The sequence below is a fragment of the Coptis chinensis genome, chromosome 7, assembly GCF_015680905.1.
Source record: "Coptis chinensis isolate HL-2020 chromosome 7, ASM1568090v1, whole genome shotgun sequence".
Taxonomy (NCBI): domain Eukaryota; kingdom Viridiplantae; phylum Streptophyta; class Magnoliopsida; order Ranunculales; family Ranunculaceae; genus Coptis; species Coptis chinensis.
In genome coordinates this window covers 70,076,439-70,148,527 of record NC_141462.1, presented here as the reverse complement: position 1 = coordinate 70,148,527, position 72,089 = coordinate 70,076,439, and the positions used below count along the sequence as shown (strand labels likewise).

Here is a 72,089-nt window from a genome sequence, read left to right as displayed (position 1 = left end):
CTGGTCCCCTTTCAGCAGCCACTTCATACCTATCCTAGAGGCTAACATCACTCACCAGCTCTAAAGGGTAACTTATTATCATGGAGTCATCACCGGTTCTAGAGATCGAAACTAGGCCTGAAAGTTATTGTCACCCAACATGATTAATATTTGGAATTACAGATGTCGAAATTTGAGAGTACCAAAAAATATAAATGGTCGTATAAGAAACAGAACACTTGTTTGTATATGTAGGAGCAATAAAATAGCTCTATTGAGAGTTATTATTCACTTGATCGAGATTACAAAATCCTCCTACACAGTACAAAAGGCCAATACCGAGAATACATAATCGACTATGAGTACACAAAATTGAGATCTAGATCACACAATCCTCTCATGAATAGGCATATTGGATGCTCTGTGCTAACTCCTCATTTCCTTTCAAGTCATCAAAATATAGAAAGGGGTCTTCTATGCATCTCCACTACCAATAATATTTGTTGCATCTTCAGTACTACCTACCCTGTAAATGAGTGAACAAAAATTAGGTCACATTAATGAAGAGTTAAACTAAATAACAATTAGAAATTTATAATTATAGAACAATGAATAGTAAATTTGCACCTTTGCTCTTTTTATTTGGATTATCGGGACAAGTTCATCTATCATGAGTAGTTCTCTTTTTACAACATCTGCACATCCTTAAAGTTGTTTGCTGGGAGATCTCAAGTGGCTTTTTCAATCTACCCTAACTGCTCTTTTTCATATTTTTCTTTCTCCTTTTTGTTAGAGAAATATTGGGATTCAAAAGCAACTCTTGAGGGATGGCAACAATAGGTTCTTCTTCTTGAATTATCACATTTAGCTTCTTAGCTGCATCATGTATTGAAAACGGTTCTACCAAAGTGCCCATTACTTCTACCATCATTCCAAATTTCTCAACATCTTTTGCAGCTTCATAAACAACTTGATTGGCAAGATGAGACCCATGCATAAGTCTTAGCACATCTGAATCCTCAGCACTACTAAGTATTACACTCTTATCCATAACTCGGTATTGGTTTGATCCTTTCACCCATCTTCTCAAAATCCATTGTTCGGGTATCTCATCAATATCATGGTGGATAATTACCTTCAAAACATGTGCACAAGGAATTCCCATGAACTCAAACCACTTGCATTCGCACGAGCCATTACTAGTTGTTCGGTTGAAGATCACCTTTTAGATTTTTCCATCACCTTTTTTATTTTTTCTTGATGTCATGGTATAGGAGTTGAAGTCATTGCCGCATTCTTCACTTAAGAGTTTGTAAGTCATGGCTTTATAACATTTTTCTTTGAATTTATTGTACGTATTTCTTGTATAAAGTGATGCAACATTCTTTAAGAGATATTGAGAGGCATCCACAATTCGATCTTAGTTCTCAGATTCATAGTCTTCTTCCCTTTCCCTTCGAGCAATTCTCTGCAAACATTTCTCATTTTTGTGAACAAACTCAACTAGAGTAGTGTCAGATGTAAAGTAATCTTTATAAAATCCATTCATTCCTTCGCTACGTCCAATAGTGTTCATTCCAGCAAAAAAAGTATCTAAGTGGTACACCAGCACCCACATCTTTCTAATATCATACATTTTCTTTAGCCATTCATGTTCCACTAGATCATATTTTTGCAACATCTCTTTCCACTACATTTCAAAAGAACTTAAATCATAAGTCTGATGCAGACAACAATCCATTGCATTTTGAAACCCTTCCCTAGTAAAATACACATGCTGCAAATGCTCGGGAAATTTACTAGTGATATGCCATAGACAAAACCAATGTCGAGAGTTAGGGAATACTTTGGCGATAGCTGCTGTCATCGCTTTGTCCTGATCGATAATAATGGAAACTAGGGCACGACCACCCATAGCCGCAAGCCAAGTCTTGAACAACCACAAAAAAACTTTCTTCAGTTTCATTTAGTAAAAGAGCACAACCAAACTGGATAGACTGAAAATGGTGGTTAACTTCACTGAAGGGACCAAAAGGCATCAAATAATAGTTTGTTTTGTATGTGGTGTCGAAACAAACAACATCTCCAAAATGCTGGTACTGTATACGAGAATGCCCATCTATCCAAAAAAAATTCACACCCTTGTTATAAGTATCTGACTTTATGGCATAGTAAAACTGAGGATCTTCCGGTTCTTGCTATTGAAAATAGTCACATGTTGTAGTTGCATCCATTTCCTTCGGTGTTTTGTACCTTTTGTATTTGGAGTTCAAATGATTATAGCAATTTCTATCTTTGAACCCGGCTGTCTCTCCAAAAATTGATGGAACTTTTCCGACTGGTAAGTTTGCATCATCAAATTTTTCAGTCAACACTCTACCAACCAAAGGCATAACCTGCATCGACCTTATTTGCCCCCGTTTTAATGGAGTAACCATCTTGTGGGGATGAGTATTATCAAAATATTTCACTACCCAGGTCATATCATCTTTCCTAGCAACTCTAAATCTTGCTTTGCACCTACATTTATTTGTTGAATTATTTCTCCTTTTTATGTCATTCTTTTTTTTACTTGTGTAAGTGTACAATTCTTTTCTTTCAACCCCGTTTCTTGTCTCCTTTTGGTATGATCCACTGTTTATTAATAGAAAAATTGGGTTATTGATTTGCCTCATTTTGTTTTTGTTTCTCTAATTAATCAGGCGGCTTAATAAGAACATGCTATCTCTGGTTAGATTCCAAGAGGTGTTGCTAACCTCACAGGTCTTTCATTTCTGTATGTTTTTGTTTTTGTTGTTGATCTCATCAGCTATGTTTTTTTTGAAGGAATTTTTATGTGAAGGAACTAGAAACTCGTATGGTGTCAATTGATTGCCCTATTTTGACAAACTCATTTAAATCTGAGCTCGAAAAAAGTTTTCATCAAGTTTCTAGTGAGGTAATATTTCTGCCTTCTTCAAAGCATCTGCCTTGTTCAAAGTGTCTGGTGTCCTTTGACAAGGTTTTTTGTGTATGTAGATGGTGTATGGTCGTTGAAGAAACCAGAAGCGTATCAAAACCTAATTATCCCTTAATAAGTAAAGGATGAGTAGGGTATCGTTCCATTTTTAAGTGTATGTTATGTGAAGGACAGGACTGGAAAGGGGGTTTAAGGGATTTAAAACTATGATTGTAGAGATTTTAGATTCTAATGCTAAACTAAACTAAATTAACTAAACTATTGAGAATTTATAAGAGAGGGAATTCAAGAGATTAGAATCCACCAATACTTTTAATCTATGACTTTCTGCTTCATGGTTGTTCTTACAAGTAGACTACAATTAGGCAATCGAGCGAGTGCCGATGCCCTCTTGGACGAAACATCGTTAACAATTAACTCTACTTAAGGTTGTTCCTATGTTTATGCTATTAATATCTTCTTTCCTTTTATATAAGCTCGGGCAGCCATTCAATGTATTACCGAGAGCAACATCAAGGAGTACTTCCTAATAGAGCGGCCATTCAATGAATCACCACTTAAGGCAAACACAAAGAATACTTCCCCTAGGCAGCCACTCCCTGAGCTACCCCTTTTAAGGCAACACAAAGAATACTTCCCTAACTCTAAAGAACTATATTACTAGAAAAAAAAGTAAAGAACACTAGCATGATATTAATATTGAAAAACATAAATCCAATTCTATACTTTCATCCCCTGGTGTGGGCAATGGAACTAATAACTAAAAACATAAAGAACTAAACCTGATTGAAGAACACCATGAACCAGAAGAATCATTAAACCTTAAGCACTGGCTTTATCTCCTCCCTTGAAGGAGAAGATTAGCGTTCCATAGAGAAGGAAGAACGCGAAGAACAAGAAGAAGAAGAGTCGAAGAACATAATACTAGAAAGACTAATTTATTAAGACTCAGCTAGTTAAAACTGATCTTTTATTATTAATCTCTCTCTTCCTCAAGTTCTAGAGACAATAGTATAAGTGAATTGGCAAATTACATGAGGCACTTATGTCATCTATTTATAGAGGTTACAATGAGCTTTAGAAGCATTCCAAACCGTCATTTGTTTCCTAATACAAATAAACTTCTTTCAAAGTCCAACTTCGTCTCCAAAATTGAGAAGAAATTGGCTACAGTGTCGATCCATGCGTCTAGACACACTATTCATGCGTCTCAGACGCGATCAATGTGTTTGGACGCTCGGTCCATGCGTCCCAGATGCGTTAGCTAATTTTGTCTCTTCTGCTCTATCCTTCTATCCACTTTTGCGGGCTTTGGTCCAAGCAACGAATCCTTTGGCCTTGGGCTTCCAAATTGGCTTTAAAATAGTTCCAAGTCGCAACCTTTAATAGCTCCAATTCCTTGGCCTTCTCCATGATTGTCCACGGGCTTCCCATGTGATCCTTAATGCTCAGAATTACTCCGTTTTACCCCTTTTTCTCTAATATTCCACAAAACTCTCTCTTTGACCTGTAGAATCATAAAACATAACTTACAAACACTATTAGTCTACTAAGATGGCTAAACAAGAGGCATAATCGAGGGTTAAATAGCACTTTTTGAGCACTTATCACAACTCCCAACTAGCTTTTTTCTAGTCTCTTAGCAAATAAGATAAAAAAATAGATAAGTGATCAAAATCACATCCTAATAACAAAAATAAAATCCTAACTCATTTTCGCAGGCATCGCCATTGCATTTACCATATGCAACAAGGCTTTAAACCTTTAAGTTCCCCAAAAAGGACGAGTTATAGTCTCGTGAGGGTTTTCAGGTGATATACCCACAAAATCAATCAATAGCATGTTCAAGAATGATAGTATTTTTTAGAGATAGAAATTCCTTACCCACTTAGTGCTTACTCCAATAGATGTCTCCATTGCTAACTACATTGCTGCAAAGACTCATAAATTATGATGGGAGATAGTAAAAATTGAAAAAATTCTTAATCAAGGCTTATGTGTGTACTTAGTCAATCTCCTATACTCTCCTATCCATGAAACGGAATCCCTAGTTTACCATAGGTAGATAATCTCGACTTTCAATCCTCACCGGTCATACTCTCAGAAAAGAATCTCTCAGAAGATGGTCTACTATTTTACCTCATATATGTAGGGAAAAGAATAATGCATATGAACATCTCACATACTACCTTGAAAAACAGACTTCTGAATAAAAGTTGTCTCATGGAAAGAATGTCAATCACATATGAAGTGTCGGGTCCTTCACTTTAGCATCCTTTCACCTATTCTAGACTTTGTACCATACTGTAGTGATAAGTCATGGGTTGTAACTTGGCTTGGGTATTGGTTTATGAAGGAAAGGTAAAAAAAGATTATAAGGTTGTTTCTGAAAAACACTAAGGGTTTTGCTTCATTCTTTGGAAGATTTCTTCAAATTCTGTATTGTAGAGAAAATTCTTCCTTTGTGTTAGCTTTTCCATCCATTCTGTTCAATTTCTTTTTTTTTTTTTTAAACTCAGTGGTATATCCTTGATTAGTACTGGATATGCTTGTTTTCCACTAGCTTCTTTCACTTAGAACAGAATGATGGTTTTCATTGTATCTCTCTGGTATTTCCTTGTAATCTTCCTTTTATGCTATTTCTTCCTCTTTGTGCCCTTCGTATTCTCAGAAACATATGGGTATGGCTGATAAAGATTTTGGCTATACTCCTTGTCTGGAGTTGGGTGACGGGTAAAGGGTTTTATGAAAGAAAATGGCTTATTGTAAGGCTCAAAAGGGTTTAACATGATGGTCCTACTAGGTGGGATAAAGGCTGAATAGGTTCACTACTTGACTTATCAGTATGATACTCTATTTCGAATAGACTACAAGACCTAATGGCTATCTCCCCAGTTGATGTCACTTCGTGATTAACCAAATCAAGAAATAATGAGACTATATTACAACGGCATAAAGAACTGAAAGATGTTGAGTCACTAAGACTTGGATTTTTCATAAGAACTCTCCAAAGAATGGGTATAAAGCTCAAGTCTCACAGGCTGAGTCAAAAAAATTCTACTTCCAGTTTACTAGGTGTTTAAATCTCTCTTCTAGCAAAAGTACACAAAACTGACCAAGTATTATGGTGGTGCCTTGATAAAGAATTCTATCAACAAGAACTATGTCCGAGCATAATAAATAGTCTAAGCGGTAATGAAATCAATAATATTAACTATCTATCAAACTCAACACTAAGCAGTATAAAATATATATCCCAGACTCATCATTAAAATTCATTTTTCTCATGCTACTAATTTTTGAAATTCATTTCTTAAGTACACCCTCCCCCTACTTATGCATGCATTGACCACAATGTATAAAGAAGTAAATGAAATGGATGAGAAAAAGGTAGGATATTACCATTGATGCCGAATATCAGAATTAGTTCAAGAAACAAATTTTTAGGTCTTTTTACGTCAGATCCCCAAGACGTAATGTGAGTCTTTTAAAGTCAGATTCTCAAGACTTTTGAGTCCTTTATAGTCAGATCCTCAAGACTTTTGAGTCCTTTATAGTAAGATCCTCAAGACTAGTATTTCCACCCACTAGGTTCCATTTTGTAGGAATTCTTCTGATCTCTCTCAGCATATGATTGACAAAAGTATACCTTGTACCAACAATTTTCTCTTAATGGTTGTAACCCAGGACAAGTTTCAGAATGGTAATTCTTACACCAACCTAGCTTACTTCCTGTAGACATTTTCTCTTGATCTACTAGAATTCCTTCCTTTGAAACTTGGTGACCCAACACTATCCCTTCCTTTACCATGAAGTGGCATTTTTCCCAGTTCAGAACTAAGTTGGTATCGCAACAGCGTTTAAGGACTAAGGAGAGATGGTGCAGACAATCCTCAAAAGGAGATGTGAATGTGGTATTCTCTGGGTCCTCAGGGTGAATATGGATCTGAAAATATCTTGAGTAACCATCAAGAAAGTAGTAGTAAGCTTGTCCAGCTAATCTTTCTAACATCTGATCGATGAAAGGCAATGGAAAATGATCTTTCCTCGATGCGCTATTCAACTTCCTGTAATCGATGCAAACTCTCCATCCAGTCTGAATCCTGGTTGGAATCAACTCATTGTTCTCGTTCTTGATTACTGTGGTTCTGGACTTCTTTGGCACAACTTGAACTGGACTAACCCATTGACTATCAAAAATAGGGTAGATAATGCCGGCATCAAGGAGTTTGACGTCCTCTTCTAGAACTACTTCCTTCATCTTCGGATTAAGCCTCCTCTGTGGTTGCTTAGAAGTCTTGGAATCCTCTTCCAAATGAATCCTATGTTGAACTATCATAGGGCAGATCCCCTTGATATCATCAATTGTCCAACCTATGGCTGACTTGTATTCCTTTAAAAGTGCTACTAACCTGGATTCCTGCTCCTCAGTCAAATTTGATGCAATGACTACTGGGTAGGTTCCCAAATCTCCCAAGAAAACATACTTGAGTGTAGATGGCAAAGGCTTCAATTCTAGCTTAGGCGGCTCCTTCTTAAGCTCTTTAGATGGTCCATTAGGCATAGGCGATTCAAACTTTTCTCTGAACTTGCTGTCATCCATGACAGGTGATGAATCCTAAATCGCATTGATTGCCTTGACATTAAGTTCCTCACAGTCTAAGCCTGTCAGAGCTTTCAACAACTCGTCAGCAGGATATGAATGAGTCAGATAATCTTGTGCTAACGCTTCAATCATGCATACCTCGTTCACATCACACACCTCCTGTGGTTGCTGTAACATATGAAAAACATTGGTCCCGACTCTCATATTACCAAAGGATAGCGTCATATTACCGTTTTGATAGTTGATGAGTGCATTTGCAGTGGCCAAGAATGGTCTGCCTAGAATGATTGGTATCTGCCTACTAGATGTAGGTGCTGTGTTGAGTACTATGAAATCAATCGGATAATAGAAATCTTCGATCTTGACTATAACGTCTTCAATGATTCCTTTAGGTATCTTTACTGATCTATCTGCAAACTGTAAAGTAACATCAGTCGGTTTTACATCCTTCAAGCCTAACTTCTCGTAGACGAAATATGGTAGAATATTCACACTGGCACCCAAATCTAATAAAGCTTGCTCCTCCAAAGAATCTCTAATTCTGCATCTAACAGTTGGACTTCCAGGATCTTTCACTTTCACAACCGCTTGATTCTGTAGGTACGATGAACATTTTTGAGAGAGAAAAGCTTCTTTCGGAATGTTGGTCTTCTTCTTTACTAGATCTTTCAGGAACTTGGCATACGAGGGGACTTGCTTGATGTCGGTCAGAAATGGGATATTAATATGCAATTTTTGAAATACATCGCAAATCTCCTTGTACTGGTCATCTTTTCTGGTATTTACTAGTTTCGAAGGAAACGGTGTTGGCGGATTCTTCAATATCGGTTCTCTTCTTTCAGCTTCGGTTGGCTTGGTAACAAATAGTGGAGTGACAGGTGGAGTCACTCATGATGGCTTCTTCTTACTTACTTCCACAATAGTTCCTTCAGCTTCTCTCTCAGCAGTTACTTTACTGGGTGGCACAACACTAGATATATTTGGAATGTTAGAACTGGGTGGGATGGTGGGAACATAAGTTACCTCAGGCTCCGCAGAATCTTTTCCTGGTTCATAGACAATCTTGTTATCAACTTTCTTGCCTGACCTCAAAGTGGTGAGAGCATTAACTTGTTCATGAGTAATCTCCAGGTTATCCACCTGCAGGACACCTCTTCCTTTCGGATTTGGCTCCGGCTGGCTTGGTAATGCTCCTTTTGATCTTTCCATCAAGGCAGCAGCGATTTGCCCTATCTGGCCTTGAATGACACTAAAGTTACTCTCCAACTTCTGGGTTCTTTGATTTGTCTGTTTCAACTCATTGACAATGGTGGTGATAGCTTTTTCCAGATGTGGGATAACTGCTTTGCTCGACCCAGATGTAGGGGCAATATATCCACTCATAAGATCTGGTACTAACTCTCTGTTTGTGTTGGCTTGGTATTGTTAGTTCTGGTATAATTGTTGATTTCTGTATGGTTGCTGGCGGTTTTGGAACTGATACTGGTTATTCTGGAACTGATTTGACTAATTTTGGAATCTTAGAGGAAAATTCCTCTGATTTGTATTTTGTGGCTTCCAATAATTCTATCCCTGATTGAACTGGTTATTTCTTCCTAAAGAGTTGATACTACATGCCTCTGCATTAGTATCCAGATAGTACGAACACTCTTCAGTGGTGTGGCCTTCATCAGAACATAGCTCACAAATGGCATAACAAGGCGTGGTTGGCTGAGGTTTATCTTGGAAATTGTTTGCTTTTGGAGGATTCATAGAGAACTGATCAAACTTCTTGTTCAGAGTTTCAAGTCCTGTTGATAGGCTTGCCATAATTGATAGCATTGCTTGATTTGGGTCTTCTTGAATTTGGTTGCCAAATTGCTTCGGCACCCCCTCCACTCTAGCTACGTCCTCATTGCTAGTACTCCATTGTTGAGTGTCTCAAGCTAAATTATTGAGAAAGTTGTAGGCTTCCTCTCCATCCAATGATGTAAACTTACCTTGATGCATTGGATCAGATCATCCGCTTGTTCATAGTAGAAAGTCCTCGAAGAAAAAATGAGCCAAATGTGCTCTTATCATAACCATGATGAGGGACATCGACTAGCAGATTATTGAATTTCTCCCAACTTTGATGATATTCTTCAGTCACCTTCCCTTTGAAATTGTTGATGGCTTGCTACATGACATCTGTCTTCTGGGGTGGGTAGAACTTGTTTGTAAACTTTGTTCTCAACTTCTCCCAGTTGTTGATTGAATTGATCGGCTATGCAATTAACCATTTGGATGCTTTACCTTCGAGTGAGAGTGGAAAAAGAATTAACTTGATACTCTCATCCCTGATATTCTGGTTCTTGAAAGTTCTGAGGACTGATAGAAATTTGTTCATGTGAACATAAGGCTGAACATTGTCTGAACCATTGAACTTTGGAAGCATAGAGATTACTAATGCTCTAAGTTCAAACTGGTTAGCTTCTGTCTCTGGAAAAACAATACTACTTGGTGGGTCTCCAATGATTGGTGAATAGAAATCACTCAGCTTCTTCCTCTGTTGTGGGTGCATGGGTGGGATAGCATCAGGATTATTGGTGTCCAAAACACCTCCATCATTGCGTGCGGCCATTGTATCAGTCTCGTCTAGTATTCTTGTGAGTCGGTTGTTAAACCTTGTCCACTGTTGTGTTCTTACCGGATGATGATATGGACGACTGGGCATACACTAGAAAATGCTATGAAAATGACGAAAAACTATCCTACAATGCTTGAATAGTATGCAATTATTCTAAGTTATAATAAAATGTAAAACTACTTTCCTTCAACTGGGTTGGGCTTTGCAGCTAGTATCTCGCCCGTTGTCTAAAGCTGTCTCTTCTAAGGTTATGGTGAATCACTTGGATTGCTTAAGTATCACTGCCTACAGACGATAGTCCGTTTGTCAAGATTCAGACAAGAAACACTAGAGTTTGATGTTTCGCTGTGTTGGCTTATAACTTCAATTGTTGAAAAGGTCCTAAATTCAATTATACTAGAAAGCACTAAAACTAAACTATGATGCAACTATACTAAGAAAAATAAAAAGAATGAAGATTCGACTAACCTAGATGGTAGATATTGTCTTCGAGATGTCCTTCAAGCTTCTCTCTTTCTCAAAAGGATGGATGATGCGGCTAAAATTACCTCAAGATCCAAAATTCTAATCTTGAAAGAAAACGTTAAACATAAACAACTTTTCCCCGGCAGCGGTGCCATTTGATAAGGTTCTTTTTGTGTATGTAGATGGTGTATGGTCGTTGAACAAAACAGAAGCGTATCAAAACCTAATTATCCCTTAATAAGTAAAGGATGAGTAGGGTATCATTCCACTTTTAAGTGTATGTTATGTGAATGACATGACTGGAAAGGGGGTTTAAGGAATTAAAAACTATGATTGTAGAGATTTTAGATTCTAATGCTAAACTAAACTAAATTAACTAAACTATTGAGAATGTATAAGAGAGGGAATTCAAGAGATTAGAATCCACCAATACTTTTAATCTATGACTTTCTGCTTCATGGTTGTTCTTTCAAGTAGACTACAATTAGGCAATCGAGCGAGTGTCGATGCCCTCTTGGACGAAACATCGTTAACAATTAACTCTACTTAAGGTTGTTCCTATGTTTATGCTATTAATATCTTCTTTCCTTTTATATAAGCTCGGGCAGCCATTCAATGTATTACCGAGAGCAACATCAAGGAGTACTTCCTAATAGAGCGGCCATTCAATGAATCACCACTTAAGGCAAACACAAAGAATACTTCCCCTAGGCAGCCGCTCCCTGAGCTACCCCTTCTAAGGCAACACAAAGAATACTACCCTAACTCTAAAGAACTATATTACTAGAAGAAAAGTAAAAAACACTAGCATGATATTAATATTGCAAAACATAAACCCTATTCTATACTTCCATCCCCTGGTGTGGGCAATGGAACTAACATAAAGAACTAACCTGATTGAAGAACACCATGAACCAGAAGAATCATGAAACCTTAAGCACTGGCTTCATCTCCTCCCTTGAAGGAAAAGATTAGCCTTCCATATAGAAGGAAGAACACGAAGAACAAGAAGAAGAAGAGCCGAAGAATATAAGACTAGAAGAACTAATTTATTAAGACTCAGCTAGTTAAAACCGATCTTTTATTTATAATCTCTCCCTGCCTCAAGTTCTGGAGACAAGAGTATAAGTGAATTGGCAAATTACATGAGACACTTAGGTCCTCTATTTATAGAGGTTACAAGGAGCTCTAGAAGCATTCCAAACCGTCATTTGTTTCCTAATACAAATAGACTTCTTTTAGAGTCCAACTTCGTCTCCAAAACTGAGAAGAAATTGGCTACAGTGTCGATCCATGCGTCTAGACACACTATTCATGCGTCTCAGACGCGATCAATGTGTTTGGATGCTCGATCCATGCGTCCCAGATGCGTTAGCTAATTTTGTCTCTTCTGCTCTATCCTTCTATCCTCTTTTGTGGGCTTTGGTCCAAGCAACAAATCCTTTGGCCTTGGGCTTCTAAATAGGCTTTAAAATAGGTCCAAATCGCATCTTTAATAGCTCCAATTCCTTGGCATTCTCCATGATTATTCACGGGCTTCCCATGTGATCCTTAATGCTCCAAATTGCTTCGTTTTACCCCTTTTTCTCTAATATTCCACAAAACTCTCTCTTTGACCTGTAGAATCATAAAACATAACTTACAAACATTATTAGTCCACTAAGATGGCTAAAAAAGAGGCATAATCGAGGGTTAAATAGCACTTTTTGAGCACTTATCATCCTTCAAAGCATCTCCTTTTCTGTCGCATTTTATAGAGAATGGTTGCCGAGCATGTTGTGAAGGTCAATGTACCATTGCTCTGCCTCGAGCTTTAGATGTGTTTGTTGTATTGTTTTACTATAATGTGCGGAAAAGTAATAGGAAATGCAGATTATATTACCATATTATCAACGCTTTAGCATATGTAAACCTCAAGTTATAGATAGGTCAACTATCATAGCGGTATATCCTAATAGGTTGGGTTCGGGTCTGTATTCCAGCACTGAGTGTTGTGTGCAGTGTCTGTTGATAAGCACCCAAAAGTGTATTATGAAACCCCGTTGAGACATATAAATTTGGTTAACTATATGTTTAATAATCATGAAATAAATATGTTTTCATACTTTTGCAGGTATTCGCAGTAAACATGGAAATATGGTTTAAACCTGCAATAAAGCACGAGGAACGACATGTATATGAATTCTTCCAAATCCGCATTTAAGCATCAAACTTCGAAGCTCCTACCTCTTGAACCAGACTCGAATCGACAAGTGAGCTGCTTTCGCATAATCGTATGCGATGAACTCTACGCATATAAAGGGAAGTTGTAAAATTGCCCAAAGACCGGACCGCTACTGGACTACACATAGGACCCACTATGCAGGCCCACAAGATTGGATGAGTCATTAATCATGGAGCATGTCAAGACAAAAATGACAAATTATTGGTGCAAAGTTGACACCTTGCATGTAATTAATTAGATTAGGTGTTAATAGTGAAAAAAAGGCAAGGTGTCACTTTGTTTTAATGTGGTGGATAAAAATGAAGTAAATGTGGTTTGATGTTTCACATGGGAGGAAATGAGATGTCTCTCAAATGGAGAAGAAAACAAAACAAGGGGGGGACACTCCATTTACTCCATTGACTTATTTTCCTTACCTTGTATTATTTTAGTTCCTTAGCTATTTTTAGTTTTTAGTTTTAGTTTTTGTAAGAAAGCTTGTAATAGTTTTTAATGGAGGAAACCTTAGTTTTCTTCTAGAAAATAAAAAGCAAGTGAGTTTAGTTAGTTTTTCTTCTTCTTTTTTCTCTCTCTTTTGTTCTTCTAGCTTGTAATTCATCATCCCAAGGATCATGAGCTAACTTCTCTTTTGGGGAGTTAATCCATCTCATGTGAGGGAGAATATTTGTGGTTGGCTTGGTAGGTTGTTAGGAAGAACAACTAGACCTGCATCCTATCCCAAAATGATAGTTGGTGTAGTGTCTAGTTAGGAATTAAAGTAATGAGCTTAGAGATAAGTCATTGCTTGGTTCCACTTGCTAGCATGTATGAACTCTTTAATGAGCCATACATGTTAGGGATCAAGTTTTCTTCTATTAGGGCTTGTCTATGAGTCTAGGAAGAATCAAATGAAATTGTTCAAATCAACAACTAAATGTTATTTTCACATGAGGAGGATTAGCTCTCCACCTTTTCTTTAGTAAATTGAATTTTATATTAATTGCATGATTTTCAAATCTTAATGTTTTTTTCTTTAATGTTTGTATAGGAAATAAACCTAGCAGTAGTAGTAAACTTACTCACTAGTTCCCTAAGAGTAACAACCAATTTGTAGTTGTCCTAGACTTTAGGTTGGTTCGAATCTTTATTCCAACTTTACGAAACGAAGATCGTGAGTAAGGAACTTTGAGTTCGCTTTCGCATCAAATTAGATAGTCAAATCTCTAACGTAGTAAAAAAAGTATAATATCATCTGTTCTTTGTCTATTATATGTTTTTCCCCATTTTATACCCCTTGTCCCTTTGATATGCTTATTTGTGTCTCTCGCTATCAAAAAATGAAATAAGTGTCTCTCTCAATCAGTTCAGGCTTTTGGAGTGAAGAGGTTCATATCTAAACTTGTTGTTTGATTTATTTATTTAACAACACTTTATATTATGTGTTACCCATTTTGAGTATAAATATTGATAGTTGCTTTTTGTTTATCAAATGCAAATGTTTTATTGGCATGTCAGGCATTGTTTTGGAGGATGAGCAAATGTGCAGGGCCAAGAAGTGAGATTTTCAGATGATAAAGAAGAAAAAAATCATAGGCTAGTAGTTGAGCAAATAAAAAGGGGTGAAGTGAACTGCAAGAAAAGCAGAGAGGACGATCTGAATGAAATTCTGAGGCACTTCTATTGTCTTGCACTTGATCCTTTCTACTCAAGAGTCAAGGGATTTGGTGTCAAATACTCAGATTCTATGCACCAGAAAATTTCACCCAGAAGCTTTGAGCCTTCAGTTCACGAAGGGACTACTTGGATGGTTTCTGCAGGTACTGCTCCTAAAGGTATCATTATATTCATTGGGGAGTGGGGAGGCACTGATAAGCATATAATGGTTACATATTTATACCCAAATCTGTATGAGTTAGTCTATTTATCTTATATATTTTTCTATTGATTAGCGTGTTTCATGGTTTTTGCAGAAATTGACTTGAATACGAGAAAGTGCTAAAAAAGACCGGAAGTTGATCGAAGTGAAATTGTGGGGCTTGCTTTCCATCAAATAGTTAATGAGCTAAGCTAAGGATATGTTTGTGGAGTATGGGCCTAAGAGTTGGCCCAAAAATTAGGAATAGACCGGCCATGTGGGCTGAAGTCAAAATAAAGGTGTTACTGGACAGAACTATAAAAGCCCATGTGCTGAATTTATGTACACCTGATTAAACTAGCCCATACCCACACTTCAAAAGCAAGAAATATGGCTCACACCCCTGCCTTCCTAACCGGTTACTCTAAACCTCCCCCATGTCGGCCCAACCCATTTAACTCCCCTATTTTTAAGGTTTTATGAAATAAACTCCCTGTTTTTGTGAAAGTAATATAATCTCGGTCTACTTCTAAATTTAAAATGAAATTTATTTCCTTTTTTACCCTTTCTCTTTTCCAGCACACAACTCATCGTTTTGGAGTTTTTATTCTCACTATTTTTAACCAACAAGGACACAAAAAACACACCGATTTTAGCTCGGAGTTGAGTTCTACTTTCGATTTTCGCGAATTTATCTCTTTATTCACACATCATTGAAGAATAAGGTTCGGCATGAGAGAAATCTTCTTCCTTTAACTTTTGTTTTAACCTATTTTCAATATACTTCTTTAAACTTCTGATTATTCTCTTTTCAATCTTCTTCGTTATTTTAATTTTACTTCTTCTATATCTTCTTTGTTAGATTCATGCCATTAAAATTTAAATTGGTGATATTATCATGTTTTAAATGCTGAAAATATTGCATACCTATGTAAATATAGATTTACGGATATGCGACTGCTGAAAATACTGCATATATACCTATGTAAATATAGATTTACAGATATATGACTATGTAAAAATACATTTACATATATTCATCAATTTTTCTTTGTTGTTTTTTACAAATGCAGACATGGATGAGACTGTTCTTTTTGTTATTATCTACGAGACACAAACTATGAGTGTTCGTGTTAGGACTAATGGTATAATTGGTGATTTGAAGCGTACAATTTCTAAAAAGTGGTCTGACATTACTCCATTGTCTATAGAACTTTCTTTTGTAAGGGATTCGAAGCATATTGTGATAGATATTGACTCGGAGCTTCAATCCCTTGTTTGCTTCAATTTGGTTAAAGGTTTTGATACATTCTTGATAACGACATCGTCAAGAGAATTTTTTGCTTTGCACGACGCTGGTTCTAGTTCCAAAGTCTCTCTTAGGGCTTTTTCTTGTACTCCTACAAATTTGGTTGCCAGTTATCTTGCTGGAACGCCACTTGCCTATCACTGCAATGGTAGACAAGATCCGTGGGAAAAGTATGAAAATGATGTCTGATCGGCGGGAGTCATCTAGGAGTTGGACTACTATCTTATGTCTATCTATGGAAACTTTATTAGCTAAGAGGATTGAGGTGGGGAGAAGTTGGGTGGTTCTCAAGTCAAGGGAATATATTTTCGTGGTGCATGCTACCTATATTCACTTGGTTGACTTGAATAGAAGTCATTGCTCTTGTAATTGGTGGAGAATCGAAGGATTCCATTGTGTGCATGCACTGCGCTCCATTTTGGCTGATGGATTGAATGTGTATACCACTATGATAGTTTCTTCTATTTTCAAACATTATGCGATAGTTATTCAAAAGCTATAGTACCTGTGGAGAATAGTAAAATGCTTGCTAAGATACCAAGTGTGTCTGATTTACTACCTCTAGATTTGAAAAGGAAGATAAGGAGACCAGATAAGAAACATAAGCAAAGCACGGGTGCTGCAAGAGGTAGGCAGAAGAACAAGCTCCCTTGCTATGGCCACCGCAACCCAAAAGTGGGCTCCACTCCTACAACATGCTCTACACCGATTCAATTATCTATTCTTTGGTGGTTGCTCTTATATTAAAGCAAGATGTCGATGAATTTGCATTCTTTGATATAGTATTTGATGTTGCTCGTATATAAAAAGTGAGATGTCGATGAACTTGTTTTCTTTTTTCTGATGTTGGATTTTATATGTTATGTTTTTTAGTTGGAGATTTTTAAAACATCTAGTCAAAAAGAGGTTTTGTATTACTGTGTAATGATATTTTTACATAGTAACTTTTGGGAATGAAATTAGCTTGACACCAAACAGAATATAAGTAAATGTATTTTTACATAGTCATTATATATACTAGCATAATGCACGTGCTCTGCACATGATAACCACTATTGATGTGCATGAACAATATATACTTGTGCTTATAGCAAGATGCACGTGCTATGCACGCGATATTAAACAAAACTTGCCGAAAAGTGTAAACATAATTTGGGTGAGCACGCTTACAATTGACATTATGTCTGAGCAGACACACTGGCAACCGTTTAAATTTTGAATTGAATGGAACTCCATTCCTATTTGATTTCCAGACATACCTAAGCAATAAACTTTTAAGTATAGCTCAAAATAACATGTACTTTGAGCCTCTCATCCTAGCAAGTGCACGTTGCAAACGACAAAGATAAAATATTAGTGCATCAAAAACATCTATGTAATGGTGTTCACTGAAATCAGTATCCAACCCTTAGGTAAATTGGGCATGCTCGATGAGCATGAACTGGAGAAGTAGTCTTGAGTAATTGCTTCTATTTAATCGAGGACATTGGCTCTGGTATTTCGCAATGTCGGTTGGCATGATGACATGTGCTGTAGAACGTAGACAATGAAAATTTTGAATATTTAAACAAAAAAATTGACTTGTGTATCTCAAATACATGGAAGCAAATTAAAGAAAATGGTGATATACATAATAAGAGAAAAAAGGGCTGAGCTATGATGTCAGAAGAGAAAGGATGAAGCCTTGTGAACTGCATACCGCTTCAAGCTAGCAAATGCTCCGAGCAAGTAATATGACACTTGGATGTTGGAATAGTGTTCTGTAGTAGAAGCACAAACTTATATATCATCACAATCCAATATGTTCAATATTTTACTTGCCAAAACAACGACATCGATCCTTGATAGAAGAAGCACTAAGAGTCATGCAACTGAAATACGAATTGTTGTTTTTGTTCTATTTGCAATCATTTGGCAGTTCAACCATACAACTGGACTGGGCCATTTTTACAGAGTGGTCCAAATTTGTATAGGCAGTGGTTTCAAGTTCCAGAATACAAAAATGCATCTATAGTCTTCTAGCTGCAAAATAGTCAATCCTTCTTATCCAACAAAGTAATGGGCGAGTTTCTAAATACAGAATAATTTCAATTGCTCCCACATGCTAGAGTAACTTCTTCCTAACATATTTTTTATGGATGTTACCAGAAAACTATTATGTAGATTTGCTTAGATATTGCAAAAACTTCCACACCATCTTGGGTTCTGTGAAACATCTAATAGAAATCGGACTACTGCTAGCATCAAGATATTTTATTGCATCATAGCCACATTCAAAACATTTCTGTCTAGGCTGGTCACATTCAAAATATTATACTCGTCCGTGCGAGCTGGATACAATTTTTACTATCCATAAGCTTTTTCTCCTACTTATTTACTAAGACAGACTTGGTCTCCAAAAGAAACCTAATCATCAGAGAAAAAAAAAACTATTTATGAACAAATATAGAGAAGAAATCCCGTAATTGCAGTTAGGTCATCACATACCAATTTTGAGTTTTCAGAAGAAATTTGGATTTAAAAGCACAATTTAGTATCCAAGAGTTAGTTCGACAGATGAGAAAAAACAGTAGCAAACATATCTTTATGTCAAGTAACATCCGATAGTGGTAATACTTATTTACTTGGAAACATTTTCCCATCATTCTAGTATATAGTAGTCAGGAAGTTATAGAAAACTGTCAAGCCGACCTTATGGGCACTTTCAAGTGCTTGGCCACCTTTGATCAATACACCTTGAGAAGCACCAACTCCAAGCACAACCATAACTGCAGTTGTAGTTGCCGTGCCCAAGTGCACATGGGTAGGCTATGGCCATAACAGATATTCCAAACTGAAGAGCCAATGAAAGCTATCCATTGAAGGAGGTATCCAAGATTTGGGGTACCAACTAAGTTTACCGCCCATATACCAAAGCGAGCCAAGTGGACAATGAAAGCGTAATGACCTGCAAAAAGTATAAGATATCATAAGATTCTAAATGGAGCTACACTGATTCAAAACAGATAGCATACAAAATTATTCCTACGGTCTAACTAAACTCAATAGGTCTATGAAAATTATTCAACTTCACAATAAAGATTATTGATCCAATCCCCAAATGGTCCAACACCTGAGGAACACTGAATTGTAATGTTGTCTACAATAAGCTGTTAAAGAAAAAAATGGTTTGTTATTCTTTTGGTCTTTCCATTTACTGAAATGTATAAAAAAGTGAATTGGCTAAATTTATCCAAGAACAAATTTCTCGAACTTTATGTAAAAAAAAAAGAAAAAAGAAAAAGAGAAGTCTCCAACAAACCGAAAGGGAAGAAGAAAATGGCAAAAGTAAATACTAACCCGAGAAGACAAATGGACACTACTTATTACTCTTCTCCATCACTCCTTTGCTAACAAAGAAGAGTGAAAATGTCAAGGAAGAAGAGAAGCTTATAAGTTCATCACAATCTTTTGCAAAAGATTTGTGGGCTGAAACAAAGTTAATATGGTACATAGCAGCCCATCAATTCTAACATCAATTTGCCAAGATTCTTTGGCTACTTTGTGACTCGGACCTTATTGGGTCATGTTGGTACTTATGAACTTACCACATTTGGAATGGAAAATCTTTTTGTTGCTTTGGTATTGGTTTTGGAGTTATGGTATGATTCGCCACTACCTTTTCGACATTTTTGATCCATTAGCATGCATTTCTTCGTTTAGTTATGATCTCTATATGACTGTATTGTTCCATTTAGTCATAGTATCACAGACTCACGATCACTTGGCATAAGTACTTTTTTAAGAGCACCGGCCTTTTTTTCGATCAGTTCTTCCAAGTTATTATACCATCTATTTAACAAAACTTTTCTCCTTTAAGGAGATTTCCCCCCCTCACTTAAAATTCACTTAAAGGGTGTATACAATTGGAGAGGCCGAGAGGCGGGATCGGATAATTTTTGTTAAGCTTATACTTATTTTTAATGGAAATGTGATTAATAAGTTTAGTAGCTTCGATCCGAAAAAATAAAAGTTTAGTAGCTTGTATTGGTGAATGTAATTGCACTCACTTGTCCGATATTCGTATCATTTTTTGGTAAAGTGATACTCGTGTCATCATCGGACGCCATTCCAAACATTACATATTGATAATGGGCGAACGGGTTAAACGCAAATTGAGAACCATATCGGTGAAAATGGGTGTCATAGACTCATAGAGCATGTACATTATTCTTTGAGAGGGTCGATATTATTATTACTCTTGTATCATATCGGACAATAAAGGGGCATTGTATGAAGCAATTATATATAGTGGTGATTCCACAAATTCCACAAGTCGAACCATCCGTGATGGGCACTTTCGACCCAACTCGTGTTGCTTGAACATGTAATACACCATTCTCATTCAAAGTTCCTCCAATCACTACATCACCCTTTTTCTTTGCCACGGGTCGGGCTTCTCTTGTTATCATACTCTCATTGACATGAACTTTGTCCCCATGTAACAATTCCATCCGAAGCTACCTTTGTACCGTGGAAGTTCCTTAATTAAATCATTCTTTTGTATTAATCGACTATCAACTTCTTTTCATTTGTCACATTTCCCTCGTCAAGAGTTAACAACATAGCTGTTTCGGTGCCAATTTCATAAGCTTTGCAATGGCCTCCCGACGTCTTTTCCTTGGCTAACACTTCCAAGTAAAGGGCGTGTTACTATCGACATTCGTTGTTGGCGTGCAATAGAATGACGATCTTTCGGTGCCTCGGCAACTATAATGATGATGGTGATAGTCTTTGTCGATTATTAAATGGTGCATGCACTGCACTGCTGTGAACTACACTTACGTTCTCTTCAATTTGGAAATTCCATTTTACCCCGATCGAACTTGTCTGCTTTAACTTGTCTCTGTTGATGCGCATTACTTCTGTGCCCTGTAAGGTTTTTAAGTTCTTGGGTCATATGCACTGGTTGGTGAACAATTACATTGCTTTCCACAGAATGTTGCTTTAACTCTTCAGTATTTACTTTCAGGGACTCAGCCAAGCATGCTTGTATACTTACTTTTTCTGTTCCTTTGGACCTTTTTGCAACAAAAAATGGATCTGCAACGTTGGATGAAGTACGCCACAATTTAGCAATACAAATTTGAGGTAATGTATAGAACTTTGTTAAAAAAAAATTCATAACTTTGACCCATAATAAGTATAATGTAAACAACCTAAACAATTAATATTTTCTTCGATTACAATCACAAAGAGAACTGATCTTTCAAACGAAAGCTAGAATTTTAAAAAATGAGAGAATCACACTGGACAAAGATTATCTAAGAGCCTACACACATTGATAACAGTGGGCACAGCCCAATATAATTCATGTCACTATAGTACAGAAAATAAGCTGCTGATATATGCATGAGAATTAATCTCAATTTCAATAGAGCAGGAGAAGACAAAGTTTGAATGGTGCACAATGGCAGTTTAACTCAACACTCCAATCGACACTTTACACCAAAAATATTTATGCGATCTTTGCCCAACTCGACAATTGCATATTCCCCAAAACAACAAAAAATTCTAAGATTAACATTCTTATCTAGTGTTTGAAATTTCTCATGCATTCTGAATGGTGCACGTGGCGCTTTCTATATGTATACAGGCCTTTCTAGAAGAGTGGCATATCAAGTAGATAGTCGAGTGAATCTCTAAAGCTCCACGTACTCGAAGGATGGACAACAGATACATAAAGCTCCAAGACATTATATTACGACAAACACACCATGCATATTAAATATCGATAAGTCTCATAAAACTATTTATCAAAGAAAAGATCGAAGTAGACCACAAATAACAATACTTAGAAACAATTATATTTGGCGTTAAAATTGAATTAGACAGCCAATATCTAATAGAATTGAAATAAAAATAGACTCGGAATGACCACATGGTTAAAATTTCAACAAAAGGATTTTCTTTTCTATTTTGGTTAAAGAAAACACTTTAATGACGAAGAAAGGATTAGTGGAATACCTGGCTAAGCTAGCACCAAAATGAAAGCTGAAACCATAAGTTGTGAGGCGATTCGAACATTGCTTTCAAGCCGACCGCCGCCGACTCACTTTTGTAGAAGACTGTAAAAGTTTAATATATATATATATCAATGTTATCGATTATCACGGTGGAAATAAAGATCCGAGAGTTTGAAAGTTTCACGAGCTCGAAAAGTTTCTCTGCTAACTTGTATACCGGTTAATGTACTTTCGTCCATTGCTTTGCTGCAAGGCTTTAATCAATTAGAAGTTCTTGCATGCTTTTTATGCAAAGGATAGATGCAGGGTATTAGTAATTTTAGGTATCTTGGAAAAAAAAAACGGAACCCTTTTACTCCTTTTTGGAGTTATACCTTAAATCCGGCGACAAAAAGAATACTCATCCGATGTAAATGATTGCGGTAATCTTATCAACAGATTATACTAACTGCCTAACATGCCCATTCAGTAGGAATAATGTCTCCGGATTGAACTTACTACCTAAATCAAGTCCCTCGAACCTCAAGGGATCTCAGACTGATTGTCCTAGGTGGCTATGCTTGTCAAGATGAGGGAACTGCATAGTTTAGTGAGACGACGAGAACCTTTTTCAAGGATGTGTTTCTCAAGAATTACTTCAATTATTGGATCTTTTGACACTCATGTAGTCATATGATCAGTTTTTTAGGAAAGAGATTGGCAAGAACCAATGGAAGTCTATTAGTCGATATTTAGGGTCACGGGGATCGCTTTGTGATGTTACAAAATAGGTGGTAAAGGTCGTCCTCATAATCAACTTCAATCTTCTAGTTTCATGTACCAACAAATGTAGTTTTTCTGCTGCTGAATTATATACGCACTAAGGTTTTCCACTAATTCAAGTGTTTGTTATGTTCTTAGATGCTTTGAAAATAGAACACCGCAGTTTTTTTTATGAACTCACCACAGTGTCTTCTCGAGAAATTGGTAAACTTCGTCGAGATTAGAGGTTTGGTTGATGCCGGATGAAGAAGCCGCTTTCCCAATCTTTTTCCCTAATAGCTTCTTTTACTTTGCAAGCCCTTGACAATATCTGAACCATAGAATCTTTCCTTCATGTACTCTTCATAATGCATGTTCACTAATCTTTTCACCTTCTCCATCGGGTTCGGCGATCAATCCCATGGTTCGAAACCTGTAATAAACTATTAGTACCTTAAAAAGATAGTTTAGAAAGAAAGGGAACTTGAGAAGTAAGAAAGATTTTTCATTGTTCGAACCTTAAAGAAACCCCACTTCTCACAAGCTTGGTGAAGAAGGTCCATTGTCTTATTGCTTAAATCACCATTAAGACCCTCGAGATCAATTACAGAGATCTCCATATTCTTCTTTCTCACTAACTGAAATAAAGGGGCACTCTCTGATCCATATACAGCAATGGACAACTCCTGGATTTTATGTTCCCTAACCTTAATCAATAACATTAACCATCTGATCAGTGCATCATACTATTTCCTTACTAATGTGTAACAGGGCATTAGCATTTCCATACTACAACCAAACTGACAAAGATAGAATAGGAAACAGAGGGAATACCAGTAAGATTTTCCTGAAGCCATTTTGAGTTCTTTGGGCTAATATGACTGTCCCACCACCATGAATACATACGTCTCGATTCAGGATGTAACGATGTAGCCATGACTCCAGCCAAGGGCACAAAAACTACTGTTATGTTCTGCTCTGTTTACACCTCTCGTCTTTATACTCAAGATAATATTATCCAAACCAATATGGATTTAAAACTACTCTTTAATATAGAAATATGTGCTGAAAGCTGAAGCTAGCTGATCACTCCTTTTTCTTTTTCCTGCGTACAAAATCCAAATCAACTACCAAAAAAATAGAGATAAAAAATGACTGTAATTTCCACATACAACAATAAGAAAACTGATCAACAAACAACATACAAAATAAATCAATGAACCAACGAACCAACCTTATAAATAAAAGTGTAACAGATGCTGATGTAGCATTGTGAAAGCAAGTTCCAGCAAAACCCACTGACCAAAACATGACAAAACCAAACCCCAACAATGAAATCTCACAAAACTCAAAACCTCTCAAGCATCGAATTGAGCATAAAACTAACCTTTTCTCAGGAGAATCATTTTTATTCACACCCAGTCTTGATGAAAAAAAAACATTAACGAAGAGGACGAAGAGATGCGAAATCAAGTAATCAAATACAGGAGAAATATAATAACTTTTGAAACCGAGTTTTTTTTTTTTTTTTTGCTTACTTCTAATAATAATCGGAAGTAGAAAGACAATCAGGGATATATGTTTGTTGTTGTTTTTTTTTTTGGCTTTCTGTTTTAGTTTTTTTAAGAGAGAGCAAATTAGAGGTGATTTGGGAGAGAGAAGAAGAGAAGAAGAAAAAGATGGTTGGTCTAACAATAGCACGAACCAGTAGATCCTTGGCATCCCCTCGTGTTTCTTTTTCAACATGCTACATATATGCAAGAATAAAAGGTAGGATACGTAGAGATTAAGAGGGAGACGAAAAGGGAAAGGATTAGTATATTTATGGTAATTCAAGTCTTAATTTATGACTAATAAATATAGGCGTACAATTCATATAGTCATATAGTTCGTGCATTTGGTTTTCAACCTGAATTTACACGAAACTCCTTTGTGAGTGTGTTATAACTCAAGGGTATAAATGGAAATAAAAGTCAAAATGACGGAATAGTCCTTTTTAAAGGTATTGAATATTTTATTTTAATATCTAATCAAGGGTATTTAGTGGTAGATAAAAGGTTGGTCTAATTTAAAAGGTCAGGTTAATTATAGTGTACTTTACTAATAGAGATAAATTTATATTTACATAGTCACTGGAGCTATAAAAACTTAAATTTATATAGTAACTTTTGGGAATAAAAAGTTCCCGACACCTGACAGAATATATGTAAATGTATTTTTACATAGTCATATATATGTAAAACTATATTTACATAGTCACTAAAGCTATGAAAACTTAAATTTACATAGTCACTTTTGGGATTGAAAATTTCAGACACCTGACAAAATATATGTAAATGTATTTTTACATAGTCATATATATGTAAAACTATATTTACATAGCCACTGGAGCTATGAAAACTTAAATTTACATAGTAACTTGATCTATGAAAATTTAAATTTAGAAGAGTATGTTTACAAGTCTGCAACACAAATAAGAAACTATGCATGATAAATTGTTTTCACATAGCATTTTTTTGAAATTAACCAATCTAACATCTGACAGAACGAATTTATGTAATTTTATATGACCTGTTAAAATGTATTTTTACACAGTAGATTACTACAACCAATATCCGACAAAACTGATCTATGTAAATTTAAATTTACACAGTAACTTGATCTATGAAAAGTTAAATTTTTATAGAGAAAATAGATCATAACCTATGCAAAATTATTTTTGCACAATATATTTCTGAAATAAAACAAATCCAACTATTTTACCAACTGAAAAGATAAAATATATTCCCATTACATCATTTACCAACAATACATTAGCCAAATCAGTCTTTTTACATCCAGAATTCTAACAATTATAGTCATTACATCAAAGATTTAATAACAAATTCACCAAGAACTGATTTAACAAAAATCAACTCATCGTTTCTTGTATTCTTCTTTTAGATCTCATGTTCATTGTTCGGATATGGTCAGTGATATTAGCTTTTTACTACGTTAGAGATTTGACTCTCTAATTTGGCAAAAGAGCGAATTCAAAGTTTTCCTTACTCACGATCTTCGTGTTTGTAAAGTTGAAGTAAGGATTCGATCTAACCTAAAGTCTAGGACAACTACAATTTGGTTTTTACTCTTAGGGAACTAGTGAGTAAGTTAATACAAATACTAAGTTTTTTTCTACACAAACATTAAAGAAAAAAACATTAAGATTAGAAATCATGAAACTAAGACAAAAATACAAATTGCTAAAGAAAAGGTGGAGAGCTAATCCTCCTCATATGAAACTAACTTTTTGATGTTGATTTGAATAGGTTCATTTGATTCTTCCTAGACTCATAGACAAGCTATAATGGAAGAAAACTTGATCCCTAGCATATATGGCTCATCTCTAAGCTCATACATGTTAGCAAGTGGAACCAAGCAATGACTTATCTCTAAGTTCATCACTTTGATTCCTAACTAGACACTACACTAACTATCATTTTGGGATAGGATGTAGGTCTAGTTGTTCTTCCTAAACAACTTACCAACCCAACAACAAATATTTTCCCACACATGAGTTGGATTAACTCCCCTAAGGGAAGTTAGCTCATGATCCTTGGGACAAAGGATTACTTGTTAGAAATACAAGAAGAGAGAGAGAAAGAGGAAAAAGAAAACTAACTATCTAAACTCACTTGATTTTTATTTATTTCCTAGAAGAAAACCAAAGTTTCCTCCATTAAAACTATTATAAGCCTTCTTACCAAAACTAAAAAACTAAATAATAAAAATGGCTAAGGAACTAAAATAATACAAGGTAAGGAAAAAAAGTCAAGGGAGTAAATGGAGTGTCCCCCCCCCCCTTGTTTTGTTTTCTTCTCCATTTGAGAGACATCTCATTTTCTCCCATGTGAAACATCAAACCACATTTACTTCATTTTTATCCACCACATTAAAACAAAGTGACACCTTGCCTTTTTTTTTCACTATTAACACCTAATCTAATTAATTACATGCAAGGTGCCAACTTTGCACCAATAATTTGTCATTTTTGTCTTGACATGCTCCATGATTGATGACTCATCCAATCTTGTGGGCCCTCATAGTGGGTCCTATGTGTAGTCTAGTGGCAGTCCGGTCTTTGGGCAATTTTACAACTTCCCGCCGATGCGTAGAGTTCATCGCCCTGGTTGTCTGAGCATCTCACTTGTCGCATTCGGAGTCCTGGTTCAAGAGGTAGGAGCTTCGGAAGTTTGATGCTTCTTTGCGGATTTGGAAGAATTCATATATATATGTCGTTCCTCGTGCTTTATCGCAGGTTTAAATAATATTTCCATGTTTATCATGAATATACTGCAAAAGTATGAAAACATATTTATTTCATGATTATTAAACACATAATTAACCAAATTTATATGTCTCAATGGGGTTTCATAATACACTTTTGGGTGCTTATCAGTCAACTCTAAGTCTTTTCTCAAAATATGCCATAAGACCAAGCGTAGGTAATGCAGAAGCTCTAAAGGTCTTGTACAACTTATTCTCGTTTGCCTTCTGTTACAATGAAAGAAAACCAATTAATAACATAGACTATCTATGCAAAGTTTAAAATGGCATAAATGAATTAATACGCAAATTTGAAAGTGCAGAGTAAAACTACTATGCAAATTTAAGAATGCAGAACTACGATACAAATCTAAGAATGCAACGTAAAACTACTACACAAATTTAAGAATACAGAGTAAAACTACCACCACACATTACACAAACATGAAAAAGCAGAGTAAAAACACTACGTGAATTTAAGAATGTAGATAAAAAACCTACTACAAAAATATAAAAATGCATGGTTAAACTACTACATACACAAACATAAAAATTCAGAATAAACCCAAACTTGAAATTGCAAAACTATGAAAACTATAAAATACAGAGTAAAATCACTAAACAAATGTAAATTTGTATTTACAAACTAACTCGCATATGAAAATTCATTTTTTCATACAAAATTCTAAAAATAGGATTAAAGGTTGAAGATTCTCACCAGATTTGGTTTGTTTGCCATAGTTTTTGGAGCAGCCATCTTCTTAATTTCATCTCCATCTCTTCTAGAACTTGAAAGTTTGATTTTTTTTTTGTTTGGATTTTTAGTTTTTTTCGAAATTGTAGAGTTCTTCCTTTCTCTTTTGGTGATGATTCGTTACTTTATTCTCCTGATCTATGTGAATTTAGATTAGCATGAGAAGATATTTCAGATCTAAAAAGCTAGAGAAAAGGAAGTGAGAAGGAAGAGAGAAAATAGAAGGATTCACGGGTTCACGGATCTGTTAAGTGGGGGGGTATTTTTGTCAGTTTCGTATTTTCTTAAAAGCAGGGAGGTTTTGTGAGTTGTTATGATTTGAAGGGGTTTTAATGGATTGGATTTTTAACCAAGGAGATTAAACTCAAATCCTGCTTCAAAAGCCGCACCCACCAAGTCATTTGTTTGCTATGACCATAACTACTTGGACCACCAGATAAGTCATTTAGTCTCCATCCTTCTCACGAACAGAAGAAAACATTCATCTAATTCCGACGATACAAATCAAATATCCAAACCAACCGAGCTACTCAATCTACCGTTTATCCTATACAACCCATACTACCTGATCAACACTTAGATTCCTTGGTTATCTTGGCAAACAATACCCATCTTTTGGGCTTGGATTTTCTATTTAGATCACAAGACCGAAACTAGCTTTTGCCGATTTGATCGCCTAATCACCGAAACTTTCGCCATCGAATAAAATCTTTATATTCCCATTAAAACACAAGTCAATGCCCTAACTGAACGATATATATACAATGGAAAACCAAAAATAGAGAAGATCAATCAGTAGATGAATTAGAGCGAAAGATTGGAAAACCGAAAATTAGAGCTGATCGACAGAACATAAATTGAAGAAGGAAGAAGAGTACCTCACCGTCGACATGAGTTCTCCTAACCTTTTCTTTATTTTCAGTTCAATTATTATGTGTTACTAAACTATTAACTAGGGCTGAGATGAAGCCCTAGCCTTGATGTAATAATTTTGAGATTGGGTTCTTATGGTTATAATTATATTTAACTGTTAGTCTTCTTTCGTTGCATTCTTAATTAATAGTTGCTCTGTTCTTGCACCTTGTATGTCAAGCATCCTAGGTAGTGTGAACTGATTAACTACTAATCATAGCCTGATTTCTATTGTCAATATCAAATTTAGATATTATTTGTGTTGTTAAAAGACAATTAATCTTTTAAGCTTGATCTCTAGTACTGAATTTCGAAAGATGCTTTTATATACAAATAGCTTTGTCACTATAAAATCTCGAGAAAACACTGAATTCTCATTCGGATGTTTCTAGTATTAATTTGAAACACAGTTCTAAAATATTTATTGAAAGGTCTAGGGTGGATTCTAAAGTCCTAGGCCCTCTCTAATAATCTGAACCAAATTCTTTAGTCAATTGGTTTTTTAGAGATTAGTTAAATTAAATAACTTTAGTTATTAGTAATTCCAAATTCCATTGTTCGAATTAGGATAAATAATAAGTTAGTACTCAGTTGTCCGAAGTAGCAGTTTCTGTGGGATCGACTTTTTTGCCGCAACTATTTTCAACGATAGCTGTGCGCTTGCTGTTTAATTATAGGGTTTAATTAGTCTATTAATTTAGACCGGTTTAATTTCTTAAACATGTTCCTTTCACATCTTCCTTGAGTTGTACTTGTTTCTCATAATTTGTTCCAACTTTTAAATAAATAAACCAATAACAGAGAACCAAAGTAGACCTTCTAAGCAACTCATCCTCCAGTTTCTATGTCCTCAAAAAATCAACATGAGGTGCATTATGTACTTTCTAGTTGCTACCAGCCTGCCATACAATGCATGTGTGTATCATATTCTCATGCAACTGTTAATGGTAAAATACTCAAATGTGCAACTCTCCAGAGTTGGTAAGTTCCAAGTCTTCCATTTTGTTTTTATTCTTCTCTTCTTTTCCTCTCAATAACCATATTAAGGTCATTTGTCAATAATGTTTCACCAAGACTCAATAATCATGTAATTTTTTTTTTCAGTCCATTTCACATGCAATAAACAGATTCCTGTCAGAAAACCAAATATAAATATTCAACAAAAATAGAATTTCCAGCTATCCATATTCCCTTGAGTGAAGTGTAAAAAACCTCAACACTCCTGACTCCACCACCCCCTCTCTCAAACAAATCCACCAGACCACCACTCATTTCTCATTTTTAAGCTTGCATGAAATCCAACTTCTTCACAAGGGCAACTTACCGAATTGGACCCGAGTTAAGTTTCATATGAAAATCGGACCCCCAGTAATTCATTCCAAAATAGGACGTGGAACCTACTTTTGGGGCCCACACAGATTGTCATATTTGCCCTTATAGCTACGAATTGAATTTCCAATTGTACCCCTCCTAAATGACACCTCATTGCATGCATTAAATGCATGGGAGAGAAGAAATATCTCACGAGAATATCTCGGCCTTGTCCGGACTGAACATTGGTTGACTTTATTCTTCTTCTTCATCATTTATTTTGAAAATTGATTGCACGCATCCCAAGTGCACAATGTTTTTCCACAAACAGATTCTTAGAAGGTTCAGTCATGGTGTCTTTTGAAGCTTCTCGGTACGCTTTAAATTCTAGCATTAATAATGTCTACTTTAAATTCTGTACTTTATGGCACTCGAATTCCCGATTCTTTAATGTTTGTGATATATAAGCTCATTAATGATGTATTTGGTCATAAATGTGTTTCATTTAGGACCGTTTCATTTATGTGCAACATTAACATCCCAAGTTAAAAGTTAGTTTTTGGAGTAAAGTTTGAAACTTTAACTAAAGTTTCCACACTAGTGTATTTTGGATTTATGACTGTTTTAACTTGTAAAGTAGAAACTTGTAAAGTAATTGGTTACTAGTTTAGTTGCTGAAAAAGTAATTAGAGTAATTAGAGTACAACACCATCGAATACATTTTGAAAAATCCAGTTTAGTAGCCTGGAACGTTAGTACAGTGCCATATATCGATTTCAGGCAAAAGTTGTATACATACTCTAGACTATTCACAACTTAAGGCTTTCTCTTCAACGGACAGTAATTGGTTCATCCTTTTGTCTCTGGTTGTCATTTTTTGAATGTTAGAGAGATTGGAAGTTTTAGTATTTGATGAATGGAAGTAGAAAATAAGACAACCATACTAATTGGCAATAACAGGCACTACAATGGGCTCCGATGGCAGTAAAGTGGGTGCAAACGATAGTACAATAGCAGACCAGAAGGGACATTTTATTTGTAAGTGGGGGGGGGGGGTAATGTTAGAACTCTTGGTAGTGGAGTTGTGACATATGTAGGTGGATCAACCAAGCTTAGGCTTGCAGTATGAACATATGTTTTGGTGACTTTAAAGATTTTTTGGAACAAGTAATGAAGATCAAACCTCCTCGATTTAGCTATCTAGTTTCCAGACACGCTTCCACAATAATTGAAGATGAGAACGATTTCATCGAGATGATGGACGTGCACAGGAAGAAAAGCATTGGAGAAGGTAGTTTGTTGATATTCAGACAAGATAACGAAAATATGATGGAGGAGGATGTCCCACAATCATGCTCATCACCTATTTATGAGAATAGGATAAGAGAAGGTATGTTTGTGATCCTCATTGTTCTTTATTTAATGGATTCACTTGAAACTAATATTCCGATTGACCAAATCATTTTGCAGATATTTATGAACCATCTCAATTTCATGAAACCGAATTCTGAGAACCATCTGTTGTGCCCGATACTGGGTTAGTTGGAGGTGTTGGTAAGTGTTGAACTTTAGGTTGAAAGCAAGTAAAACAAGATATATACATCCATCAACTGTTAACTGTTAAATAGGCATGTTTTCTTTTAAACGGACAAGTTCGTTGGGAAGCTAATATAGTGGATTTAAGAGCTTATAGAGTGTGTTAACCAACTTCTAAATTTATACGTATTAAGTTATTCGTGGGTAGCTTATATATAACTCTATATAGGTTGTGCACGATAGTATATAAGTTTATTACAACACTATATAACATATCCATAAATGGCCAGTCTGTTTTAGAGAAAGCCTCATGATATGGTGTTTTCCTTATAAAGTAGTACTTGAAACATATATGTTTGTGCATATTGGCTTGGATGATCTGAAGTTGTGGACAACGATTATGCTAAATCATCCCAATTGCGTGTTACCAAAGAAGTTGATGGTAAGTGCACTTTTGGTTGTTAGTGGCAGTATGAGCAAATTTTAAGTAACATATATGGGTGTTTTGGAATCGAACTTATGGTCAACGAAAAGTTTGTGCAGATGTTATAGTACCCTACCATGTCGCTGAAACGGTCGTAGCTGAAGCATCATTTTTGCCTGCAACAAAATTTGGAGAAGTTGGTGGTAAGTGTTTTACAGAACTGTGAAATAGCATGACGACAACTATTGGTAAGCACATGAGGACCTCGAATTAAATTTTTGCCTTGCAATAACTAAATTTTCTTGTAGTTAGTATTATTGGAGGTGATTAGCCTCGAACTCAGATAGGTGAAGCATCTCGTGTACCTGACACTTAAGGTGGTAAGTCTATTATTGCGGTTTTCTAACTTATCATAACTGTAGGATGGGTAAAAAAGATCGAGGACCTTATATAAGGACTCGCAGACAGTATATATGATTTAAGGAATCACTATATAAGGTCTTTCGAAAACAAAGTTTCAGTGGTTTGTCGAATGCGATGGTAAAATACTGACATGTTTAGTAAACGGACCTACGCAATTGACTAAATTCTTGTGCAGTTAGCATTGTTGGGGGTGAGATGCTTGAAACTCAGTTTTTGGAATTATCCCGTGTACTTGACACTTATGGAGGTAAGTGTGTTATTGTGGTTTTCTAAATTATCGTAATTGTAGGACGGGTAAAGTAGATCGAGGAAACTATCTAAGAATTTGCAGACAGTATATTTGATTTAGAGAATCACTATATAAGGTCTTTCAAAAACAATGTGCCTGTGGTTTGTCGGTTGCGATGGTAAAATACTAACATGTTTAGTAAACGGACCTGTACAATTGACTAAATTCTTGTGCAGTTAGCATTGTTGGAGGTGAGATACTTGAAACTCAATTTTTTGAAGCATCCCGTGTACCTGACAGTTATGGTGGTAAGTATGTTATTATGGTATTCTAAATTATTGTGAGTGAATGAGAGGTAAATAAGAGGACACTTTCTAAGGTGTCGCTTATTGTGTATTGGATTTACAAAATCACTTGGAGGATGTGGTATTGTCTAATACTAGTATGGATTTACGAAATCACTAGGATGGATAACAGTCTAGGCTTTTTTTGTGTGGGGTGGGTGATGTGAGAAAAACTTTTAAACTCACCCAAAAAAAACTTGTTAACTTACCCCAGAAAAACAATCTAGTGGCTATGGTTAGGGGGTGGTAGGACCACGTATCACCTTATGAGGTGGAACTTTGTCAACCCACCCCACCCTTCTTTGTTATATATATTTACATGTATATCAAACTGATTTGTGCAATTGACTAAATTCTTCTGCAGTTAGCATTGTTGTAGGCGAGACGCTTCAAAATCAATTTGTTGAAGCATCCCTAGTACCTGGCACTTGTGGCGGTAAGTGTGTTATTGTGGACTCCTACATTGTTTTGCGTTAAAAGAGGTGACTAAAAGGGTACTAAAGTAGAGCACTTTGTTGTTCACAGCTGGAGTAGATGTTCTGTCTTCTCAGCACGTGTGGGAATGCCAGAAATCTTGTCTTCCCAGACCCGATCAAGTTCGAAGCGCTTCTACGCTTATTAGTCCTGATATACCAACTGACAGAGTTGTTGTAAATGGTTTGGGTAGTGAATGTGCTCCTGGAAAAGAGCCGAGTGAGTCTGAAGGGAAAGGTCATGTGTCGGTAGGCCTAGGAGAAAGTTGCCTCACACCTGGGGGCTTTACTTCCCTTATTCAGCAATTGGTGGGTTGGAGGAATACTGATGTGGGTCGAAGTAGATCGAATTGGGAATGGACAAATTGGGATGAACTTATGGATAATTCTAGTTACACAAAGACATTGGTCTTTTGGCTGGGGATGATGGTCCAAGTGATTATGAATCTAGTGATAGTGATGACCCAAGTGATGATGAATTAAGTGATAGTGATGAGCCTATTGATGAGTCAGGTACTATATGACATGTCCCTCAAGAGAGAACCTGATATGTCTGTGGGAAGCTTATATAGTGTCTTTAATGGCTTATATAGTGCTTGTACTAGCCTGTTAATTAAGTTACACTGATTAAATTGATGAACGGTCAAGACTATATAAGCTTTGAAGGGCAATATGTTTAGGAAGATGCTCCAGTATTTAAGCTACTCAATATACTATATGACATGTCCCTCAAGAGATGCAATATACCAATGAGCAAATTGTTATGCATTAACTAGTCAATTGTCATGTTCGCATGTAGTTTGGATATTTCGGGAGTGGCAGAAATGGTTATTGTCCAAAGTAGTTGTACTGGAACCGACGAATTTGAACTACTCAATGTGAAGGAAACCACGTTCAATGTTGAGCAACTTCCAAGCACTTTGAGGCTTATTATTCTGGACATACCAATAGACAAAGTTATTATAACTGGGTTGGGTGGCAAACCTGCTCTATTGGAATTGCATAGTGACTCAGAAGGGGAAGGTCATGTGTCTATTGATGTGGCAGGTACGTCTAGGATGGATAGAGATATGAACCCACTGGGTCCTATAAGTATGGACTCTAAGAATGTGAAGGCTATTGATAGGGATAATGTTATAGATAGTGATTGTATGCTTGAAGATGATGATATAGTTTATGGAGAATTTAGTGGTAGTGATAGCCCATGTTGTATTACTGCATGCTTCGGAATGGCTGGAGTCGTATCTGGTGTGGAAAGTGGCTGTCATGCTGAAGAAGTTAATAGAGTTGATGGTGTGTCCGCGGTAAGGGTAGAAAAGAGTGGTGGTCATGCAGAAAAAGTTAGTGGTGTTGCTGGTGTTGGGGCGGGGGAAAAAAGCAGTGATGGTCAGGCGATATGTGCAGGTCGTTACGGTGGAGTATTATACCAGCACGTCCTCGGAACTCCACACACCGCTCCTGGAGTGTGCCCATTTGGTCCAATAATGCTTCCTTTTGAGTATATCCGCCCCAAGTAATGGATAATGGTGTGTGTACGCAGGACAATGGTGGAGGCCACAATCCGAATATCACTGGTGGTACTAATAATGACATATTTGACAAACCACCAGTTGTTTTACCGGCATTTGGAAGGGGTATGGGTGATGGAGAAGGAGCGCAGCTGACAGAAGAGAATTGGTGCAGTAGTGAAAGAGTTTACCGCATGAAGGAAAGAAGAGAGAAATCCCAACGCTACAAGAAGGTTGGGGTCGACGAAGGTTGCATAAAAGATGCACCTCCTACTGAGTGGGTAGCTTCATATCCAAATTTACTGTGTGGGTATGGAGTTTCCTGAAAGGAGTTTGTTTATTTTTCACATGAAGACTTTTGCAATTAAACATGCATAACTTTGAACTATTAAGATTGAAAACAGATTGGAATAGGGTGCAGTTTGGATGTAAAGGGGATGAGATGAATAGTTTGACTTCCACATGCCCGTTTCACGTGTACTGCAGCACGAAAGGTTCATATATATGGGGTGTGAGAACTGACCTTGCCTCTTTTTTATGTGTGAGATGGTATATGGATGATGTAGTTAGATGATGGTCGTTGAACAAAATAGAAGTGTATCAAAACCTAATTATCCCTCAATAAGTAAAGGACGAGTAGGGTATCGTTCCATTTTTAAGTGTATGTTTATATGAAGGACTGGACTGGAAAGGGGGTTTGAGGGATTAAAAACTATTATTATAGATATTGTAGATTCTAATACTAAACTAAACTAAACTATTGAGAATTTATAAGAGAGGGAATTCAAGAGATTAGAATCCACCAATACTTTTGATTCAATGACCTTTTGCTTCATGGTTATTCTCACAAGTAGACTACAATTAGGCCATCGAGCGAGTGCCGATGCCCTCTTGGACGAAACATCATTAACGAATAACTCTACTTAAGGTTGTTCCTATGTTCATGTTACTAGTATCTTATTTCCTTTTATGTGAGCTTGGGCAGCTATTCAATGAATCACCATCTACGGCAAACACAAGGAATACTTCCCTTACTCTAAAACATTACACAACTAGAAGAAAAGTAGAGAATAATAGTATAATATTCAATTACAATAAATAAAACCCTGTTTTAGCATTATATTCAATTGCAATAAATAAAAGCATGTCACTAGCAAATATTCAATTGCAATAAATAAAACCCTTTTCTAGCATGATATTCGATTGTAATAAATAAAAACCTTAATCTATACTTCCATCCCCTGGTCTGGGCAATGGAACTAAGAACTAAAACTATAAAGAACTAACCTGATTGAAGAACACCATAAACCATAAGAATCAACAAACCCTAAGCACCGGCTTCATCTTCTCCTTTGAAGGAGAAGATTAGCCTTCCATAAAGAAGGAAGAACACGAAGAACGAGAAGAAGAAGAGTTGAATAACATAAAACTAAAAAGAATAATTTATTAAGACTCAGCTAGTTAAAACCGATCTTTTATTATTAATCTCTCTCTGCCTCAAGTTCTGTAGACAAGAATATAAGTGAATTGGCAAATTACATGAGGCACTTATGTCCTCTATTTATAGGTGTTACAATGAGTTCTAGAAGCATTCCAAACAGTCATTTATTTTCTAATACAAATAGACTTCTTTCAGAGTCTAACTTCATCTCCAAAACTGAGAAGGAATTGGCTACAGTGTCATTTCATGTGTTTGGACGCACGATCCATGCGTCTCAGACGTGACCAATGCGTCTGGACGCTCGATCCATGCGTCCTAGACGCAAAAGTTTATTTTGTCTCTTCTGCTCTATCCTTCTATCCTCTTTTGCGGGCTTTGGTCCAAGCAACGAATCCTTCGGCCTTGGGCTTCCAAATAGGCTTTAAAATAGGTCCAAGTCGCATCTTTAATAGCTTCAATTCCTTGGCCTTCTCCATGATTGTCCACGGGTTTCCCATGTGATCTTTAATGCTCCGAATTGCTATGTTTTACCCCTTTTTCTCTAATATTCCACAAAACTCACTTTTTCACCTGTAGAATCATAAAACATAACTTACAAACACTATTAGTCCACTAAGATGGATAAACAAGAGGCATAATTGAGGGTTAAATTACATTTTTTGAGCACTTATCAAGAACCGTATATAACTTTCACACATGTGGTTGCCAAAGGGCTGGTGAGTTTAACCGTGAGGTGTCAAGTAGTTATGTCGCCATGTCATGTAAAGACCTTTTGCAGAATGACAGAACATATAAGGCAATGCACATGAGAACAATGGTTAAAAAGTGGACTTTGGTAGATATCAGTTACAGAATTGCGTGGTGGGGAAGGGAAAAGGCTCTCGAAGAGGTGCGTGTGTTGCAAGATTGTCAACTTATGTTCCTACTTGAAATGCTTTTTCAGGCTCTATGGTAAACAGACAGCTTATATACCCCTATATAGGTAGTTTCGAGGCACTAAATAAGCTGTGATTGACACTATATACGATGTATTAAGATATGTCATTGTATTTTCATAGGAAGATATTGTAAGCCTTGCATGACACTGGATAAGCTATGAATAACACTATATAAAAATAGAAAGAAAACTTAGATATGTAACTTGTAAAGTTATTCCAGACACGATACAAGTTCTTCGAGATGCTATATAAGCTCTGATAGCCACTATATACGATGTATGTTTATAGGAAGATGTTGTAAGACTTGCAAGACACCGCATATGTTATGAAAGACACTATATAAGAATTGGAAGAAATCTTAGATATGTAACTTATAAACTTGTTCTAGACACGATACAAGTTGTTCACGACGCTATTTAAGCTGGGAGAGAGAGACACTATATACGATGTGAAAGGCAGCTTAGAATTGTAACTTATAAAGTTGTGCATGACTCAATATACGCTGTGACAGACAACATATACACTCTGAAAGACAGTATATAATCTGTACACCTAATAGACCTAATAGACTGATTTAGCTCAGCACTCTACTCAGATATGTTATTGTATTCCCATAGGAAAAATTTGTATTAACTATAATTGTAATGTCTACAGATTTAAGGTAGTTTCGGCCAGTCCTATCAACTACTCAACCGCTACAGTAAAGAATTGAGGAAGGTGAATCGCTTCAGCTTTACAGAGCTGCAAAGAGTGGGAAACACAGATCGCTTCAAGTGTTACTTCTGGAGCTATGGGATTACTGTGAGGAGCTTTCGTGACACATGTAGGCCACACATAGAAATTGACGGAACACATTTGAGGGGGAGATCAAGAGGATGTTTGATTTCAGCCATTGCTATTGATGGTGATAATCATGTTTTCCCTGTTACTTTTGGTCTGGTTAGCGGTGAAGACAACGAGAACTAAGATTGGTTTTTGCATTGCCTAGGAGACCAAGTGGTTGGGTATGAGACTCTGTTAGTTATCATATTTGACCAGCATCCTAGTCTGGTAGTCAAAGTCCCTGAGGTGTTTCCATAGGCGAAACATGTCTTCTACATGAACCATATTTGTAAGAACATGTCGGGTTTGACCCCGCCAGTTGCGCTTATGGGGAATATTAAAACAGCAGCTAAGACAACTCAAGAGTGGTTTTTCCATGCTGTGATGAGAGATATAAAGAAAATTAACTCAAGTGTCTACGATAAGCTTATGGAGATTCTGCTGGATAAGTGGGCATGTAATGCCTCCATAGTAAAGAGATATGGCATTGCCTACACTAACCATATTGAGTGCTGGAACAACATGAATAAGGATGACAGAGCCCTTCCAGTTGTTTGTTTAGTAGGAGCAATTAGGGAGAATCTCAGTGCGCACTACTTCAAGTACAGAAAAATGGCGAATGATTGGGCTGCCCACGGTGAGAGGTTCACACCCAGGGCTACTGGTTTGGTGCGAGCCAACATCACCAAGGCATTAGAATTCACACACTCAAAGGCTGGGACTGGGGAGTATCTAATCAAGACCGACCGTTGCCAAATATTTTATGTCATTCTTGAAAATAAGGTCTGCTCGTATGGGTATTTCCAACATATGGGAATCCCGTGTGTGCATGCATGCAAAGCCATAAGTGTGACCCACCAAGCTAGTCATATGACATATGTCGATTCGTACTACAGTACTACAAACTGGCAACGGTGTTATCGTGAGTTGTGGGTTGGCATTCCTAGTAAGGAGCAGTGGGACATTGATGAGGAGGAAGAGCACGTCTTGCCCCCTCCCTTGAAGTGCAAACCTAGTTGGATTTCTATGAAGAGAATGAAGATAAGAGGAGAGCATAAGGGTCCAAAGCATAAAAGATGTTGCACTTTGTGCAACATGGAAGGGCACAGTAGACGTACATGCAGAAACTTCGTCGATGACAAGGGGGCTGAGCACCGTCCTGTGAACCCCGAAGCAGTTGACAAATTTCGCATATTATGATAGTAACAGTTCTAACTTTGTCGCCATTTAGGACATAAGATAAAGCAGTTGACATATTTTGCCCTTCTTCCCTTTTGGAATTCCAACTATTTGTTATTGATATTTTGGTGGTTGCAAGAATGGGATTTTGTGGGTACTTTTGAACATATAATTGGTTATGGCTTCAACTGCTTTATCTTTAATTTTGCAATTATCTAATGTGGCTTCAATTGTTTATAGTTTCTCTTGAAGATGCTATAGAAGGGTATGTAACACTATATAAGCTATTGACAATATTAAATAGTCTTTCGAGTATCTTATATTTGGTGTATTCAAAAAGCAACTTGGCAGACGATTTGGGCGATACTATTACGATTTTAATGATTCGAACTTGTGCAGTTGCTCAATTGTTGTGTGGTTAGTATTGTTGAGACATTTCTTATTGAGGTTGTAAATGAGGTGACTAAAATAGCGAAATTATTGTCTTCTTACTGTAAATGATGATCTTGAATTCAAAGTATTATTTATTGCAATTTTTAAAGTGAATTTCGCACGAGTAACAGATGGAATTTGTGGGAATAACGGGTGCCCCCTTTTTATCTCTTATTTATTTGGGCCAGTATTTATTTTGGTAGTTGCAAGAGTTAGATTTTGGTACTTGTAAATGGTTCAGGGCGTAAATGGTTACATTGCCTTGTCCTTGCTAGAACTGATTTATGTATTAAATGGACAGATTTGCGTAGCTTATAATGGAAACAGACATCATATATATCGGGCCTTCTCTTAAACGGATTATCTGTTAATGGGCATGTAGTCTTGAACAGCTTAGTTACTTTCTTGAACAACTTATATAGTGCCTTGAACTACGTTCATTAACATGGTCGTGTACACGACACTAAATAGGCTATTCACGACACTATATAATCTAAGTAAAGACACTATATAAAATATCTGTAAACAGATCATCCTAAAAGTTTAGAGAATTCCTACATATCCTAAACAGACATGTTTAAGCAGCTTATAAAGTGTCTTGAAAGCTTATATAGTGTTGATGAACCATTTCGATAGTACTATTACCATTTTCTAGAATCTAACTTGTGCATTCTAACTTTCCATATAGAATAAATAAGCGGATCATAAATAAGGCAATAATCCCATACATAATTGTTGGGTTCAGTTGGGTATATGATTACCATCGTTTAGAACCTTCCCAAAGAGAATCTTTTAATTGACTGTCATCCCAGGAAGGTTTTAATGGCTATTACTCTATTACTTGATCAACGATTGAGATTAAGATCCTGAGGTTGGACGACCTAAGATAGCCTTGTGAAATGGCTTTCTTATAAGATATGGTTCGTGCCCAACTTCCCCAATACCCATATTCTTAACTACAATCATTCTTTTTCTCGATGTCAACTTCATCAGTGTCGTCTCGTTCCCCAATTGGGTTGGTGAATTTATTCGAAGACATACTAACTACGATCAATAGGATAAAGAAGCAAGTGAATCCGTCAGCAATGAAGGAGGTTGATATTCTCTTTGGGAAGATGGATAATTTTATTACTAATAGTGATATTTTGATGAAAATGAGGGAAAGAAAATTGAAGAAGAAAATTGTGTCGTTGCGGAAGAAAGTGAAAAGATGTGAGCTTAAGAAGCATAAGTTGGAAGTCATCCAATCTGTTTTGTTAGATTCAGATAATAGTTATGGAGGGAGTTCGATTTGATTCATGAGGGAGACTGTTTATCTGTTTCATATTCATGGCTTGTATTATGTTATTATGTTTTTATCCCTTTATGAATTGTATGTGTTTGATGAAATGACTCTTACTTTGCTCTATTTTTTTTTTTTAATTTCTTCTTTGTTCTTCTTTATCCCATTTGCAAAATAACTAAATTGTTTGAAGCGATGCATACAAAATAACAAGGAATAATAACCTTTCACAAAATAAGTAGATTGTTTGAAGTGATGCATGCATCCTTCGGAAGAGATGCCCCGAAGTGATGCGTCCTTTGGAAGTGACGCGTCCTTAGGTTGTTGGTGACTTTCCAGTATTTAAGCATGCCCTATATAAGCATGCGGCCCATAAGCATGGGTGTTGGTGCATGAACTATTGGTGACTTTTCAAAACGATGGCCCAATCTTTTAAAAGAAAGGGGAAAGATGAGGGTTGTGTTCTTCCTCAGGAAATGTGCCGACAGATTCTTCTCTGTGCTCCATTCCCATTGTTCGACAAATCAAAGCTTGTTTGTCGTGAGTGGGAAAAGAGTAGGTTTGATCCCTCATTCATAAACGATTATGTGTTGAAGAGGAGAACTCTTCTAGGTTACATAATTTAGACTGCACACGGTTGGGAAACGTATATATACATCCTTCGCTTCAAACGTTGATCACATTCCACCACTTCCTACTCCTACTCTGGACTTCTATGGATATGGTTTCAAAATCTTGGCATCTTCAATGCAAGGTATCCTTTTAGGTCACAAGGAAGTTGAAGGCATCCGTCGACAAAATATTGGAGCTTCGACTTTTAATTGACAACTTTTGGGATGAAGGTCAGAGGTTTAAGTTGGACAATTTGTATGCAAAAGGTATCCGTCGACCCCATTTCATGGACCTACTAGATAATGGTGTTGCAGTTTTCAACTGTGGGAGGCAAATGGTGTGGTATAATTTAACAAAAATCGAGGATTTGGTCATCAAAGAAATCCCAAAGGTTGGCTGGAACCACGTTCATAAAGTAATGTCAGATTTTGTGCCAAACGAACGACTTATAAGTATGTCAAGATATAGTTGGAAGTCGAGTTGGTAGGTAGGTATAATGATTTAGGTAAATCTTAAGATAATGATATATTTATATATTTATATCATACAATGTTTCTATGTTTTATCACTAACAAATATTAAGATTAACATTATAGGGCACATCACAGCAGCCTGATTAGTAGAAAATTGACCAAAATTACTGATAAGAGCCCAAAACTATAGTTTTAACCCCGTAACAGTCATATTTTTAGACCAATTATGTGAGTAATAATTAAGAGTTAATACTGATTACGTGTTTTTATGCATTTCAGGCTTCAAAGTCCATTATGTGCAGAAATGTGCCACTTTAGCTGAGATAAAGGAGCAAAGGTCGGTTACTAAGGAGTTCCGTGATTAAAGGCCAAGATTCAAGAAGACAAAGCCTTTCTAAAGCCCGGTCAAAGCTGAAAAGTCGACGCCGTAAAAAGAAAGACACAAAGTCGGCAGAACTTCAAGGGCAGATCTTTGGACTCAGACCTCGGAATGGGGCCTACCTTATGTCAAAACGACCGAATCGGAAAGAGCTTTCCAATGGTCTAAGCCTTGACCCAATCAGAGGAGCAGAAGTGGATAAAAGTCTGTTGAAGCCAACTGCAGCTGAAGAGGCCTTTTTGGACTGAAAGAATTGGGTTTTGGGCCTGATTCTCTGGCCCAAAACATAGCTCCAAGCCCATGCACGATTTTTGGATCTGAAAGTATAAAAACAAGAGCTTGACTCTTTGTTAATGGTAGCTAGTTAGACCTAAAACAATAGATAATTCTAGATCTAGTTTTTATTTAATTAAATTAAGTTTAGTTTATATTCAATTCTTGTTTTCGATTAAACTCTTAGAATCATTGTTCTTAATTAGTTTGATAAATAAAATAGCTATTTGTCAATTTCGATTCTTGTCATTTACAATTGTTAGATCTAATTTCATTTATTACTTGTTATTCAATTCTTAGTTATTAATTAGAATTTAATTATTGTTTAATTTAGATTAGTAAAATTGAATTCTTTATATTATGTTTAGTTATAATTTAGTCGGAAATGATTGCGTCATGATTCTCGGCTAAACCTCCATTAGAGGGGGTTGAGAAGCCTTGATGAAAGCTTGATTCCGAATATCGTAGAGTCATCGTAATTTCCCTTCCACTCTAGAAACGATTAGTTCACCATGAGAATGGGTGTAATCGTTCACATGCTAGTTATGAATTGGTAGAAATGCCATGTGTAATTAGGGATTAGGAGTAACCAAATTGTTACTGCGAGTTCAATTCGATTACGACGATTAATTAATCGTTAGTAGGATTAAGTCGAAGTTAAGGTGGAATCAATCCCCCCTCTAACTCCTTATCATAGAATCGACGTAGCATTCCCATAGTTGTTCTAATAGTCGACTAGTTCCATCTCGTGGGTAGTTGCATCGTAGTCTAGTTACCTTTTCATAAATCTCTCATTAGACTTTAGAGTTAAGTTTACTTATACATAGAGAACACAGCATGCGGAAGGACTAGGAGTGGAACGAACTTCCTACTCCACTATATCTGTTCAATAGATAGAGAGTAGAATCTTTGATAAAATATAGCATCGTAAATAGTTTTAGTTTACTTACGTTTTGAGTTTTATCGTTCATTTCGTAGGTAAACTATCATTTTTATCGTTTATCAAATAGCGCCGCTGCCATCTTAGTTTCACTTTCGCATTGTTTTCGTAGTATAAGTACTTTTCTTAAAGTCCCATTAAACCCACCCACCCTTGTTTGATTCATACCGTGGTTTGTCCGCTTTCAAAGATTGAAAAGTTTCATGAAAAATACACCTGAGCGCAAGACCGCCCAAAGCGAAGCGCTGCTGCCATACGCTTGGAACCTTGAGCGACCATACTAAAACACCGTAACTTGAGTTACACGGAGCGATCGACAGCGCCTCTAAGCGCGCCCACGTGCCTCCCTGAGCTGACTTTTGCCGAATTTCCACAGGTTTGATTCGAACTTCGATTTTTCAAGTTTTTCAGTGTTCTAACTAGTTATATACACTGAACACGCATAAACAAGACACTATTCATAAGTGAAGCAAGGACGCAATCAGGTATTCCTTTCTTCTGCACCTCGCATCTCCTGTTAGAGGTTTATACTAGTATATCAGAATTGTTTGGAGTGTTGATGTGTTTAGCTAAATTTGGTCTTAGCCTTGTATGAGATTAAGGTCTGGTCGAACAAAAACACCAAACGTAATTACACAACAACGTCAACAAACAATTCTATCTAGTATACCACCCACTACACCTCTAGCTACTATTTCACACACACCACCGACCACAATGCCCGACGAAGGAGAGACTCCTCTCTCGACTTTTATAAAGCCTTGGCGATAGCCCCAAATCTTGCATCGTTCTAGCAGACCGGTGGGGATTTCGAATCCCCCAAATATTTTAATTTGTTACCCATTTTTTCATGGTTTAGACCATGAAAAACCTTATCGGCACATCGTAGGATTGAACAAGTCCTAACAACATTCCACCATCCTAGGGTTGGTGCGGAACAAATTAAACTAAGGGTATTCCCTTTCACTTTAGCCGATAAAGGCGCCTTGGTTAACGCCCAAAGCCTAATTCAATGGACTTCGTGGGCTAAACTTCTTCACCGTTTATGGAACATTTTTACCCACCCCTAAAGATGGATGAGATGCTTTCCAAGATTCATTTTTTCGACAAAATCCTCATGAATCATTTTCGAGGCTTGGAATCGCTTCACCGATCTCCTTATAGAGTGTCCACATCATAACTTAGCGAAAAGACACGTTAGTTCGTGCCTTTTTCGAAGGACTTCTACACCACCATAAAGAAGTCCTTGACATAATGAATGGGGGTAGTTTCTTAAGCAAAGGAGCCTTGGAGGCTTATAAATTTTTAGAGGATCAAACTAAGCGAAATAACAACCGGGGTAGTGGCGATATCCACCGCCCGCTAGTTCATCAAATACAGTTAAGGCCGCCGGTATGTTTGAAATTAAACACGATCTCGAGCTTAAAACTCTAATCGAATCACTCACTAAAAAGTTAGAGGCCATTTCTGTTCAACAAAAGCCTATCCCCGTCATGAATGCAAATTCAAATCCATGTAGTTTCTGTTGGAGCCCCGAAAGATCCCGACTTCCATCGTCCTATAGCCTATGAACAGGCTTGTTCCATTAATAGTGAACCTAACACCCCTTGAGACAAAATCCCAACTTCGTTGGAGAAATAACCAACACGCCACACCTCCGAGGAATACAATAATCATTATGTTAGGCCAACGACATACTTTTTAACCAAGTTCCACCACGACAAGGACGGGGTCAGGGTAATTTTAATAATTATAACAACCAAGTGCAACCTCGACAAGGTCAAGCACAAGGTCAAGGTAGTTATAATAATTATAATGCTAATAGAGGTATCGTTCCAGTAAATAATAATTATCAAAATCCACCCATAAATAATTCACGCGAAATAGTTCCAGTCACACCACCCGTGACTACTACACCCACACAACCGGATCATCTTAACACCTTCATACAAGTGAGCCAAAAACTTTTCCAAACCATGGCTCAATCTAACCAACAGCTTCTTCAATCCGTTAATAATTTAACCCAACAGTTGGCCCAAGATAAAGCCCAACCCAAAGGTGTGTTGCCAGGTCACGCAATACCTAATCCTAAAACAACAAACACAGCCTTTGAGGTAATCAATAATACTAGTAATGAATATGAAAATGTAGGCGAGCTAAATGCCATCACCACTCTCCGTTAAGAGTGGTTGATAACAAAGTAACTATGCCTATAGTTACCCCACCAAGAGTCCCTACACCGCTATTTTACTAGATACGAAATAGAAACCCAAGAGCCTACCAACAGTAGAGGTACCAGTTACAACACAACCTAAGAAACAGAAAACCACGGTTAAACATCCAGGTGATACCATTACTAAATATAGACAGAAACCACCGTTTTCACAAAAATTAGCCATGTTAACTAGGGATACAAATTATGAGGAGATTAGGGACGTTTTCAAGAATCTACTTATAAACCTTCCCTTCCTCCAAGCTATTAAAAAGCTACCACACCATGCTAAGTTTCTTAAGGAGTTGTGTACCACTAGGCGTAAGACCAATATACCAAAAGACGCCTTTTTAACAGAACAATTCCCAACTTTATCTGAACATAATGGAATTGTTAAGGACAAGGACCACGGTCGCCCCTCACTGCACAATGCACATTAGGAGATTCCTATCGACGACCGCGTTATTAGACCTGGGGGCTAGTGTTAACTTAATTACTCCCGTTTTATTTGTATAAACAAATAGGTCTAGACGAGATGCAACCCACTAAAATGACGTTGCAATTAGCTGATCGGTCTATTAAGTATCCTAAGGGTGTGGTCGAAAATGTACTGGTAAAAGTTCAGGATTTCTACTATCCGGCTAATTTTGTAATCCTCGATCTGAGTCGCTAACGACTCTGTCCCGATCATCTTAAGGCGTCCTTTCCCGGCAACCCGCCAATGCGCCATTAATTGCGCGATGGTTCAATGTCCATGTCTTTTGGCCATCTTGTTTGTTGAAGTAAATGTTTTTAAAAAGACACATGTACCCGATTAGATCTATGGATGGAGAGGTTAGCATGATCGAGAGTTTAAACTCGAGACTATTTCAACAACACGTTCCCTGATAATCATATACCCAAATTTCTTTCCTATGGAAGTTCAGACTCCAACATTTTCATCCCTACACTAGTCGATACACATATTATGGATGAGGACGAGATAGATGACTTTCTCAAAGATATAGAGGACTACCATAGTAATGTGGATATGACCAACCTAGATGAAGAATTCAATGAGTTTCTTAGAGCAGGTGATGATTCACCCTATCAAGAACTACTTTGCACAACATCCACCTCGACTTCCCTCCTTCCACCCTTTCAAAGGAATCTCGAGTTTGCACTCGATCCTTTTGTTTCTCCCCCTGTGCTTCATAATTTTTAAATCCACCTAGTAAACAAATACTTCAGAAGGACAAACCATTTGACACCTTCATTTTCAGACTTGAGACAGTCCCTACCTACACTATGAATGAGTTTTGTGCTAAACCCACATCCTCATTTTTTCCATGCTTTCCTTCTAAACTTATCCATATCCATCATATTTTCCACAACCATTCACTTTTCCACACTTATTCACTAGGACACCCTCTCGTTCAAAGATGAAAAAGAAGGTGCATGCTAGGTTACGTTATATGTCTATCCGACTTCGCCTTCAGTTCACTAGGTTGCGTCATAGGAAATCTTGGTGCTTGATTGTATTCGGATATGTTTTCTGTGATATTTATTTATGGAATGATCCACAAGTATTTCGGTTGTTGATATATGATAAACTGCATGTTCATACATATGTTTAGATAAAGTCTCGAGTATCTGACTATAAATGACTCAATTTTTTGTGTTTGGTGCATTTCCTTTCATTTTCATATATTGGTGAGTGCACCATTAAGGTAACCGGGCCCTCCCTAGGGAGTGAGTGGCTGTAAGTACCGGATCCTAAGTCCACGGTTAACATAATTCACGTTTTCCACTCTTGCATATTTTCTCGGATTTTTGAGTCATGTTTCTCTATGGGGTAAATTATGTCTTATTGCTTATTGTTTTTCCTTATAAAAGTAAAAATAAATAAATAAATAATAAACATAGTAATCTAGGAAGTCTCGGGAATCTGACTTTAAAAGACCCAGTTTAAAAAAAAAAAAAAAAAATTCTAAACTCAGTTGTAAAAAAATTTGTTTGGGGGTGGGGTGTTCGTGTTTTCGTCCTAGAATGTTTTATGTCCCATTAGAGTTGCTTAGGCCGTTTAATTGTATTTCAATTTGGGTTGACATAATCTATGAATTTAGAGTTCAGTCGTTCGCATAATGTACATCAGGCACGCACTTTGAGGTGTTTTCTACTATCTTATATGTCATCCACGGTCAGAATAGAGTGTTTTATGGATCATTGGATTGGAAATTCTCTCCTGATCATTTCCATATCTCATTCGCAAAAATCGGACCAGTAACGAAGCGGCAATTTTAGTTTGAAGTTTCGCGAAAAATCAAAAAATTCAAAAAATTTCAAATTGGGCTTGTGCCCAACCCATGACCAGCGTACCCGGCCTCCAGCCACACTTTACCTTTGCCCAACAGTCGCGTTCATCCTTCCAACCCGCCATTAACGCCCACCAAAGCTCCAAAACCTAAAAAAAAAAAAATTAAAAAGAAACCTAAACTAACCCACGCCAACCATCAAAAATCTACTTCAAATCTTCTCTAAAACCAAACCACCACCAAATCCACCAACTTACATCACCAAAAACCACCGAAAATTACAAAAATTCAAGCTGTCGCGCCACCACCACTGGTTGTTTCATTTGGTTGACTTAAATTCCAACCCCACATCCCATTTAAACCCCCACTACATTCCAAACACTACAATGGCTCAACAACGTCGAATTTTGCCAGAGCAAGCATTTACTGGCGACCACTTCGCGCCGTTTTAAGATGACGAAATGATTAGTAGAGACTGGAATAGCTTGTGGTACTCGACCGAAGCCTTTTACCACGAAGACTTAGTTCGACAGTTCTACAACACGAGGGAGTTGGAGGGGACTAGAATTTTTATTATGGTGGCGAAGAGGAGGAAGGAAGTAACTACTGGGTTGTTGGCTGAGATTCTAGGCATTCCGCCTAGAATCCATCTGGATGTCACGTTACAAGAGTCCCAATATAATGGGGTAGAGCCGTTGATGAACGTGACAGTTACCGAAGGGAACTACAATGCGAGATCACATTGTGTTCGCCAGGCATCCCCTCGAACCAACCCGGTGGTGCAGCGGCTTCGATGGATTGATCGGACGTCACGGGAAGAGGAGAAAGTCAGCGACATCGGTCTGAACTGCCTCCACATTTTATGGATACTCCAGGAGCAGAAGTACGAGTTCTGTATCTTGGAGTTTTTGCTTAGCATGATTAGGGGAGTGGGAAAGTTGATGGCACCTCTCCCTGTTTTAATAACCAAGATCATGCTGAAGTTGAGAGGAGCTCCGACGCCTAATAGGATTTACATCACCCTACACCGAAATCCTCGGATCTATAAGGATTGTGTCCAACGAGTTTGGAGGTTACTTGAAGATAGAGAAGAGGACGAGGAGGATGGTGGAAATGAGAATGACTCGGAGGATGAGGAGGATTTGACTTGTTTTGATGCGGATGCCTTGGAGAGGTCTTTGGTCGGATCACGAGCGCGCATGGCTGTGATTCATCGTGGCATCGCGTTAAGCTCAACACTATCTGCAAAGACCTCCGGACTCGACAGGCAACTATCCACCATAACCGAGATCCGTACCCGGAGAGGATGAGAGGTGGGAACAGATGAGGGCGAGCTAGAAGCTCGGCGCCCGATTCGGGCCGACATGCTTGCCGCGATTCCCACCTCCGCGGGGATTCTCCTTCCGAGGACAAACCATCGAGGCACGAGCGTTGTCGCCGAAAGACGAATGGTGCTGGCCCATCGGGAGCTCAGGAGCCATCTCCTGAGCATGTGCCCTCCGCTACCAGTACCGAAGTGGTTAGGGATAGTATAGTTTGATGTTTTTTTATTTGTAGTTTTTAATATTGTTATTTATTTTAATGTAAGTTTTATTTCCGTAATTTGGATTTTGTAGTAAACAGGCATTTAATGCCAATTTTAATATAATGTCATTATTTTAATTTTGCGTGGTTGTTTAATATTGATCCCACCTTCCCAAATTGTTTGGGGGTGGTGTTATCTATTCCAGCATGATTTTTATATGACCTTCGTTTTAGAAGTTATGGCGGAGTTAGGGTGAAAATATGGCTGTTTAGGCATATCTATGAATAAGTATCATGGTAGGATGAAATCTTGATTAAATAGGTAGATTCTATCCTAAATTTAACCTAAAAGATACTAGGTTTGTTTTAGAATCAAGAAAATATGTTGTTTCCGTTTTCGGGTTTGGAAATGTTAGTATTTCCGGAAACTGCCGTAAAAACCTTTTGGCAACTTCCCGATCCGTTTTAGCAACGTAAAACCTATATAAACTTCATTCATTCTACACTCACAACTCACACTACACCTAACCTCCATCACTCACCTTTCACTCCAGCGATTCCCACGTTTCGTGTCATTTTTCGATCTTCAAGACCTTGGGCGCCGCGACCCCGGAAGGAGCGCACTTTCATACCGCACATTTTCAGAATTTTTGTTCAGAGCTTTTCAGCGCTTTCAAGGAGAGCGCAACTTCGGCTCAAACACTGGAATCCTAAAATCTTCGAGGCGCTTCGGCGCCGACTTCCGTGGACCAGAAAATTCCGGTTTTCTGCGGGTTGTTTCCGGATCATTAGCGGCAATTCCAGGCGTAATTTTGAGATGACATCTCCTACATTGATACGGAACAGTCTTTCGAAGATTTGTTCGAAAAGCACTACTTATGGTGCTTGGTTTCATGAGGCGATCACATACGTTAGCTGGGAACCGCTCATGGTAAGACGATGCAATCAGTATTCTCCAACACTAGCATCTTATTTTTACGATAACTGCATTTTCTTTGAGAGACCAGATGGAGAACAAGTGTTCTCCATCAACATTGATAATGAGCCAATGGAAATTACCAGGTTCTTGCTAGCATTTGTTCTTGGACTTGCTATGCCCGCTGAAATACAAGACCCATGGTGCTATTGGGTAGATAATATGTATGTCTACACTTACGAGTTTTTGCATGAGTCGTATGGCGCGGGCATTTTTCGTATTGAGGACCAAGGGGAATATAACGTCGCCTTTGGTAGCCTGTCCATGAACATAGGAACTGTTATGTTTTGGATCATGCTAAACATTTTAGGGGAATGGCGTTTTTCTTCCGTGAATGATATCACTTGCAGCGTCTTCCTTGCTTTAGCCACGGGATGTATGTGTCATGACCTTCCCCGAACCTTGATGTCTAGTTTAGCTCGATCCCATAGCATGAGGCATAAGTACCTTCTTATGCCTGTTCTAATTTCCCGTATTATGCTATGTTTCTTTCCTATTTTTGTACACGCGTTTCACGGATTGGATTACGATTAATCGCATCGACCCACCAATAGTATTATTCGATCTTTCCGTGCAATGACTTGGCAAGGGTGGAGGATACAACCTCATCGGGTTGCACCCTACACCCCCGTCGGACAAGTGGCTCTTAATAGGTTAGCAATAATAGACGATAAATGGCGGGAAGCCTGGCAAATTATCATGGCATGGCAGGATGCGAAGGAACCTCACTTCTTTATATAAGAAGAGGATGAGGAAGATGATGAGTAAAGCGGGAGATAAGGTAAGTTTTAATTCTAGTTAGTGTCTGCTTATGTCCCAAGCAATTTCATTCTTTTAACCCCATAATGGGTAGAACTTGTATAGAATTGCGTCAGTTTTATTTCCTATATTAGTATGTTCTAACCTTGTTTTGCCGATGTTCCTGAATTTCACGCGATTCAATGGTATTTTTCCAACCCTCTTTATTTAAAATGCTTTGAGGACAAAGCATGCTTCTTGTTTGGGGGGGGGGGGCATAGAAACACGTGTAATTAAGGCATCTGTTAGGATATAGATAGGTATAATATGCATTTGTTTTCTAGTTAAAATTTAAAAAAAAAGTTCAAAAATATAAATAAATAAGTTATGTTATACACTTAGGAATATTGGTATTGTTTTCTTTCTCTATGCTCTTAATAATCTAGAAGTCTTGATAAGAGCCCAAAACTGTAGTTTTAACCCCTTAATAATCATACTGTTAGACCAATTATGTGAATAATAAGTAAGAGTTAATACTGATTACGTGTTTTTATGCATTTCAGGCTTCAAAGTCCATTACGTGCAGAAATGTGCCACTTTAGCGAGATAAATGAGCAAAAGTCGTGAGAACTTCCGGGGCCGTATCTTTGGACTCGGACCTCGAATTGGGCCTAACTTATGTCAAACGACCGGCTCGGAAGAGCTTTCCAATGGTCTAAGCCTTGACCCAATCATAGGAGCACAAGTGGACGAAAAGTCTGTTGAAGTCAACTGCAGCTGAAGAAGCCATTTTGGACTAAAGAAATTGGGTTTTGGGCCCGATTTTCCGGCCCAAAACATGACTCCAAGCCCATGCACGATTTTTGGATCTGGAAGTATAAAAACAAAAGCTTGACTCTTTGTTAATGGCAGTTATGTTAGGAAGCTAATGTTAATGGAGTTTAGGATTAGAAAAAGATAGATCTAGATTAGTTTTTAGATCTAGATCTAGTTTTGAATCTCCATTTTTTATTAGTTTTCATTTTCCTTGTTTTAATTTAAAGTATTAAAATATTGTTATTGCTTCATTAGATAAATCAAGTAGTTTATTATTGATCAAATTCGATTTTGTCATTTATCTATTGCTTAGATCTAATTTCATTTCTTGGTTGTTAGTCATTTCGTAGTTATTGATGTTAGATTTTAATTATTATTTGTTAAATTTTATAAAGTTAGAATCTTTAGATTTAGTTGTCTTAAATTTATAATTAGTTTTAGTTTAAACACCAAACACATCACTCTCACTGTTCCTTGTGTTTGAATAATTGAATTCTATTTAAGTCTTGAGGGTTTAAGAGTGGAACGAAATCCTTACTCGTTGTATTGCATGATTATGTTTTGAGAGTAAGAAGAATTGATTTAAACGTAAGAACGGTAGGATTACGTATTAGTGTTCTTGTTAACATTAATATTAGTGTTTTATTGTTTTTACGGGTTATCAAATGGCGCCGCTGCCATCTTAATCTCGTTCAAGACAAGAATTCAATTGCTTGAATCCAAGGGGCAATCCCCATTCTCTACCCACCCACCCTTTAATTTTTCATTCTTGTTTCTTGAATTTTCGGAACTGTTCCTTTATTTTTAGCATAGGGGCTGCGGATTCACTGAGAAAAACACTGCGGTGAAGGTATTTCTAAATTTTCGAAAATTCTGAAAATTTTCATACATATTATTGAATGTGTTGTTGATTTACTAGAATATTTTCAGATTTTTCAGAGTTGGTTTACCTTGTAAAACAAATACGATCTTTACAGTACTGCATTTCAGTTTTCACACCGTATGTTCTTGAAAAACAGACAAGTAAGGTTACTTAAGGAGTTCTAAAAATTCTATAATTTTTACAGGAGTATCTATCCTAATCCAGAAGTTTTTAGTAAAAATTTGATGAGTTTTTGATTTGTTTTGATCACCTAAATAGTAGAGTGTTTCCAGTGTGTTTCTGCAGTGTTGCAAACACTTAATATCTGAAACACCAGCCAATAAGGAGAGGTTGTAGAACTCCAATTGCTCTAAATTTTTTACAGGAACAACTAGGATCTGTTAGGAGTCTCCAGTAAAAATTTGGAAATTTTTGGATTTGTTTTGATGGGTTAACCATTCGGTTGTTTGTATTGTGTCCGAAAACGGTTTCGCAAACTTTGGAGGGCTGTAGACGGACTTTCACAGCTCCGATTGATCTGAAAATTTACAGGCTACTTGATAGACGTCTTAGAAAATTACTGTAAAAATTTCAGATTTTTTGGAGTACGATAAAAGGCCTAAAACTTGAAAACCCTGGAGCGCGACCCGCGCCCATGTTGAAGCGCGACCAGCCCTTAAACAACTGTAATTTCAACTTACCTTGAGCCGCCCGCCTAACCCAACCCGCCCTACCCGCGCCCAACAAGGAAAATTCATCCGAACAGCCCAATTTTCATAGGTAAATGCATATTTTTATTCCTTAAAGTTATTAAGTGTTTCTAACTTGTTAAATACACTTAAATCGGCGTATACAAGACGCTTATTCAAACGTAGCAAGCAGGGAGGCATTCAGTACTCCTTCTTCCACTCCTCGCCTCTTACGTCGTGAGGAGTTTTAATTCTAGTATAATCAGGCTTGTTTTTCATAGAAATAAATACAACACGCCTATCTAGAATTTCACACACTACACTTGCATCAATGGCTAAAAACAAAGAGACTCCTCTCGATTTTTATAAAGCCTAAACGATGGCCCTAAGTCGTGCATCGTTCTTGCAAACCCTAGTGGGGATTTTTGAATCCCCTAATATATTTAACTTGTTACCGGTTTTTCATGGTTTAGACCACGAGAAGCCTTACCAAAGACATCGTAGGATAGACCAAGTTCTCACTACATTCCATCATCCTAGCGTAAGTCGGATCAAGTTAAACTTAGGGTGTTTCCTTTCACCCTAGCCCGACAAAGGCGTCTTGGTTAACTGCCCAAACGCCAAACTCTGTGGACTCATGGGCTCAACTTGTTCAATTGTTCATGGAACAATTTTACCCCACCAAGAAGGATGAAATGCTTCACAAAATTCATTTCTTGACCATAATCCTCATGAATCCTTTTCGAGGCACGGAATCGTTCATCGATCTTCTCATTGAATGCCCGCGAGATCATAATCTTGCGAAAGACACGCTTGTTCGTGCTTTCTTCAAGGGGCTTTCACATTATCATAAGGAGGTTCTAGATATCGTAATGCGGGGGTAGTTTTCTTAGTAAAGGAGCCTTGAGGCTTATACATTCTTAGAAGATCAATCTAAGAGGAACAACAATTGGGGAGGTAACGATTCCTCCCGCTCCTCTCCTCTTCTTCTCGTGAGGTTAAACATGATCCCGAAGCTTAAAACTCTTATCGATGCCCTCACTAAAAAGGTAGATGCCATCTCGTTCAACAACAATCCACTCCGGTCATGAACATTAACTCTACTTCGTTGTAATATGCATTTGTAGTCTTGAGCATTCCGACTTCTATTGTCCTCTTGTCTATGCACAAACACCACCACAACCACCACACTTCAACCCGGTTAACTCAACATCAAGGACAAGGGAACTTAGAGGACCAGAATAGAGGTTTAGTACCCATAACCCGAACTATCAACATCAAGACATGAGCGGCCAACAAGCTTTAATTCCATCTGACCATCTACGGACAAAAAGTAGTAGTGACCTTGTTGGAGAAACAAAATCAAATTATGCAACAAAACTCCAACTTGATGAAAGATCGGCATGATCAAAACTCTAATATGATGAAACAAACGATGCAAATGATGCGTCTTTGTGCCAAAAGGTTATTGACATGTCTTCTAACCAAAATAATAACCAAACCGGCGTTTTCAAAGTCAAGCGATTACCTAATCCTAAGTCAACAAACACCGCCTTTGAAATAAAATGCGATATTTATGTAATGGTAATATAAACCAAAGGGGACCTACAGGGCAATCCACTACCCTTCGTTCGGGCGCAGTAGTTGATAACCAAGTGACTATGCCTAAAGATTACCCGCAAACTAAAAAATAATGCCATACCAAATACTATAATAGAAACCGAAGACCCTACAACTGTAGAAGTACCGGTTAAACCACAACCAAAAAGGAAAACATTACAAGACCCAATAATAGAAAGTGAAGACCCTACACCTGTAGAGGTTCCAAGATGGACACCTAGTTGGAAAACGGCTAGAGATAAAGCAAAGACTAATAAAACTTTTATCCCTTCTACGCTAAAAAATAGTGATAAAGCACCATATCCCCAAAGACTAATTGTGTTTAAAAGGGCGAGAATTTTGATGAGATTAGGGAAGTGTTTAAAAATTTGACTATAAACCTACCTTTTCTAGAAGCTATAAAAGTCTACCTGGACACGCTAAGTTTCTAAAAAAGTTGTGCACCAAGAAGAGCAAAACCAACATACCCCACGAAGCATTCTTAACTGAACAATATCCCTCTTTATCTCGAACATAACGGAATTGTTAAGTACAAGGACCACAATTAGATCCCTCTTGTACAATGCACCTTAGGTGATACCTTCATAACAAGCTGCTTTATTAGACACGGGGAGTGTTAACTTACTCCCTTTTATTTATATAAACAACTAGGTCTAACAAAACTTCAACCAACCAAAATGACTTTGCGGTTAGCCGATCATTCTATTAAGTATCCCAAGGGTGTAGTTGAAAATATTCTCGTTAAAGTTCAGGATTTTTTACTATCCGGCCGACTTTGTTATTCTTGACCGCGAAGTTGCTCATGATTCCATTCCCATCATCTTAGGGCGTCCCTTTCTTGGCAACCGCCAATGCCCAAATCAATTGTCGGGATGGCTCAATGACTCTTTCTTTTGGAAATCTTTCTCGTAGAAGTTAACATGTTTAGACAAAAACAGGGACAACTAGGTTTTGCCTATAGAAGGAGAAGTGAAGTCCATTGAGAGTTTTGTACCTCACATTAGTCGCGGTGACACTTTAGTCCCCACACTAGTAGATACCCCTCTTATGGAAGAAGACAAGGATCACAATTTCTACTCCCTAGGCGTAGATAACATCAAGGAGGATTTCCTTCGACTCTTTTGCAACCCTTCTTTGCACCTCGCGGAAGTTCTCTCCTATTGACATCCATTCATCTCTTGGCCATGGCCGGAAGAAAGAATTTTTTGCCCTTTATCCCAATGATTCTTCTTACCCACCTATTGAGGAATGTCTTGCATATCTCAGGGCCTCGATGATATAGACCTAAGAACACTAGTTGAACACCATTCACCCACCTCACATCCTCATGTCACTCATTCACCTTCCATCACGAATGTTCCTCGCCCTCTACCTTTTCAAAGAACCATTGAGTTTGTACTTGACCTTGGTGTTTCTCCTATGCTTCATAACTATCTAAAACCAACTAGTGAAGAAGTAACACCCAAGGACAAACCACCGGACACTTTTTCATTTTTCCATTTTTCCGCTTCTCAAAATTATCCACATCCTACGTATCTTCCACAACCATCAATTTTCTCATGTTCATTTACTTGGCATTCCCTTCGGAGGACAAAGAAGAAACCTGTATGCTTTCGATTAGGTTTTAGATCTATAAGGCTTTACTCTCATTCCACTAAGCTACATCATAGGAAATCTTGGAGCTTAATTACGTTTGATGGTGCATTCCATGTTAATTATTTGTGGAAAGACCCACAACTTTTTAGATTATTGATATATGGGAAACTGCATGTAAATACATATATATCACTTTAAGTCTAGGGAATCGACTTTAAAGACCACGTTTTAAAACAAATTTTTACAAACCTGTTTTTTTCAAAAATTTGTTTGGGGGTGGGTGTTTAGTTTTCCATTCTTGATCACTCAAATTCCTATTCTTACCCCCACCTCACTCCCTTGAAGAGTAGTTAGATTTCTTCTTGTTTGTCGTTTTGATGTTGTTTTTTATTATTTTTAGTAGATAGGATGTTACGTTGTTAAATTCCGTAGTTAACTTTAAATTTGGTAGTTAAATGTTGTTTGAATTTCAATTTTAATATAATGTGGTTCTTTTCAAATTGTGTATAGATTTTATTGTTAATCCCACCTTCCCGAATTGTTTGGGGGTGGTATTATTTATTCTATCATGATTTGTAGAAGATCCTCCATTTTAGAGTTTGTTTTGGAGTGAAGGTTGAGAATATTGTCGTAATTGGCATACCTATAATTAGATGTGGTGGTAGGATGAAATATAAAAGAGTTTAGAAGTTACTAGTCTAAATCCAGTATAAAAGATACTAGGGTTGTTTTAGAATCAAGAATATTAGTTGTTTCCGTTTTCGGGTTCGGAAATTTTATTGTTTCCGGAAATTGCCTTAAAGTTTTTTTTTTGGCAACCTACCGATTCGTTTTAACAATTCAAAACCTATATAAACTTCCTTCTTTCTACACTAACAAACCACAATACATTCCACCATCATCCCGCACCATCCACTCCAAGTTTTACTTTCTTTTCATCTAAACTCCGGTTTAAGCCCCATTAGGCCGCTGCGCCCTTCACATTTTGGAAAATTTAGTTAGAAGCGGCCAGGCTAAAGGCTGGCCAGCGACCCCGCCCTCATCTACTGGAAAGAGAGCGCCACGCTTCAAGCGGAAGCCGACCAGCCCTCATCTACTGGACCTAGCGGCGCCCAGCATACCAGTTTAAAGCCCAAACCAGCTCAAACACCTGGAATTCTAAAATTTCAGGCGACTTCGCGCCACTATCTGGCAGCGCCAGCCGCTGACTTCCGTGGACCAGAAAAATTTCAGTTTTCTCTCGGGTAGTTTCGGATCATTCACGGCTATTCCAGGCGTAATTTTGAGATGACATCTCCTACATTGATACGGAACAATCTTTCAAGATTTGTTTCAAAGCACTACTTATGGTGCTTGGTTTTGTGAGGTGATCACACACGTAGGTTGGAATGCTTATGGTTCTTGCAAGCATTTGTTCTTGGACTTGCCATGCCCGCTGAAATACAAGACCCATGATGCTATTGGGTAGATAATATTCATGTCTACACTTATGACTTTTTGCATGAGGCTTATGGGTCCGGCATTTTCCGTGTAGAGGACCAAGGGACATATAACGTAGCCCTTGGTAGCTTGTCCCTTAATGTGATACGGTAATGTTCTTTATCATGCTAAACATATTAGGGGAGTGGCATTTTTCTTCTCCGAATAATGCCACTTGCGATATTTTCCTTGCTTTAGCTGAGGCGCTGCTATATGACCTTCCTAAGACCTTAATGTCTAGTTTAGCACGAGCCCATAGCATGAGGCATAAGTATCTTCTTATGCCTATATTAGTTTGCCGTATTATACTATGTTTCTTCCCTTTTTTGTGCCCGTTTCCGCGGTTTGGGTTAAGCGTCGACATTGTGAGACCCACCAATTCTATTATTCGATCTTTCCGTGCAATGACTTGGTAAGGGTGGAGGATACAACCTCATCAGGTTGCACCTTACACCCCATCCGACCAAGTGACGCTTAACTGGTTAGCATCCGTAGATGATAAATGGCGGCAAGCTTGGCAAATTATAATGGCATGGCGGGATCTTGAAGGAACCTCACTTCTTTATAGAAGAGGAGGATGACGAGTAAACGCTGGAGTGGAGGTAAGTTTTTTGTTTCAGTTAGTGTCTGCTTATGTCCCAAGCAATTTAATTCTGTTAACCCCATAATGGGTGGAACTCTTATAGAGTTGCGTCAGTTTTTGTATTTCCTATATTAGTATGTTCTAACCTTGTTTTGCGGATGTTCCGCATTTCCGCAGCGTTTCCATGGTATTTTTCTACCCTCTTTATTTAAATGCTTTGAGGACAAAGCATGCTTCTTGTTTGGGGGGGCATAGAAACACGTGTAATTAAGGCATCTGTTAGGATATAGATATGTATAATATGCACTTGTTTTCTAGTTAAAATTTCAAAAATTCAAAAATATAAATAAAAAGTATGCTATACACTTAGGAATATTGGTATTGTTTTCTTTCTCCATGCTCTTAACAATCTAGAAGTCTCAATGTAGGCTTTGCATCGAGAATAATTGTTAGAAACTTAGGTTAATATGTAGGTAATAATCTTTGCATCTATCTATAAATTTATTACATGAGTATCTATGATTGTTAGCGATGAAGTTTAAAAATCTAGGCTAGAGTACTTATTCTACAAATCCTGTGAGAATATAGCCTAAAAAGCCTTATATGAAATGAAACATTTGAGAAATGACACAAGGGAGAAGTAAAATCCGGATAGAGAAATCACACGCCCACTTGCTTGATCACTAAACCATATCCTAAAAGCGAGAATTTAGGCCCTCTTTGGATCGATATAGCCGAAATTCAAACCTATGAATTATTTTCCGCTAGTAAGCCCCTCTGAGCCTTTCTTTAGCCTTCCATAAACCACAATTCCTTTACCCTCGTTACAAAAACAAAACAAAATAAAAAATCAACCTACCCAATTTAGAATAAGTCCGAGAAATAGAATGAGGAAGAAGAAGAAGAGAAAAAAACGTGTAAACAAAAATTAGTTAGTTGCTTCAGAAAATAAAGAAAAGAAGTTTCCATCCAAAGAGAAAAAAAAAAAAAAAGAAAAAAAAAAAAAAAAAAAAGAAAAAAAAATAGAAATAAATAAAAACTCCAAAAATAGAATAAAAGGGAGTCAAAGGCCAAAGAAAAGAAAAAATATGGCTAAGGATGGAAACAAAGTGTAGAAAAGAAAATAAATAACAAGGTTTTCTCTAGTTACATAATATGAAGACTCTATTATCTCAGGACTTGTCCTCTAGAATATCCATTTCCTTCCTTCTTAAACCATCTCCTAATCCCCGCACACCTAATAAAGACCTCTAGCTCAATTAGGAATAGGTTAGTGTGATAGTAAGTGGCGGATGTGTTTGATCGACCCGGCTTCCTTGTTGTCATTGAGATTGTAAGGTAAAGTGTGCCCACTGCACACCGAGTAGCTAAAACTTGAGTGGAAAAATCAGAGTGGTTTTGTCTTGACATTTATGTGAGGACCTACTTAAGGACGCTATTCGAAGAGTTTTAAAACGGACCTGCTATTACATTTCATAGTATTACTCATTGTTATATGTTTATTTTAGATGATTGATTATTATGCATATATTAGCTTAGGGTTCTTTGGGGTTATTCTTATGTAATTGCTAGAGATGTATAGATAGTTGAGCATGAATAAGGAAACAATAGTTTTATTTTCTTAGTCGTTGTAGTATAGATGAAGTTTGTGAGTACCTTCATTGGAAAACTCTCACGAGGCTATAACTTCGTCCACTAGGGAATTCCTAGTGGTTTAAGGCCTTGTTGCATATGGTCAATGTAATCGCGACTCAAATAAAAACGAGAGTAGTTAGAACTCCATTTTTGTCACTTATTCTAATTTCTCATATTTGCTTGAGGACAAGCAAAATGTTTGTTTGGGGTGGTTTGATAAGAGCCCAAAACTGTAGTTTTAACCCCTTAATAATCATACTGTTAGACCAATTATGTGAATAATAAGTAAGAGTTAATACTGATTACGTGTTTTTATGCATTTCAGGCTTCAAAGTCCATTACGTGCAGAAATGTGCCACTTTAGCGAGATAAAGGAGCAAAAGTCAGTGAGAACTTCGAAGGCGTCAGATCTTTGGACTCAGACCTCTCGGAATGGGCCTACCTTATGTCAAAACGACCGGCTCGGAAAGAGCTTTCCAATGGTCTAAGCCTTGACCCAATCAGAGGAGCACAAGTGGACGAAAAGTCTGTTGAAGTCAACTGCAGCTGAAGAGGCCATTTTGGACTAAAGAAATTGGGTTTTGGGCCCGATTTTCCGGCCCAAAACATGACTCCAAGCCCATGCACGATTTTTGGATCTGGAAGTATAAAAACAAAAGCTTGACTCTTTGTTAATGGCAGTTAGGTTAGGAAGCTAATGTTAATGGAGTTTAGGGTTAGAAAAAGATAGATCTAGATTAGTTTTTAGATTTAGATCTAGTTTTGAATCTCCATTTTTTATTAGTTTTCATTTTCCTTGTTTTAATTTAAAGTATTAAAATATTGTTATTGCTTCATTAGATAAATCAAGTAGTTTATTATTGATCAAATTCGATTTTGTCATTTATCTATTGCTTAGATCTAATTTCATTTCTTAGTTGTTAGTCATTTCGTAGTTATTGATGTTAGATTTTAATTATTATTTGTTAAATTTTATAAAGTTAGAATCTTTAGATTTAGTTGTCTTAAATTTATAATTAGTTTTAGTTTAAACACCAAACACATCACTCTCACTGTTCCTTGTGTTTGAATAATTGAATTCTATTTAAGTCTTGAGGGTTTAAGAGTGGAACGAAATCCTTACTCGTTGTATTGCATGATTATGTTTTGAGAGTAAGAAGAATTGATTTAAACGTAAGAACGGTAGGATTTCGTATTAGTGTTCTGTTAACATGATATTAGGATTCTATTATTTTTACGGTTATCAAGTCTCACGTAGTTTTTGCATTAGAATAATTTTTAGAAACTTAGGTTAATATGTAGGTAATAATCTTTGCATCTATCTATAAATATATTACATGAGTATCTATGATTGTTAGCAGTGAGTTTCTGAAATCTAGGCTAGAGTACTTATTCTACAAATCCTGTGAGAATATAGCCTAAAGCCTTATATGAGCAAAACATTTGAGAAATGACATAAGGGAGAAGTAAAATCCGGATAGAGATATCACACGTCCACTTGCTTGATCACTAAACCATATCCTAAGCGAGAATTTAGGCCCTCTTTGGATCGATAGAGCCAGAAATTCATACCTATGAATTATATTCCGCTAGTCGCCCCTCTGATCCCTTCTTTAGCCTTTCATAAACCACAATTCCTTTTACCCTCGCTACAAAACAAAACAAAATAAAAATTCAACCTACCCAATCTAGAATAAGTCCCAGAATAGAATGAGGAAGAAAGAAGAAAAGAAAAAACACGTGTAAAACAAAAGTTAGTTAATTGCTTCAGAAAATAAAGAAAAGAAGTTTCCATCCAAAGAAAAGAAAAATAAAAATAGAAATAAAATAAAAACTCCAAAAAAATAGAATAAAAGGGGTCAAAAGCCAAAGAAAAATATATATATATATATATGGCTAAGGATGGAAACAAAGTGTAGAAGCAAAAGTAAATAGCAAGGTTTTCTCTAGTTACATAATAGGAAGACTCTATTATCTCAGACTTGTCCTTTTTGAATATCCATTTCCTTCCTTCTTAAACCATCTCCTAATCCCCACAACACCTAATAAAAACCTCTAGCTCAATTAGGAATAGGCTAGTGTGATAGTAAGTGGCAGATGTGTTTGATCGACTCCAGCTTCCTTGTTGTCATTGAGATTGTAAGGTAAAGTGTGCCCACTTGCATTAATCGGAGTAACTAAACTTGAGTGGAAAAATCAGTGTTGTATCTTGACTATTATTGTGAGAACCTACTTAAGGACGCTTATTCGAAGTTTGAAAACGAACCTGCTAGACATTTCATAGTATTACTCATTGTATATATGTTTATTGTAGATGATTGATTATTATGCATATATTAGCTTAGGTTTCGACTTGATTACTCTATATGCATTGCTAGTGAGAGGTATAGTTAATTTAGAGCATGAATAAGGAAACAATAGTTTTATTTCTTAGTCGTTGTAGTATAGATGAAGTTTGTGAGTACCTTCACTGGAAAACTCTCACGAGGCTATAACTCATCCACTAGGGAATTCCTAGTGGTTTAAGGCCTTGTTGCATATGGTCAATGCAATCGTACTTAGCGAAACAAGAGTAGATAGAACTCCATTTTTGGTCACTTATTCTAATTTCTCATCTTTACTTGAGGACAAGCAAAATGCTGTTTGGGGGTGGTTTGATAAGAGCCCAAAACTGTAGTTTTAACCCCAGAATAGTCATACTTTTAGACCAATTATGTGAGTAATAATTAAGAGTTAACACTGATTACGTGTTTTTATGCATTTCAGGCTTCAAAGTCCATTATGTGCAGAAATGTGCCACTTTAGCGAGATAAAGGAGCAAAGGTCGGTTACTAAGGAGTTCTGTGATTAAAAGCCAAGATTCAAGAAGACAAAGCCTTTCTAAAGCCCGGTCAAAGCTGAAAAGTCGACGCTTGGGCGTAAACAAAGATACAAAGTCGAGAACTTCCGGCGCGTATCTTTGGACTCAGACCTCGGAATGGGACCTACCTTATGTCAAAACGACTGGCTCGGAAAAAGTTTTCTAATGGTCTAAGTCTTGACCCAATCAGAGGAGCAAAAGTAGACGAAAAGTCTGTTGAAGCCAACTACAGCTGAAGAGGCCTTTTTGGACTGAAAGAATTGGGTTTTTGGCTTGATTCTCTGGCCCAAAACATGGCTCCAAGCCCATGCACGATTTTTGGATCTGAAAGTATAAAAACAAGAGCTTGACTCTTTGTTAATGGTAGCTAGTTAGACCTAAAACAATAGATAATTCTAGATCTAGTTTTTATTTAATTAAATTAAGTTTAGTTTATATTCAATTCTTGTTTTAGATTAAACTCTTATAATCATTGTTCTTAATTAGTTTGATAAATAAAATAGCTATTTGTCAATTTCGATTCTTGTCATTTACAATTGTTAGATATAATTTCATTTATTACTTGTTATTCAATTCTTAGTTATTAATTAGAATTTAATTATTGTTTAATTTAGATTAGTAAAATTTAATTCTTTATATTATATTTAGTTATAATTTAGTCGGAAATGATTGCATCATGATTCTCGGCTAAACCACCATTAGAGGGGGTTGAGAAGCCTTGATGAAAGCTTGATTCCGAATATTGTAGAGTCGTCGTAATTACCCTTCCACTCTAGAAACGATTAGTTCACCATGAGAATGGGTGTAATCGTTCACATGCTAGTTATGAATTAGTAGAAATGCCATGTGTAATTAGGGATTAGGAGTAACCAGATTCTTCTCGAAGCGATTCAATTCGATTACACGATTAAATGGAGTTAGTAGGATTAAGTCGAGTTAAGGTGGAATCAATCCCCCCTCTAACTCCTTATCATAGAATCGACGTAGCATTCCCATAGTTGTTCTAATAGTCGACTAGTTGCATCTCGTGGGTAGTTGCATCGCAGTCTAGTTGCCTTTTCGTCAATCTCTCATTAGACTTTAGAGTTAAGTTTACTTATACATAGAGAACACAGCATGCGGAAGGACTAGGAGTGGAACGAACTTCCTACTCCACTATATCTGTTCAATAGATAGAGAGTAGAATCTTTGATAAAATATAGCATCGTAAATAGTTTTAGTTTACTTACGTTTTGAGTTTTATCGTTCATTTCGTAGGTAAACTATCATTTTTATCGTTTTTCAATTACCTATAACAAACAAGTCTCTGAAAAAGACGAAAGTCCCCGCGAATAAAAGCTATACAGAGTATTTCATATTTTTGCCGATGTCGAGGAGCTCATGTTCAATAATACCACAGTCAACTAGGCCCTTTGCCACGGTATTGCGGATGGAATCTACAGGTCTTCGAAATTGGAGGTGATCACCTCTGATTAATTGGTCTGCATATGCAACTACAAACACTCCGCAATTCCACCCATCAGTTTGTTTTATACAATCAACATGTTCTATTTGCCATTTCCACTGCAAGAATGTAGGGTGTATACAATTTCGATCGTGCAATAGGAGACCATACGGGAGCAAAGCACGCAACTTATCTATAGTTGGGGAAGGGTCGATCACATTGGAAACCAATGAATCGTACACAAAACACGTCTAATTTTTAAAGTTGATGACAACAAGGATCCAGTGCTGGTTGTTTCCCACGTTCAAAGCCATCATCAATCCCTTTGATTTTGCCGCGTGAGGGATGTGACTGTTTTCTTGAACCAAGTCTTTGAAGGTCATGTTTAGGCTCCACAATATTGCCAAAGCAGTTTTCATAAGCTTTTCTGTTGTGGTTAGACTCCCATCATAGAGGGTGCCTTGCAGGGTTCCATATAATGCCTCCATCGAAACCTAAGTTAATAGACACATAAGTAATTTGCATCACTGTATCAGAAAAAATGAAGAAGGACGATGGTTGGGAATGTCTAATAAATTACTAGGACAAGCGTGTCAGGGATGATAGTGTATCTGGCATAATGTGTATGCAAATCTGGATCCACCATTTCATTATTCCACCTATTCAAAAGTTCCATGTAAATGGAAAGAACCTGCAGGAAAAACAATATAACAATAATAAATAAATAAAGTAAAAGAAGTTTGCCATTGTGTGTACATACGGGTGTTGACGGGACTATAGGGTTATAATTTTTTTCAAACCTCATCATTCAGCCATTGTTTGTCATAAAGCAAGTAGAAGCTCATTAGATTAATGTGTAAGCCTCAACCAAAACATCTGACTTTAATAATTGGTGCAACAGTTCCCATGTTTGGTTGATCATGCTGCCACCAGTATTGTGTTGTGACATAGGTGGTAGTGGTCCTTTTCACTGGATCATCTATAAGTTCACCTCGAGTGCATACAATAGAGTTTCTGCCAATTAGCGCATTCTTCTGAAAAGTATGCTGAATCTATTTTTGGCATAGTTTTGCCACTTCTTCTTCTAGTACACTAAATTTGTTCCACTAGGACTCCTTCTGTGCATTCCATTTGTGAACTGGTCGTCAACAAAATTGTTTGGGGACAGTACCTTCACATACATTCTGACAAATCCAAATTAGTGGCATAGCCGTTAGTACAGTGCCATTGACTTGGCAATAAAGTTGTATACATACTCAAGACTATTCACAACTTAAGGCTTTCTCTTCAACGGACATTTCCGTGAAGAGACACGTTCATGAGGGAACTTATATAGGGTCTTGAGCAACTTATATAGTGACTTGAATAACTTATATAGTGGCTTCAATAACTTTTTAATTTCTACTTATCAACTTGTTTGTGGGAAGCTTAAATATGACACTAAATTAGTAGTGACAAGACACTATATAAGCTGCTCAAGACACTATTAGACGTGGGTGAACGTACCAGGTTATATAGTCTCTTGAATAGCTTATATCGAGCCTTCAATAACTTTTAAATTTCCTCTTATGAACTTGTTAGAGGGAAGCTTATATATGACACAATATCAGACGTCCGTGTACGTACCACGTTATATAGGGTCTTGCACAACTTATATAGTGTTATATATGTGCCTAAATTAAAACGTTAGTAAGTGTACATTAATAAGTTGTTCACGAAACTAGATAAGGTGTTAGAAGAGATTATATAAGCTGCCCCCACGATCATGTTTAAGCTAAGTGTTTAACTGAAAAAGCAAATAAAATTATCTTTGACATTTTGAATATGTGTCATACTCTTGGCTTACACCTTATCATTAGTCTGGGTTTCATCCACTTCCTTTTCAGTACCGTCACCACCATCTTTTACAGTACCCTCTCCGTCGTCATCAAAGTCCACTTGACGACAACTAGTAGCCCCACACTCCAATAAATCCTTTGCAATTCTCTGTCTGATGCATACTTTGGGCCTAGGGTCAAAATTTGGTGACCTATTCCTGAGAAGATAGTCAGCAAAGGTCAATGCATAGGCCCCACAGCTGTTATCATCATTTTGTTTGCAGCAATCAGCAAACACAAACTTCCACTTGGTACGCAATTTGGAGTGATCGATAAAGTCTTTGTTCAAAGTTAACATCCCGTAAGGCAATACAGAGAGTATTTTCTCCAAAGTCAGCCTGGGGTCAAGCTCCCACTCCTTACCACTCTCAGCAGCAACCAAAGAATCAAAGATCTGAATAGGCCAGCATGAGAATCCAATGGATGTTGCCAATATTAACCGTCATCATCAAACACTGCTTGTTCGCTATGTCATTAACAAATGAAAGGAAAACCCTTGTCATGTTGCCTGTGTGTAAAGAGCCTCCCAATACAGAATGTGTAACTTCTTTGATCTTGGTTTCCAAATCAATTTTGTCATCGTCAAGGGTCGCTGCCAAACTATTGTGGGAAAAGTACATACAATGTTGTAGTCATGGAAAGGAAAATTTATTAGTTAAGGGTGTCATGCAGGCTTTCTCATAAACGGACTTCTTGGTTGGTCAACTTTTATATGTCCTTAACAATTTTAACTTTTTAACTTGCTTGGGAAAGCCATTATATGACACAATATACCCAGTGGAAGATAGTAGATAAGATTCGGAAGACCTTATATAACATGTTCGTAAACACAATACTATAAGTTGTGAAGATTACCGAAAAGAATGATGCATATATAATGTGGTACTTTGGTTCATGTACCAATGCAACGCCGCAACAATTCCATGTTCATATCAATAGCCTGCAGACTAGCACATAATTAGTACAAATATTTAAGCAATATTTTCTAAACAACCGCGTAAGTATAAGATCAGTGAGAGAGACATACGATATCATTGAGCCAACCATTCTTATACAAGGTGTAGAAGACAGACATATCTACCTTATCTCGGTAGCCGTACCATTTAACAACCTGTGTTGGGTTTGTACAAGGAAGATTGTGCAGTTTCTAGTAATGCATTACCCGTTGAGCAGTAGTAGTCAACTTCGAATAGTCATTGGGGAGCCTTCTCCTATTTGCAATCCCCGGTGGCCTATCCAGTAATGGGCCTTTGTTGAAAACTTTCTGAATCAAAGGTTGGCAGAAACGAGCAACTTCCTTCTCAAGTTCTGGACAGTTCAGTGTGTCAAATTTGCGCGGTCGCCTTCTCAATATGTCGGCCTGCGCTGTGGAAGGAGACATAGAGTTTTGTCCCTCATTCTCATTGTCACTGGACTGCTCACCATCCTCCACATTCTCGTCCTGTTCACCACTCGCTGATACCAGCGTAAAAATGTTCAATCATAGAACTCGTCCAAATTGCAAATAAAATATAAAAAATGTTATTTAACAACATAAGTTTAAATTTTAACAGCACAAGGAAATGTTATTTAAATTTTAACTTTTAATTCAGCACAAGTTTCTTTTACATTCCTATTGTCTGTCTTTGCCGCATCAACCACTTCAACAGCGAGAACAGATTCATCAATGTCCGCACCATCCCCAACAACAATATGACTCAGTAACACAACCTCCTAGACAATCTCGTGTTGTTCCCCACTGACCGTCACCTCTATAATAATGTGTTCAATCATACAACTCATCCCAAGTGAAAAAAATTACATAAAAGAAGGGAAGAAGATTACTACCAGTACTTCTTAAATAACATATTGAGAAAATTCACTCAATTTTCACCTTTTCTAGAGTGGAAGTTTCTTTGCCATTCTCATTGATTGTCTTTACTGCATCACCATCGTTTAGACTGTTCGGAGCATTGTGATCATTAATGTCTATGTCCTTAACAACTTCACCTTTTTCCGCTCTCGCTTGCTCGAACTGATTTTTTTGCAAAATGTAGTTGTGGATGTTAGCGTTAGATATGCCTTTTGTTAAGTGATCACCTGCTCTTCTCTCCAGCTCTGGCTGACTCCGATTCAAATAGCAATCTAGGTTTTCAGAATCGGATAACTAAGGTATCAAGTGCAGGCCAAGACCTTCTTCGAGGTTGGGTTGGCTACCATTCAGTATGTCACTGTTGCCATATGTCGAGGACATTGACTAGAGATCAGCTACTTTGCATGGAAATCTCAGCTTATCCACTATGGCAGTGTTAATGTCTTCCAAAATGTCCATAACACTTTGCTCGGCATCAACATCATTTTCGTCCAGGGTCTGAAAATAAACAATTTTTTAGTGACATTTATTACGTACAGTATCACCTTTTATATATCAAATTAAGCCTGTAAATGAAACAATGGAAATCATATCCGTCCATTGATGGTCCCTCTAACAACACCATCGTGGTCTGAGGAAGGAATGGTGTTATCCAGAACAGCATGTAACATCTGTGTCTGGCCCTAACTAATATCAGCTTCATCTTTGGGCAAGTCACACAAACGACGTAAAGGACTCGATAGAGACTCTTCTTCAGTGACATTAGTAATGGGGCTGTCATCGGGAAGACTTTCCTCAAAAGTTACATGTCGCTTGCAATCCTTTCTTCCCGGACAACTCCTCGGTATAGGTGTTGTATGAGGCACCCTTTTTGTTGTTTTATTTTTGAAAGTAAGAGTAGACATTTATCCTTGCCCACGACTTTTACTCCTTTGGCCTTCATCTACAAGGGCGACTTCTTTGAAGGGAGCACAACTTTTACAGCTTCTGCTTTAGTCTCGGAGGGGGCGGGCGACGACTTTTACTCCTTCTGCCTTCTTCTTCGAGGGTGACTTCTTTGAAGGGGGCATAACTTTTACAACTTCTTCTTTCGTCTCGGAGGGGGGCGACTTTTACTCCTTCTGCCTTCTTCTTCGAGGGTGACTTCTTTGAAGGGGGCACAACTTTTACAGCTTCTGCTTTCGTCTCGGAGGGGGGGACGACTTTTACTCCTTTTGCCTTCTTCTTCAAGGGTGACTTCTTTGAAGGGGGCACAACTTTTAGTGCTAATGCTTTCTTCTCGGTGGGGGGACTTTTACTGCTTCAGTTTTCTTCTTAGAGGGGGGGATGACTTTTACTGCTTCTGCCTTCTTCTTTGAGGGTGCTTCTACGTTCTTCTTCAAGGATGCCTCAGCTATAGCTGATTTTTTGTCTTGCTTAAGAGCACCTCTAGCTCTCTTAGGAGCTGGTTGTTTTTCAAAGTCATCCTCACCACTATCCCCTGTTTCAAGGTCTTCCTTACCACTATCCTGCACTGTGTCCCCTGTTCCAATGGAACATTTTCTTTTCACAGAAGGGTCCACCATAATCTGGTCGAACTGGAGTTTTTGGCGGCTTTCAAAGAGGACATCCATGTGTTTAAAGTTAAGGTTCTGCTCTGTTTCTCCCTTTTCTTCCTGTAAAAGAGTAATACAGTTACATATGATCAAATAAGAGTGAGGAGACATCCAATAGGAGTCCAATAGGAGTGAGAAGACAACAAATAGGAGGGAGACTATATGAAATAAGAGTTACAAACCATCAAAGAAGAGTTAGACATACAATCAGAGGCATGTGTCATAATATAAGAGTGACAAGACATCTTGTACTACTGAGAACACTTTAAAACTGACCTCCAATGCAGCTCTAACGTCGGGATGAGCTTTCACATCGTCTGGTACCTTCAACACATTCCTGAGAAATAGCTTCTTGTTTACCAACTTTGACTCCCATGTATTCCCCCTCGTGGTTTTCCCAAGGAATTCTGACCACCCAAGAAACCATGGGAAGTTCTTATCATCTGCCCTTCGTGGGCCCAACTTGGGCAAGTGTAGGTAAATCCAAAGTGTAAAAGCCATAGCACAACCATGTAGACACGCAGTGAAGAGTTCATTCAGCTTTTCCCTAAAGTGGTCCTCCATTTTATCACACAATTCGTCGGTGCTTTGCTTGAAGGTATCGAAAGCAACCCATCCCCAAGGGAACTGATCAAATTGTTCCACATTGCTTGCAAGATCAATATGTATGACACTCACTCCTTTGTGTCCAACCAGGATCAGAAATGCCCCAAGCACATACAACCTATTCAGCTAATAGACGTCCTTTATTAAGCTAGGGTCTACCTTGGCTTCCTTCCTTGCCACCAAAATCTCCAGCAATTTAACCACACCTTTGAACGTCTTCCGCATTTTCTCTAAGCAGGGGAAATACTTTTGCTGGAATTCAGATGGGTCCAACTCATCCATTTCAAAATATTCTTCGGGAGGATAAGTTGTAGATAGGCCCGTAATTAGGGTGAAATCTGATTTTTTAAATGTCAAATGTTCTCCTTTCAACCTGTACATCAGCTTAGCAATCTTCCTTGAAAAGACATACACAATGAGATTGTCTTGGGTAACCATATCTGCTTCTATATCTAGTAGAAAACCAAATGGTGACTGCCTAAAATCTTCTACCTCCTCCTGACTGAAATCTAAGAACAAGGACTATAGACTTTTTGTACAACTACGTGTTGTTATCTTTACATTGATCTTCAGCTTCGCATTTCTTTTACATTTTCCTACATTGTCATTGTTCTGGCCCCCCTTCGGTTTCTTAATTGTTGCCACCGCTTTGACCTTCTTCTCTGTAACCCCCTTCCTCTTTGTAATCTTCTTCTTCATCCTAAAAATATTGAAACAAGATTGCTTAGATAATTTATCAAGGACAGCAAAAAACCCAACTTAAAATGTTTTTTGACCCTAATATACTTTATTGGAAAAGCAAATAAGTGTCTCGAATAGCTTATATAGAGTATGCCAACAAAAAATTGTGTTCAACAAATAACTCAACAAACAACAAATAACTCTAATAACTCTAATATAGGGCCTGCTAATATAGTTTAATTTTCAGGCTTTACTGTCTGTTCAAAGAAACAATACAGATATGTATTGACTATAATGTCTGCTCAAGGAAAAACTCAATTTAAATTCTAAAGCTTTAAACCATTTTCAGGACAAACAATATAGAGCAAATAATATATATATATATATATATAATACTTCGAGTTATAATACATGGTTTAGACTATCTCAT

General features: G+C 37.3%; 1 protein-coding gene across 1 annotated transcript; it reads left to right on the top strand.

The window, feature by feature from the left end:
* The first annotated feature begins 38,447 nt into the window (after positions 1-38,447).
* LOC147488623 (uncharacterized) lies at positions 38,448-39,350 on the top strand. Its single transcript, XM_086574437.1, has one exon. The coding sequence runs from the start codon at positions 38,448-38,450 to the stop codon at positions 39,348-39,350; it is 903 nt and encodes a 300-aa protein (XP_086430563.1).
* The last annotated feature ends 32,739 nt before the right edge of the window (positions 39,351-72,089 follow it).

Bases quoted from the DNA above. Each gene is read 5' to 3' on its own strand.
- LOC147488623 (XM_086574437.1), top strand. From the start codon at position 38,448: ATGTCGGGTTTGACCCCGCCAGTTGCGCTTATGGGGAATATTAAAACA.